We start from the raw sequence: 69,687 nt of genomic DNA, 5'->3' as shown, positions 1-69,687 counted from the left end.
GACTCAAGCTGAGTCGGCCGCTCAGGCATCTCAACAAAACATGGCCAGCAGAGCCACCCCCCTGGAGAATCAACCGCCCCCGAGGAAGGTTCCGCTCGGGAGGAGGAGCAGCCTCAACAAAAGAGGCGCCGAGTGGCGACTCCCCTGCACTCGGCTACATCAGCAGTCCAACCGTCCGAGAGGGCAACTGTCGCCGCTCGTGGCAAGGCGCCGGAGACTGAAGTCATCTCGTCCGACCGGACGCCTTCTGAATGGGACGAGTCGGCCGCGCCAATCGAGGCTGTTCCGGTAAGTACCCTTCCGCCCATTCGCCAACCAGTCAAGCGCTCGACCATTCACTCGCAGTTCTCTGCGCCGACTTCTGATCCCGGTCGAACGATACCTGGTCACGGCCGCACAGTACGGGTCACTCTTCATCTCCCGACTGAAGAGTTGCTGTCAGAAGCCGACCGACCAACTGCGCCCGAGCACACCATTACTTTGAAGGGGCCCCTAGCCGAGATGTGGGCCGACGCTCGGGCACGCATCGCGATGATTCCCCTCCGTAATTTGGCCAATAGCCACATGCAGGAGTCTACTGGGGTAAGTTCATTTTTTCTGAAATTTTGCGTGTATTTTTTCCGCTCGGATTTTAACAACTTCGCCTTTTTGCTTCAGAGATGGGTGGAAGAGATAGCAGTCTCCAACCGCCTGGCTATGGTGGACGAGGAGCTAAGGCAATTGCAGGCGGCAGGCGGTCTGTCCGGCTCGCATGGACCTTCGTATGCCGAGCTGCAGAAGGAGCTTAAGAAGGCTCAAGATATGCTGGCGGCCGAGCAGAAGAAAACAGCCGACCAGGCTCACCGTCTGGCCGAGCTCGAGCGGCAGGTCAAGTCACTTGACCAAAAAATTACCCTGGCTACCACTTGGAAGAACACGGTCATTTCTGACTTGGAGAAGAAGAATGTGGAGGCTAGAGGCTTGGAGTTGAAGATCAAGGAGTTGATGGAGCAGCTCAACCAAGAGAAAGTGAGTCGCTCGGCCGACGCCATCAGGCATAAGGATGAGCTGACCACTTTGCAAGAATCTCTTGCTGCAGCTCAACTGGCCTTCAAAAAGTACCAAGAGGCCGAGCCGAATCGGGTTGCAGCTCTAAGACAAGGCTACTTCCGCTCGCCCGATTTCTCGGAAAAAATCTGCAAGCGAATGTACACCGCCTTCGACTTGGCTATGACCGCCACCATGACTTATCTGAAGTCAAAGGGTCTTCTTCCTGAGTCCACCAATATTCCGGCCGGCGATCAGGTGGCGCTTCTGGATAACATCCCCAAGACCCTGTATGATTATATTGAGTAGTTTCTGTACTTTGGCCACTCGGCTAAATATCATCCTTTTTGTAATTAGGCCGCCCGGCCTAAAGTCTGAACTTTAATGCAATGTTTTGTATTCACTGTCTTTTACATAACCAAAATATGTGTTTATCCGCTCGCCCATTATCACCCCTCTGGTATTCGAAAGGAATTTTTACTAAGTGTCTGGTGTTGCCTTTACGCCCGGCTTAATATGTAATACTTCGCCTACTTAATTTTCCGCTTTGATAGCAGAGATCACTCGCTAGATACCCCATGCCTTTGGGTTCTAGGCCGAGCGGAGTGTAGAGATGATTTAACGATATTGAGGGCGAGTTTATGTGGCCATTGCATCCTTTTTATTGGCATCTTCCGCTCGGACGTTTATAAACGCCGGCTCGTCTCTCGATATTTAACGTCGGAGCTAGACGGTCTTCCGCTCGGAGGGTTTATAGACGCCGTCTCGTCTCTACGGTTTAACGTCTAGGCTAGACGGTCTTCCGCTCGGAGAGTTTATAGACGCCGGCTCGTCTCTACGGTTTAACGTCTGGGCTAGACGGTCTTCCGCTCGGAGGGTTTATAGACGCCGGCTCGTCTCTACGGTTTAACGTCGGGGCTAGACGGTCTTCCGCTCGGAGGGTTTATAGACGCCGGCTCGTCTCTACGGTTTAACGTCTAGGCTAGACAGTCTACGGTTTAACGTCTGGGCTAGACGGTCTTCCGCTCGGAGGGTTTATAGACGCCAGCTCGTCTCTACGGTTTAACGTCTGGGCTAGACGGTCTTCCGCTCGGAGGGTTTATAGACGCCGGCTCGTCTCTACGGTTTAACGTCTGGGCTAGACGGTCTTCCGCTCGGAGGGTTTATAGACGCCGGCTCGTCTCTACGGTTTAACGTCTGGGCTAGACGGTCTTCCGCTCGGAGGGTTTATAGACGCCGGCTCGTCTCTACGGTTTAACGTCTGGGCTAGAGGTTCTTCCGCTCGGAGGGTTTATAGACGTCGGCTCGTCTCTACGGTTTAACGTCTGGGCTAGACGGTCTTTAAGGCTAATTTTGACGCTTCCGTTCGGCTATGTTGTTTGCCATCCTCTTTATTGTTTTTGCTTCCTGCATTACAAGGATACAGGCTACCAGAAAATATACAAAGCATGTTATTACACCCCTTCGCTCCTTTCAGCTCGGATAATCTACCTTCGCTCGCACGGCACGGGGCCTTCGGTTTTCGAGCGCTTGGCTCGGATAATTTACATCCGGCTGAACGGCACGGGGCCTTCGTTCTCGAGCGCTTGGCTCGGATAATTTACCTCCGGCCGAACGGCACGGGGCCTTCGTTCTCGAGCGCTTGGCTCGGATAATTTACCTCTGGCCGAACGGCACGAGGCCTTCGTTTTCGTTTTTCGCTGACGATGCCTTATTTGCTTTAGTCTTCTTTCACCCCGCCCGGTAAGGCTGGAGGTGGTTCGCGCTCCACGACCTATCTAGCTGCCGACCGTCCTCATCCTCCAAATAATAAGCGCCCGAGCGGAGCTTTTCGATAACCTTGAAGGGGCCCGCCCAAGGAGCTTCAAGCTTGCCGACGTCGCCGACTGACTTGACTTTCTTCCAGACAAGATCGCCGACCTGGAATGATCTGGGAATAACGCGCCGGTTGTAGTTTTGCTTCATTCGTTGACGGTATGCCATTAGCCGGACGGACGCTTTGGCTCGCTCTTCGTCGACTAAATCCAGCTCCATGTTCCTCCGCTCGGCGTTATCATCATCGTAATGCTGGATCCTGGCGGACTCGACGCCGACTTCGACAGGAATCACCGCTTCACCGCCGTATACCAGATGAAAAGGTGTGACGCCCGTTCCTTCCTTAGGAGTCGTTCGGATGGCCCATAGGACGCCCGACACTTGATCTACCCAGCTTCCTCCCAAATGGTCGAGCCGAGCGCGCAGAATTCGAAGAATTTCCCGATTGGCTACTTCGGCTTGACCGTTGCTTTGGGGATAGGCCACGGACTTGAAGTGTTGCTTGATTCCATAGATTTTGCACCAATCTTCGAGTAACTTCCCTGTGAATTGCCGCCCATTGTCGGAGATAAGTCGACGGGGGATGCCGAACCGACAGATGATGTTCTGCCAAATAAATTTCTTGACCATCTGCTCGGTGATCTTGGCTAGCGACTCGGCCTCCACCCACTTGGAAAAATAATCAACTGCCACTAATAGAAATTTCCACTGCCCGGTTGCATTGGAAATGGACCAACAATGTCCATTCCCCACTGGTCGAACAGGCAGGAGACGGTGGAAGTCTTCATTTCTTCTGCCGGTCGGTGAGAGATATTGTGATACTTTTGGCAAGATAGACATGTCGCAACGGTCCGAGCGGCATCAGCTTGTAAGGTCGGCCAAAAGTATCCAGCTAGCAGGATCTTCTTAGCTAGTGATCGTCCGCCCGGATGCCCTCCGCAGGATCCTTGATGTACTTCTTGGAGGATGTAAGCCGAGTCCTCCGAGCTCACGCACTTCAATAGCGGTCGTGAGAAAGATTTCTTGTAAAGCTGATCGCCGATGAGTGTGAACCGGTCGGCTCTCCTCCTTAACAGCTGAGTTTCATCCCGATCGGACGATGTAGCACCCGAGCGGAGAAATTCCATGATGGGTGTCCTCCAATCGCTCGGAAACGTGAGGCCCTCCATCTAATCGACGTGCGCCACCAAAGATACCTGTTCGATTGGCTGCTGAATGGCGACCGGCGTTATTGAGCTCGCGAGTTTGGCTAACTTATCGGCTACTTGATTTTCTGCCCTGGGTATCTTCTGGACAATGACTTCTCTAAAATTGGCTTTAAGTTTCTCAAACGCTTCAGCGTAGAGCTTGAGCCGGACGTTGTTAATTTCAAAAGTGCCAGAGAGCTGCTGCGCGGCCAACTGAGAATCCGAATGAAGCGTTACCCGACCGGCTCCCACATGCCGTGCTGCCTGCAAGCCGGCTATGAGGGCCTCATACTCTGCTTCATTGTTGGTAGCTTTATAATTCAGCCGGACGGATAAGTGCATCTTTTCTTCTTGAGGGGAGAGCAACAATATTCCAATCCCGCTTCCGAGCCGAGTGGACGACCCATCCATATATATTCTCCACATAGCTTCCTGCTCCGGCCTCTGCACCTCAGTCACAAAATCGGCCAAGGATTGCGCTTTGATCGCCGAGCGGGGCTGGTATTGGATGTCAAATTCACTTAACTCCGTCGTCCATTTGATGAGCCGCCCGGATGCTTCTGGATTCAATAACACACGCCCGAGCGGGCTATTGGTCTTGACAATGATGGTATGCGCCAGGAAGTATGGGCGAAGGCGCCGAGCGGCGAGGACCAGAGCGAAGGCCAGCTTCTCAAGCCCAGTATAGCGAGATTCAGCATCTTTTAAAATATGACTAAGGAAATACACGGGCTCTTCTCCGCTCGCCCTCACTAACGCTGAGCTGATTGCATGCTCGGTTGAAGATAGGTACATATAAAGTGGCTCACCCGTAGTCGGCTTGGCCAATACCGGGAGAGAGTTCAGATATGCCTTTAAGTCTTCGAACGCCCGATCGCATTCTTCATCCCAGTGAAACTTAGTGGCCTTGCGCAAAATTTTGAAGAAAGGGAGGCTCCGGTCGACAGTTTTGGAGATGAATCGGGATAGAGCAGTTATCCGACCGGTCAACCGTTGCACTTCCCTTGTATTTTTTGGAGGCGGCATGTCTTGTAGAGCTTTTACCTTACTGGGATTTGCTTCGATTCCCCGCTCGGTCACTATGTAACCCAAGAAACGTCCTCCTTTTGCTCCGAACAGGCATTTCTGAGGATTCAGTTTGACTCCATATTTCCGCAGCGTTCGGAAAGTTTCCTCCATGTCTTTAAAGAGGTCGGCCGCTCGGATGGACTTGATGAGAATGTTGTCCACATATACTTCCAGATTTCGGCCGATCTGTTCCTTGAACACTTTGTTCATCAGACGCTGATATGTGGCTCCGATATTCTTCAATCCGAACGGCATCACATTATAGCAATAGGTGCTGTCGGCTGTTATGAAGCTTACTTTTTCTTGATCTTCCCGGGCGAGCGGCACTTGATGATATCCCTGATGAGCGTCGAGTATGCATATCAATTCGCAGCCGGCCGTGGAGTCCACCAACTGATCGATCCGAGGCAGGGGATAAAAATCTTTCGGGCAAGCTTTGTTGAGATCCTGAAAATCAATGCATACCCTCCACTTGTTGCCCGGCTTGGAGACTAATACTACATTCGCTAGCAAGCTCGGGAATTGAATCTCTCGTATATGGCCGGCCTCCAGAAGTTTCTCTACTTCCGCCCGGATGATGGCATTCTGCTCAGCGCTGAAATCCCTTTTTCTTTGCTTTACTGGCCGAGCGTCCGGTCGGACGTGGAGCTCATGCTGCGCTATACTTGGTGAAATTCCGGGCAGCTCATGTGTCGACCAGACGAAGACATCATGGTTTCTTCGGAGGCATTAGATCACCTCCTCTTTCTGATTCACCTCCAGATCGGATGCGATGAACGTCGTGGCCTCCAATCGGATCGGGTGTATCTGCACTTCTTCTTTTTCTTCATAAATCAAAGAGGAAGGTTTTTCAGTTATAGCGTTCACCTCGATCCGTGGCGACTTCCGAGTGGCATTTGCTTCTGCTCGGACCATCTCGATGTAGCATCGCCGAGCTGCTAGTTGATCTCCCCGTACTTCTCCCACTTTGTCCTCGACGGGGAACTTGATCTTCTGGTGGAAGGTGGAGACGACCGCTCGGAATTCACTGAGAGCCGGTCTTCCCAGGATGACGTTGTATGACGAGGGAGCGTCGACCACCACGAAGTTTGCTGTTCGCGTCCTCCTGAGCGGCTCCTCCCCCAGTGAGATAGCTAGTCGGATCTGTCCGACCGGCAGAACTTCGTTGCCCGTAAACCCGTAGAGGGGGGTCGTCATGGGCAGCAGCTCAGCTCGATCTATTTGTAGCTGATCGAACGCCTTTTTGAAGATGATGTTGACCGAGCTCCCTGTGTCAATAAAAACACGGTGAATAGTATAGTTGGCTATTACCGCTTTGATGAGCAGAGCGTCGTCGTGGGGTACTTCAACTCCTTCCAAGTCCCCAGGCCCAAAACTGATTTCGGGTCCGCTCACCCTTTCCTGACTGCAGCCGACCGCATGGATCTGGAGCTGTCGGACCCTCGCCTTCCTTGCTCTGTTGGAATCTCCTCCGGTCGGACCACCAGCTATGATGTTTATCTCGCCTCGGGAAGTATTACTTCTATTTTCTTCTTCCCGAGCGGACGGGCGAGACCGTTCTCTAGACATGCGGCGATTCTCCCGCCTTGGTGAGCGATGCCGACCAGGAGTCTGTTGTTGTCGCCCTTCAGCTATCGTCCGATCGGCTTCCTGAGCTCTCTGTCGCTTGTCAGATGAGGGAGATCGTCGACCGCCATTTCGGGGAACAGGATGAGCAATAAAGGGGAGACTTCGGCAATCCCGGGTGTTGTGCGTGTCGGTCCGGTGATATGAACAAAACATGGGCGTCCATTTCTTCTTTTGCTTGGGCCGCTCGGCAGATACTTCTTGGATCGCCTGGTTCCTTGCATGTGGGTGAGAACGAATTGCTTCGGCCCTTGGTCCTCTGGGCGGCTGATGAGCAGCGTGCGGCTTCCGTTCGATAGGAGGGGCCCGCTCGGTTAGAGTTTCTTTTTTCCGAGCGGCTTGAGCTTCTTCCACGTTGATGTATTCGTTGGCTCGATGCAGCATGTGATCGTAGTCTCGGGGCAGCTTCCGAACGAGCGAGCGGAAGAAATCCCCGTCCACGAGGCCTTGAGTGAAGGCATTCATCATAGTCTCCGAGGTGGTCGTAGGGATATCCATGGCCACCTTGTTGAACCGTTGTATGTAGGTTCGGAGTGATTCGCGGGCTTCTTGTTTGATGGCGAACAAGCTGACACTCGTCTTCTGATAACGACGGCTGCTTGCAAAATGATGGAGGAACGCCGTTCGAAAGTCCTTGAAGCTTGTGATAGAGCCGTCTGGCAGTCTCCGGAACCACCGTTGAGCCAATCCCGAGAGGGTGGTAAGAAAAACTCGGCATTTTACTCCATCTGTGTATTGATGGAGCGTAGCTGTGTTATCAAACTTACCCAGATGATCATCCGGGTCGGTTGTCCCATTGTACTCGCCGATCGTCGGAGGCACGTAGTGCTTGGGCAGAGGATCTCGTAGAATAGCCTCTGAAAATTGGCGATTGATCCGCTCGGGTGAGGCGTCCGTGCGGGGGGCTTTCCCTTTTTTGTCTTCTCGTCTCGGCCGTTCATCCGAAGATGATCCTTGATCTCTATTCGTTGCTGCGGCTTCAGGCGTGCGAAATAGGGCCCGATGAAATGCAACGGTGGCCTGCGGTGCTTCCGCTCGGCCACCCGACACGGATGTTGCTTGCTGCTCCGGCCGCTCGGCTGATGCTTTCTGTTTTTGCTCCACAAGCTTGGTGGCCCTCAACTCGATCAGAGCGTCGAGTTCCTCCGTGGAGAGCGTCACCGTGTGTTGTCGTCCAGCCTCGTCCATCGTTTCCGTTCGGATGCAGGAGCGTTCCCACAGACGGCGCCAAATTGATCCTGTCCGAATGCTGAACCAACGGACGCTGGGCACGTGGCGCTCCCCTGCTGCTGATGTGGATCTTCAACTAACTGCACGATGCTCCGGTGAACCTGCACAAAGTCGGGCCGGGAAGGGGTTCCCGGCGGCGACCCTCCGACGCTCAAGTAAGGCGAAGCTCAAGAGAGAAAAAGTGGCTCTAAAACTCGTAGTAGGCGTCCCTCCGGCAAAGGGTGAGGGCCTTTATATAGAGCAGTAGAGAAGCGAGTGTACACATACCGAGGTGTACACGTGTCCATGGCTCATGCCCCAGCAAAGGCTTGTCAGTGAGCTTACCTGACCCATACTGCTACAGTCCGAGCATATCCTCGATGGGACAGCGGAATCTCCTGTCATAAGATTTGGAGTATGGCTTACACGCGGAGCATACTCGCTATCAGACAAAGATGTCCCTTGTCCTTTTCCCTTACTCCCGATCTAGCGTCCGGCCGGCCGGCTTCCTCGGAGTCCGGCCGGACGTATACGGTGATTTACTTGGGGAGATTCTCAATCACGTGCGTTGTGGAGACTATTAACAGTATGCTACCTTATGACTTTGGCCGAGCGTGCTGTCTGCTCGGCTTTGCGATCTTTTCCACTGAGCGTCGGAACCCTGACTTCCTACAGGGCACCTTTAACCATTAGCCAGACACCGGGCGGTCGGACCCAGCCCTCTCTGGACGTTGACTCCATCGAACTGCCGGTCGGCCGTTCGGACCTCCCATCTCCGGACGGGCCTCCTTCCACTCTGACTTCCACGTGGCATTGACCTCACCGGACGGGACCCCCTGTTCTTACCACCGGATCAGGCTTAATTAACAACAAGGATATATTAGGATACTCAATATCCTACACCCTAGTATGAACAAAAACAAATAAAGATTTAGCAAGATGCTCAATATACTATACTATGGTATAATCATCCTATCAAAGTCAAATTATCTATTAAGGGTTTTAGCAGAATATCTAATGACCTACACTAGGGTCTGGTAATATCATGCATACACATATAAACACAATCATGAATCATAAACCAGACAACATAGCTATCACCCATATGCCAACATATAAGGATACAAGGACAACAATAAGATATCTAACTCAGAAGGAATATAATGCATAGTTACGATAAACAAGTATCTGCGACCCAGTCAAAATATGACAGTAAACAATCATACACTATAATCGAAGCGGGTAAAAGACAAATAGAATCTACACACCTATCAATTGTAGAACATCCTCTAATCTTCAAGTCATAGCGCATGCCTCTGACTCGAATCTAGATATAAAGGCACGAAGAGCAGTTAAGGATCCCTAACCAATTAATCCTTTCTAATAATTAATTAATCGACCTATTATTTGATTTATTAATTAATATAATAATTTAATCGATCTTGACTAATCCATCTGTGAATAAATAAAATAATAACCTAATCAATTAATTAATTAGGAACCAAATTAAATTAATTAATATACAGCAACCTCATTAACTCATCAATTAATCAATACATTGTACTTAATTCATTCACAAACCTACTGCTTAGTAATAGGTTTAATTAAACAAACCTACTTTAATCAATATCACTAAAATTCCACTAACCGGGTAATTTAGCATTCACTAATTGGCAATTAACCCACCTTAGTTAACAATTGGTTTCGAATTAATATATAATCAATTTTAATTTAAATCCTTTGATTTACCACTGATAGAATTAAATCAATCGAATAAAGTTAGGTCGTTACCCTATGTTGACTTCTTCTTCTACGACAACGGCGGCGACATCTTACGACCCATGACAGAGGTTGGTCAGCAATCGTCGCCTACGACGAACATAGGCAAGATCGGGGCAACAGCAAAAGTGCCGGAATTTTGAAGTGGCGCTCGGCTAAGACAGAGCAACGACGTTTACTTACGATGAGAAGTAATGGTGGTGTGTTGCTGCAAGGACGGTCGACCACGACGTCAAGATTTGCTTGCAGTGGCGACGGCGTGTGCGCAGCCACTGTCCAACAGATTCTGAAGTTGTTGGTCGGTAGTCGCTGGCTCGCCGAAGGAGGGAGACTGTGGAGGTCGTGGACAGGGAGGCTAGCGGTCGGATGCGCTGTGTTGGGTAGCGCGATTCTTCTCGCAGTGGAAACCGCGACTGTCGGCGCGTGGGGAGGGATGCACGAGTGAGGAGGTGTGGGCGACGGGGACGCGGCGGCGTGCGTACGCGGGGACGAAGCGGCAGCGATGTCCGATGAAGGAGAGGGATGGTCTGTCTGTGTGAGGTGGCAGATGGGGATGCAACGTCGGCGGTGGGACGCCCTGACCGCCGGCATGGCGTGCGACGTGAGAGAAAAAGCTTAACTTAGGGTTTGATAACTAAAAGCCTAAGTTTATCTCAATCAACTCCTCTTTAAATAGGTATTTCTAAACATGCTTTTCTTTTATTTCACGAAAACTAAAATAATTTTTTATAAAATCTAGAAAAATTCAAATAAATTGTATAAATTCATATCAACTTAATTCCGAATAAATTATCTACTAAAACATATTTATTTTTCTTAAAATAATCTAATTATATTAAATTTTAAATTATTTACATATTTATCTACATTTTTGGTATATTACACAAGCAATCCACTAAGTGTTGAGTAGATGATGTATCCGCTCGGCAAAATAACATAAGGTCATCCGAAGTTCTTCCATGATCATCCACATAAACAAAAGGTTGATGTATCCTCAACCTCTTTCACGATGTTCAGCTTCCTCCATCGGAACATGCCTACCATGACCACGACAATCTTCCATTGGATCTGATCCACTCTGATATCGATCCTACGGGTCATCCGAGATGGTAAATGGTGGCATGCTTGCCACATGAGGTCGCGGGGTCAAACCGCAGGGCTGTTGGGCATAAATCCCGAGACCCTATGCAACTCACCCCACCACCACTTACCCTCTCGACTGTCGTGATTTACCTCCCTCGTGATGGTCTGAGGTCGAGTGCAGCGAGGGCACTAGGGACGAGCGATTTCACCTTTTGCCACATGATCCACTCTAATATCAACTAACGTCGGACATAATAGTAATTATCCTATGGGCTGATGAGAAGACGGAATTGAGAAGAATGCAAGAAAAGAAACTGTTGAACCCCGTGATAGTTTTGATGTGATCAACCAAGTTTAGGTTAGGTCCTGTTTTGTGTTTGATCCCTGTGTCTAAGTGTGCAGGAGCTTAGGAGCGTAGAAGTCGAGCGGAAGACGCAGCTAGCGAGAAGGACGACACGGGAAGGGAGCCGACGGACTCGGTGCGTCCGAAGGACGAGAGAGCTGCGGAAGAGTACACCTGGTGGGCGTGCAGAACATGCACGGTGTTCGAGGGACGTAAAGCCGGGACGGAAGACTGCTCGAGGAGAAGGCTGGGAACTGGGTTCGGGTAAGTCCTATTCCGGATGGCCGAAATCACCCAAAGAAGCCGAACCAGAGAAAGTCAACTGGAAGTTGACTTGTCAATAGTTCGGTCAACCGAACCCCTCTCAATCAGCAGCCAACCGCCAATGTCAATGCCATGTCAGAAGCTGAGCGTTGGTAAAGCTGATCGGTCGACCTAACCGAAGTTATCTAGAGACTTAGTCAAGCAAATTGATCGGGCCAACTCAACTGAAGACCGTTGGCCGATCGGTCGACCGAATATAAGGATCGGTCGACCAAACCAAAGCTCGATCCTCAGAGACTGCACTTGGACGGAAGAATGGGCAGGTACAGCAGGTTCGGTCGACCGAACCTGGGGATCGGTCGACCGAACCTGGGGATCGGTCGACTGATACCTCTCGAGTCAAACCTGATCCCGAAGGTTCAGGTTATGTGATAAGCTCTAGAACCCCTATATAAAAGAGGTCTCGGGTAGCTATTAAGAACAACGAATACGAACGAAATAGCAACTCTTGTACTCTCATTCTCTTAGCAACTACTGTTCTGTCAAAGTGTAAAAGGTTTCTCCGCCTTCAGAGAAGGAGTTTTCTTACTGCTCTTTTCTTACTGCCCTGGATTAACAACCCTCTTAGTTGTAACCATGTTAAATTCTGTCTCCTGTTATTTCTGCTGTTAACTTTATTATTGTTGCTTTATTTTAAGAGTTGAAATGCTTTGAGGAGGGTATAATATTTATCGCAGGCAATTCACCCCCCTCTTGCCGGTCCCCGCTGCACCAACAAGTGGTATCAGAGCCCAACAACCTCAGAGGGACTAACCGCCATCTGAAGCACAAAGATCAGAACAATGGTCGGCGCGAACATTCATCCCCCAAAGTTCGACGGAGATTTCGCTACATGGAGGCGAAAAATGGAGGTATTCTTTAAAATGGATTTTGATATTCTTATTACAATGAAATATGGTTTTGCAGCGCAGAAAGATAAAGAAGAAAACACGTGGAGCAAGAAGGAGCAAGCCGATTTTGTCGCCAACGGAAAATCTGAGTTCCACCTACTCAGCGGTCTGCCACCTCAGGAGGTAAATCGGATCGGAAGCTACGACTCCGCGAAAGATCTCTGGGAAAAATTCCTGGAGCTTCACGAAGGTACTTCCGAGGCTAAGCTAGCAAGGCGCGACATCCTCCGGACCCAGTTGACGAACCTCCGGATGAACCAAGGCGAAAAGGTAGCGCAACTCCAAGCAAGGATCAAAGAGCTGATCACGCAACTAACCAATCTTAGAGAAGAAGTAACGAACCGGGACTCGATCCGGTACGCGCTCAACGCCTTCCCGAGAACTCCCGAGTGGGCCTCCTTAGTAGATGCGTACTACATCTCTAAGGATTTCGAAGCAAGTACTCTAGAACATTTGTTTTCTACTTTTGAACTTCACGAATCTCGAGTTGCAGAGCCCAATGGAGTAGAAAAGATTAGTCAGAATATCACTTTAAAGGCAAGAACAAACATTTCTGACTCTGAAGCCTCGATCGACGGATCGGAAGCGACACTATTGGTAAGACGCTTTAATAAATTTTTTAAATCTAATAAATTTAGATCGCAGTCGAAGAAGTTCCAGCAAAAGAAAAGAGTGATTCGTTGCTACAACTGTAACGAAGAAGGACATATCAAAGATGACTGCACAAAACTGAAAAGCAAAAGTAAAGAAAAGAGTAAGAAGCCAGCTCGACCCAAATACAACCTAAAGGCCACGTGGGATGATTCATCGTCCTCCGAATCCGAAGTCGAAGAATTCTCGGGACTAGCACTGATGGCCAACCATCAGCTAGAAGAAACGTCTAGCTCAGAAATGAGCATAGATAAAGGGGGAGGAACAACAGAAGAAGAAGAAAGCTGTGATGAAGGGGGAGCATCGCAAGACGAGGTAAATAAGGTACGTGCCCTAAAACCTAAACAATCCTTTCGTTTTATTAAAGCTCTTTCTAAAGAATTAGATAAAGTAGAAAAGGAAAATGAATATTTGAAATCAGAAAATGAAGTTTTAAAATTAGAAATTAAAAAATTGAAAACTGATGCATGTTTTAAAAATATTTTTCCACATTCAAAATTAAAGTTATATGAAAAATTAAATTGGTACATAAGAAAGTATCAGGGTCAACTTAGGAAAATACCAAGAAACTATGTACCCCCTAAGTTTTTAACCAACCCTATAGGTAGGAACCTTTATTGAGTTCCAAAATCTTTACTGGTTTAAATTTCTCTTTTTAGTTAAAAGCTTACAGTGAGAAAATTAAACATTGAGGTTCTTTATGGAAACTTTGTCTAAGGAAGTGGTTATTGCACCAATAACCAAGAAGGCCTAGTGCCTCGCCACGACCTGGAAACCGAAATATCGAAATAAAAATGTTTAATTAACTTTATGATGAAAGCATTAAAATTAGAATTAAATAATATTTTAAAAAGTTTTTAAACATTTCCTTAGAAATTCTTTAAATTTTTTTTATTCTCTAGAAAAAATGTTTCTTGAAATTTTTACTTAGAGATTCTTTTTTGAAAAATTCTGAGAATTCATTTTAACTTGGAAAATTTTTCAAAACTTAGAAATTTTTGAAATTAAACCTAACTCAGTTTTTTTTTAATTTTTACTTAGAAATTGTTTAACTTTAAATTGTTTGCTGTGATTAAAGGGGGAGAATAAAGATAAGTTCAGTTAGGGGTCAATTAGGGGGAGTTAGTTAAAAAAAATTTTTGGTATAAATTTTCATGTTGTAATTTATTTTAAAGTTGCAAATTTATGCCTGAATTGTTAGTTTAGTAATTTCTTTAAATTACTATATGTTTGTTTTAACCCTAACCTGAACTTGGGTTGATGCACATCAAAAAGGGGGAGATTGTTGAACCCCGTGATAGTTTTGATGTGATCAACCAAGTTCAGGTTAGGTCCTGCTTTGTGTTTGATCCCTGTGTCTAAGTGTGCAGGAGCTTAGGAGCGCAGGAAGTCGAGCGGAAGACACAGCTAGCGAGAAGTACGACACGGGAAGGGAGCCGACAGGCTCGGTACGTCCGAAGGACGAGAGAGCTGCGGAAGAGTACACCCGGTGGGCGTGAAGAACATGCGCGGTGTTCGAGGGACGTAAAGCCGGGACGGAAGACTGCTCGAGAAGAAGGTCGGGAACTGGGCTCGAGTGAGCCTTATTCCGGATGACCGAAATCACCCAAAGAAGCCGAACCAGAGCAAGTCAACTGGAAGTTGACTTGTCAATGGTTCGGTCGACCGAACCTCCTGATCGGTCGACCGAACCCCTCTCAATCAGCAGCCAACCGCCAATGCCAATGCCACGTCAGAAGCTGAGCGTTGGTAAAGTTGATCAGTCGACCCAACCTCCTGATCGGTCGGCCTAACCAAAGTTAATCCAGAGACTTAGTCGAGCAAATTGATCGGGCCAACTCAGCTGAAGACCGTTGGTCGATCGGTCGACCGAACATAAGGATCGGTCGACCGAACCAAAACTCAATCCTCAGAGACTGCACCTGGACGGAAGACTGGGCAGGTACAGCAGGTTCGATCGACCGAACCTGGGGATCGGTCGACCGATCCCTCTCGAGTCAAACCTAATCCTGAAGATTCAGGTTATGTGATAAACTTTAGAACCCCTATATAACAGAGGTCTCGGGTAGCTATTAAGAACAACGAATATGAACGAAATAACAACTCTTGAATTCTCATTCTCTTAGCAACTACTGTTCTGTCAAAGTATAAAAGGTTTCTCCGCCTTCAGAGAAGGAGTTTTCTTACTGCGCTTTTCTTACTGCCCTGAATTAACAACCCACTTGGTTGTAACCAGGTTAAATTCTGTCTTCTGTTATTTCTGCTGTTAACTTTATTATTGTTGCTTTATTTTAAGAGTTGAAAAGCTTTGAGGAGGGTATAATATTTATCGCAGGCAATTCACTCCCCTCCTGCTGATCCCCGTTGCACCAACAGAAACCACCAAAAAATACTTTTATTAAGCATAGAGAATGATCCGTCAAACAACAATATATATATTTATATAGATTCCAATCATAAGATAAAAAAAATTAATATATAAACTTAAATTCCTACCTTATAAAAAAAATCTTAAAAATCATAATTATAAAATCTCTAAACGACTCCAAATCTTAAAAAAAAAACCCTAAAATGCCTTAGATACCAACCTAGTGTACCTATGCTACTTTATCCACTCACTTAACAAAAAATCAATCCACACAACTTGTCAAGATTGATTGTTAGACTCATCCATCTGTCTAGGTTATTAGCTCGTCCAACTTAAACTTACCTGACAGACTAATCAGTTTCGAGTAGTTGAGTTAAAATTGTTAAAGAAGTTGAGTCCTTCCCCCAATCATGCAAAAATTTAATATGTCCCACAATCTCAAACGAGATCATGCTGTTCTGGTCATTACCGACATTAGTTACGGAGCATTATGCATCATGAGATATGCAGGGACGGATCAAACAGGATGTATAACAATCAACATCTATGATGCTAAACAAGGCAAAGGGAGCTCAAGTAAATGGTCAACTGGTGCTCAAGCAGCACTTTATTGTGCTCGAGCGACAAATGACCATTATCAACAAATGCTCAAGGAAAGCCTTCAGGCAAGTGCACATCCAATAAACTAAAGAGGAAATTGATGAGACTTTCAACCTAGTTAATGAGTATCGCATGCATTTTACAGGAGGCAATAAAAAAGAAAAAAGAAGAGCATATTAGAATATGGTTTTGTTAAATTGTCTTCCTTGCATCCTTGGAAACATCTCGAGATATGACCCTGCTCAAACCCTTTGCCATGAATTATGTTCCCTAAATCTTGTTTTATCAATAAATTTACCATTTTAATCACTATAGAGAAAAAAATAAAACTCACTTTGATCACAATAGACAAAAATAAGATTAAGGGTTCATTTACTTGCACAAAAGAAACAAGAAAGAAAAAAAAGCTTATTTGCCATAGATCAACTAAAACAATTAAAATCAGAAATATAATGATGATCCACAAAGGTAAAAGAAAGGCCCACACATTTGCAAGTAAAACAAAAGTAGTTTCAACGGTTTTTTTACCAAAAAGAGCGGTCACGTTTTTTTATTTACCAAAAGGAGCACCATAATTTCAAAACTACCAAAAAGGGCACTAAAAATAATATTATTCCCTTCCTACCTCTCCCGCCAACCTCCTAAATCCCCTCCATTTCCAATGCATCACGTGGGTCTGATATGAGAGTGTGGGTTTGATATGGAAAAATATCAAATCCACGCTGGTCAGATGTGAGAAATATCAGGCCATATGGGAAAATATCATATTCACCGTGGACCTGATATGGGATCATATCAGAACTTTTTTAACTTTGGAGAGGGGATGCATTGGAAAACAACGGGAGAGAGGGGATTTAGATGGTTGGTGGGAGGGGTAGGAAGGGAATAATACTATTTTTGATGCTCTTTTTGGTAATTTTGAAACTAGGGTGCTTCTTTTGATAAATAAAAAAACGTGACCGCTCCTTTTGATAAAAAGTCGTAGTTTCAATCATTTCCAATATGATGATCCTGCCAAAAGATTAAGTTTTCTCAACAAAATAGCACCATTATGTTCTCATTTTCATATTTTGACTGTAAAGTATCAATTTCATCAGATTCAAAGAACTACTTTGTCCTATAATGCATGAGAGATCAACACAACATATCAAGTTCAAACAAATGTAAAGAATAATGCAAGAAGTAAAATGCTAAACTTCCATCTGAAATTTGAGGACTAGGAAAAAAATTCTAGCACATCAGTTGTCATATACTTGCTGTGAACATACAAGCAATTAAATGAGATAAAAACTTTTAAGCAATTATAATCTCAAGCAAAAAACAACTCATTAGCAGCCATGGCAAGCAAATTTTACTAGAATCTAGTTTTCAGATGATAACATGGCAACAAAACCAAATTCATGTCTGAACTGATTGTCACACTAATTCCTTTAGCTAGAACAGTAGAGATTTATTGAAGGTCTCACATTGCGGAGGATGCTACTTAGGAACATAGTAGTAGGGGAGAGCATCGGCCTGCGGTGCTCCAAGCGCATGGGCAACATCTTCTTTCCCTTCCTCCCTCGGCACGATATCAATAAGGAAGTCAAATACATCGGTGCGACTGATTGCAGCTGCTATGTCGTTCTTCTGTAATGTCCGGCGCTTGTTCTCCTCAGCATGAGCCCACGACCGGTGAGTGAGTTCCAGGATGAACATCTCGCAGGCGCGGGCGAAGACCACGGGGGCCTCGGCAGCGATCATGCGCACGTCTTCATCAGCCTTCATGATCTTCTTGATCCTAGCGAGAGGCAGGCTGTGATTGCGGAAGTCTGTGGTCTGCTCGATCTCGCGGTACTGATCGGCCCAGAACAACTGAAGCTGCTGCTGCTGCTGTTGCTGCTGCTGGTGGAAGAGGTTCTGATAAGCCTGGTACGGACCAGCGGCACCAGCGCCGGGAGGGTAGGGGACTCCGACGCCCATCACAGGCGGGACGGGGTGGCCCGGCTGCTGATCCATTCCCAACGACCAACAAACCTGTCTTTAACACACGCCAACGAGAAAACTCCTTTTCAAGAAAAAAAATACCAAGAAAAAACCAAATTCTTATTTGGAAGAAACAAAGGAATAAAACCTAAAATCTTTCGACCAAATTAAAAGGGATCTAATAATTATGAGAGATCTCCAGGGAAAGACTGGACTCTCATCAGTTGAAGAAGATAAAAACAGGAGAAATCCCAAGAATGCGAGAAGAAATCAAGGAACTATGAATCTATGGAAGAAGGGGCGAAAATCGAAAGCTAGTAGTGGTGCAGAAACAGATCAACTTTACCTTACCAGAAGAGAGGGGAGAGGAGAACCTGGAAAAGACTTCACTGCGCCTGAGTAGAGAAAAGGGAGAAACGAGAGGAGAAGAGGACGAGGACGAGGACGAGGACGACGGCAGCTGCAAGACGAGCAGGAGGAGGAGGAGGGTTGGGGAATGGCAAGGCAGAAATTAATTGGATCCTGGAATTAGGGATGGAGTCGGGTATGGACCCTCATATTTATTACCGTAAATGGATTCAGACGGATTCGGATGGAATTAAAACACGGTATTATAAAAATATATATATATATATTCCATTCCAATTTAATCCGAATCCGATCCAATTTAAAAATGATAAATTCGAATTTAAATTATTATTCTTTTATTGTCTAATAAAATAATTAAAATCCATAATAATAATAATAATAATAATAATAATAATAATAATAATAATAATTTAATTTAAATAATAAAATAAAAAGATAAAATGACCGAACAAAATCCAACCAACAAAATCCAAGTCAGATCATCGGAACTCGACCGAACAAATTTTTTGAGTCGGATTTTGAATTCGATCTGAATCTAATCAGAATTATAAAATCCTCCACCCTAATTTAATATTTTCAAATTAAGTCGGATTTGATAAATAGTTTATATTTATTTTTAGCATCCCTTACTTGAGGGTGGTGCTGAATTTCAAAATTTTATCTTTAATGTATTTTTTTAATTATATTATGAATAGAAAAATGAAATGTTCTAAGAAAATATTCAAGGATAAATACATAAAATGATCAGTTACAAAAAGTAAAATGATAGACCATAAATTTATATGTCTATAATTAAATATTTTCTTGAGATTTTTATTTGTACATATATTACTCTTATTAATATTTAACTAAGATCATTTGAATGTTCAAAATAAAAAATAAAATAAATAAAGTAATATAAAAAATAAGAAAAAATAGATAAGAAATTTTAAAAAGTATTTTTTTTAATTCAAATCATTAAAAGAATACTTTAAAAAAGTATATCAAAATAACACTTCACTTATAATGTTTTGATATAATTCCTCTATTTTAATTAAAATTAATCACTTTATAATTGTTTTACTTCAATTTTAGAATTATTTTAACTAAACTTGCTTTAAAGTGGTGTTCATCTTTCTATTGTCAAATTAATTTATAATAAAAAAAAATAGACATAAAATTATACTATTTTTAATTATTTTTTAAATGAGGAATTGTGGTATTAAAGGAGACTTTTTAATTTTCTACCAAAAAAAATTATTTTCAAAATATATTTTAAGTTACTGTGCTATTGTTGCAAGGTATTACATCAAAATAATTATGAAAAATAATAAAAGAAAAGGATTGACTACATCAATATATTATTAGAAGATATTTACTATAATAGATATTTTACTATTATTGTTATTATGAAAAAACCATCAGTTTCTTAAAAAGTGAAAATGTAGGTTAAAAACTTAAAAATGGATCAAATTACAAAGTATTTCTTTATGGAATACTGTTTATTTTTAGGGTTTTATATAGAAAAATAACAAATTTTATTATGTAAAATCCGGAATGATAATGCCGTAGGATCTGCATAGTGTTGTAAACGAGAAGTAGCTGAGTTGAGTCCGCAGGAGAGCGATTTAATGGCGAAGGGATCGTCAATCCAGGCGCTGTACGAGCTCTGCAGGAAGACCTTCTCGCCTTCATCCGCTCCTCCTGCCGCCGCCGCCATCCGAAAGATTGCTGCTCTCTTAGGTATCTTTCTCTTCCTCCCCGCCTTCGATTTCCGTCTTCCGCCTTGCCCTTTGCGACTTCGTCGCTCTCCCATTTTGATTTCTCGTGCCGTTTTCTCGCTTGAATCTTTTGGACTCCCACTGTTTTACATTGGCCGATTGACTCGTGATTCCGATAAAGGTTCTTCCTTTTCTCGAAGAAAAAGAAAAAAAAAAGGGTAACCCTAATCCAAAAATCATCTTAGATATCGAGAAGTAGGAACAAGTTGAACTAACATCATTCTTAGTTGATGTAGGTGAATGTGGAGTTGTCACAGTTGTTCCTATGCGCTTCTCTATTTTTATTGTTATTAATTGGAAAGAATCCTCATATTATTTTTAAGCATTTTCCTCATGATGTTCAGACACAATCAGTCCTGCTGAAGTTGGTCTCAAAGATGATGGTCTGGAAGATGACAGGGGACTTGGGTATTTTGGTTCAAGCATACATAATAATTCAATGAGGGTAGCTAGATGGGCGCAACCGATTACATACTTGCATATATACGAGTGCAAGAGTTTTACAGTAAGTTCAACAACCACTTGCTGAAGTCTTTGATAGATTACATGACATAATTTCAGAAAATTCCAGATGAATTGATTGATTATTTAGTTGATAAAAATTCTTTTTAATTTTTTCGGTAAATAGCAAGGAGAACAAATCTAACGAGGTTAAATTCAACAAGGATGTGGGAAAAAATGAGATTCACTTTATGATAGTTTGAAGAATAATCTTCCTCTTACCATCTACCTAAAACAAAGTTGGATTACACCATCAAAGAAACCCAAAGCAATTTCATCTCTAATGTCTTTAATTGCACATCTGCATACTTGGAAATCAGAAAAATCTACAAAAGGGTTTGCACAAATCTGCAATCTTCCATCATTGGCATTTTGTTTTTGAGGGGTAAGGAAGACAAATTGCCACCCTTTTAATTAAGTCACATTATGGACAGATGAATTATATACAGAAAGCTACGTCCGAATAGAAATGATCTAGTCTGCCTGCAAAGAGGACATCTAAATTCATTGGTAGACCTCCAACTCTGACCAATGTCTGTTAAAATTACATTACAATTGTTCCTTGCTAGCCAAGTGCTTCACTTCCACCTAAGCCTTCACTAAAGGTTAAGGGCCTTGAGAATGATGAGGGACTGGAAAGAAATGTGAGAGAAGTTCATCTGGTACTCAAGCTTCCTTTTTCACCCAAATCAACAATCTCCATCAATGTTGGTCAGTGAATTCGGTTGCCTACTGAAGATTTTAAGTTCACTCTTTCTTCTCTTATTAATTAATATCTGTGAGGGTGCAAAAATTCTGATCTACACCACTGAAATTTAAGATTTGTTTGTACCAAGTTGATCTTGGGGATTATTTTCTTGCACTCTGGAGTCAAGCTTGGTCTTTTTGGTTTTGAAACCCTAATAAACCGACCTTTTCTTCGTACATCAAATTGAAAAATGCTAAAGCATATGAATTAGTTTACAGAAATTAAAACAAAGAAAATAGATGGTGACTAGGACTTTTCTATTTCATTCTAGTCCCCATCTTGTAGGTAAACCTCTCCATGCCCTCATAGATCTCATCACAAATCCCTTAGCCTCACAAATAGTGTAATCCACAAAAGATGTCCAACCCATAAAAAAGTATCCTTTTTATAAACAAACCTAGAGAACCAGCAACTCACTAATACCGACCCCATAAAGTTCTAATATCACAAATGTCCTGCTTCTCAATTACCATCAATCACAATCATTATATTTTTGTACTAATCCAATTGATGAAATGGGCCAACATCTGATGAAAACCTGATAGCATACATGATATGAATATGTTTCATTCGGTGCATGACACAAAAAATCCCCGAAACTGAATTTATCAAAAATAAATAAATAATACCATAACCTGAAATTTTTGGTTGGGATGGATTTCAGGTTATTTAGTGAGTTTTTTTTTTTTTGGATTTTTGGGTTTTATTCTAGCTAAAATATGTAAAAGTTTAGTCATTTTACAGTTGCATAACTTACAATCAATCCACTAGTCATTTGTTATTTTTGAGCCTCTTTGCTAGTCTATAAGTAATAATTAGGAAAACTGGAATTTTCAGGTTGCTTTGGTTTGATTTGGTTAGATATGTTTTTTTTCTTGCTCACTTCTAGTGTGTACTTATACTAATTTGTTTTGAGTTGATACAGATTTGTATATTCTGCTTGCCAACTTCATCAGTTATTCCACTTCATGACCATCCTGGAATGACAGTGTTAAGTAAGGTTCTTTATGGTTCATTGCATGTGAAATCATATGATTGGGTAGAGCCACCATGTATGGCACTGAGCAGTGAGAAATTGCCAGGAGGTATGTTTCGGAATAGATTTGTGAATATCCTTACATTTCATATTGTATCATACAACACTAGATATATTATTCACCTCTTTGCATGAGTATAACTTTGGTTTAATTAAATACGATAATTTTATGTAATTGCTCCACCATGTAAATTTAGCATCCCCTCAATATTTATATGATTTTTAGAACCACCATAATTAAGATAATTAGATTTTCACAAAATTCATCCTTCCCCTACTTAATGCCTTCGGCCCAACCTCTCAGTATGCTCTAGTGTGACACAATACTTTTCTCGTACAGTCTAGGGACCAAAATCCCATGTCGGACTGAATTTCAAACTTTGCTTCTTTGTTTATGGAAAATCTTGGAAATCACTATATTGGCATAATTGTCCATTTCGTGCTGTCATACACAATTCTCACAATGTTTGATTCACTCTTTTTCATGCAGTGCGATTGGCAAAGTTACATATGGACACTGTCCTGTCAGCACCGTGTCCGACCGCTATTTTATACCCAAGAAGTGGTGGCAACTTACATTGTTTCACCTCAGTGGCTTCTTGTGCTGTGCTTGACGTCTTGGCTCCACCATATTCTGAGGAAACTGGTCGCTGTTGTACCTATTACCGTGATCTCCCATACTCCAGTTTCAGTAAGCAAGCATTACCAATCTTCTCATTTGTTCGTATATTAAACTCAATAGCCAAGTCTCATGGTCATGAATGCTTAACTTTAACCTGATTTATAAAATCTTTTTGTTTATTGTATTTGTACAAATTTCACTTGACACACTACTTTTGCTGCTTATTATACTCGTTTAAATCTTTATTTGTGCTGATTTATGCTAGTAGTGTGTCGATGTTATAGATTCCAGTGAATCTAGTGGTGATATAATAACAGTGGTGTAAGTGCAATCTAGACGTGTAGTAGTAGGATGTAATGAATGAGCTGGTCACAATGAAAATAATTACTCAAATTGTACCACTTCAATGCAATATCTGAGATTGATTAATTATCACTTTGCTCAACAGCTTACCATCAACATAAGTAGAAGAAAAAAAAATGTTGAGTCGTTCAACATAGAAAAATCGCGACCTCATTTGCCTATCCTTGTATCAAACCTGCTGATTGTATCACAATCAGGAGATGCGAACAATCTGGTATTAAAGCTTACGAAATGTCTTGGTTTTGCAAAAAGGAGTAATGTTATTCAATTTGGAATGTTATAAAAAAATGAACAACGAGAACACATTTGTGAGAAGAACTTCTAGTTTGATAAATGGGTTCTTCAGAGAATTGATCAGCATGTAACAGAAATTGCAATTTGGCAGCTGCTGAAAGAAGAAATGTAGTGAATGAGAATGAAGATGATTATGCATGGCTTGAGGCTATATCTGACTCTCCAGTTGACATCTATATGCGCACTGGCAGGTATATCGGTCCAGTTGTTCAGGTACGCATTAAATTGCCATGGATATACATAGTCAAGAAAAGACATTAGTGATATCCAGCATTTTCTTAATGATGTTGCATTAACTCCTCGTAACAGGAAGAGTTGAACTCACCGGGATCATGCACTATAGTCTGATGAATCCCTTGGCATTAGTGATATCGAGTAAAAGTTTGACAAACTGTTCTGATACAAATGCGAAGACAGTTTGCAATCTTCCTCACTTGATATGCAAGTCTAACCAGATTGGGCGCTGTGGAGTTCAGTTGATATGGGAATGACTGTTATCGATTGATCAAAAACTCTTGGGTGAGTTGAATGGCCTATCCCATAATGTAATACCCTTGTTCCAATGCGGGTTTTACATTTTCAGAAGCGTGTAAAAAAATGATGTGTTTCTTTGCCTGGTGTAAGAAATACAAAGAATTTGAAGCCCCAAAAAGAGAGGTTATTCTGAATTTGCTTTATATGAATGTTTTTGAATATCATCATACAGGACAAGCCACGGCAAAACTCTCATAAACTGAGGCCTTCAAACGAATTCATACATTTTGACCTCTAATTTTCCATTTTAAACCAGCTGGTCCACACTATATAGTCATTGAATGATTGAGTAAGATTCTCCATCTCAAAATAGTTTACAAGAGATGAGCAATAACGATGACAAAGGAGAAGTAAATCATCATTGAATTCATGCAAATTAGATAGGGAATTCTATTAAGTATACAATTGTAGACCATACAATTTCTCCACCCAGCAAAAAGAAAAACTAAAAACAAAAACAATATCATTGTCGCTGTATCTGAGGAAAGATTCTGTACAAGAAATGAAGAAGGAATTGGTTTTTGCTCCAATAACTTTGCAAGAACAATAACAAAAAAAATACTATCCTTTTCATCTGTCGGCAAAGGTCAAAATTTATTCATTTATTGGGGTGCAGTGAACCAACATTGGCAATGCCAGGGATCTCTGCGATTTTAGAGGCCGGCGTTCTCCTAAAATTTCCAAAGGACTTCCTCAACAGTTGCCATCGCTGGGGCTTCAACTGACCCATCAACTTGAGCTGCTCTCTGCGAAATTTCCTGTTGGCGTACCATTGTCCGCCTCTCCAACCCAGGCCATAGCTGCATGTAAAAAATTAACAGCAATGTTTGCACATGTACGTAACAGTTTCTTATATAAATTGTAAGATTTGGCACCATTTGGAAGTATTTCCATATTAGTGAATGTGGTACGTGCAGTTCTGACAATTTTTGCCTAAAATTTCATTATTGTAATAGTTATTCAACTATAGCAGGATAGATAACAAACTTATAATGATATTATAAAAATTTAATTCAAGTAATCAATGGTTGTAATTGTGGAACTCATATGTTCTTCAAGAAATGAACAGTCATTCAATGTAGAAGAATAATAAAAAAAAAGATAGTAGAAAGCAACAAACCCGACAATAAGAGATGTTCCAGCTGTTGCAATGAAAGCAGCAGAGCTGACATTCCCAGAGTTTGCAATTTTTTTAATCTCTTCATGATCAACGCTATAACTCTTTTTTAACTGAACAAGAAAAATTTTCAATTTAAGTCCAGAATCATCTAATGCAAAGAGTTAACATAGATGACAAACAACACATCATCGCCTAGCTAACAAAATCATTAACATATTAACTTAGAATTTGCAACCTAGTTTGAAGTTTGCATGAATTTCATCGACTTTTCATGCAATAGTTGTCTTATGTAGGTACAAAAAGAAGTTATACATCACAGGCCAGTAAAAGGGAACAGTGACCAAAAAGTACTCCTATCCTGGATTCAAGGATTTTTCATGCTATATCTATCCTTTTTTAGGATTGCACTTGAAATATTTTTTCCTAATTTTATGTGATTTATATAACCAGGTTCTAAATTTCTAAATATTTTTTCAATATATAATTAATTTATATTTATATGCTATTCACCGGTGTAGCATATCATCCATGGATATAATTGAACTTGTAAGTAAAGGTTACAGCAAAACTGGTATTAGGGCTTGTGTGTGAGTGTGAGCTCTTTTGAGGTGTTTCCACCAATCTTGCAAAATATAGACAATAAGAAGAGAAAAAATTATTGATGTCTCAACTCTCAAGTTTTTTTTTTTGATATATTTTATACAGAGCAATATTGGTATGTCTCACCGATAACAATCTAAAAATAAAGTAAATCTTGGTAATTGTGTATCCGCCACAAATTCCTCCATGAAAAGTGTACCTTATAGATCTCATGACATCATCATGACCAAAGCCCTAACCTGCCCATATTCTCTACCATACATCCATCCCTCTTCCAGTTCCACTTTGAATGAGTAGAACAACCAATTTGTGTTTGTGCATTTTCTCTCTATGACCTAACCTCGTTGATGATTTGGTAACATTATCTACATTGATCAATACAATCTAACGAAAGTAACATTAAACTAGCTACTCTGATAGTCTTCGAGGTGGGATGAAGGAACATCACTGTTTCTAGTTAGAGTGGAGTTGATACATTGTTTAATGAAGTCAGGGGGAGGTCTATAAAGCACTTACAGCTTGTTCCATTGACTCGAGCCTTTTTTCAATGTTTGACTGATGGATCTGACGCAGAGAATAACCTGCAAAATAATCAGAAAGCAAAATAAGTTATATAACAACATCCAATATTAACTGATCAACTACCTGCAGATTATAGAGGAGGTATGCAAGGACCAAAGGCATGTGCTATATATCATATCTGGAACAGCAGCTAGAAGAAAGCATCTGCATAACCATATTCCAATGAGGCTGGAGCATCTCAAGCAGTCAAGGGGATATGAATTACCCGGCTGCAACAACCTCTAAACAACTAAGGTGAATCCTCAATATTAGTAACTTAGATACATGGACTCATGGGATGGAGCATGGACTTATTTTAGTTGCCTCTAATTTAATATGGTAATGGCACCCAAAAATCACCATCACGTTTGGCAAAATTTAGCAGGTACTTACATGCTCAACAAAGTGCTGATATGAAATCCTGAAATGCCTTTATGCCACTTGCTACTACATATATAGGAAACACAAGATAATAGTATGCGGCCCTGTGCATCTTAATGAGCCTTCAACAATATCAATTTTTTCCCAAAGATGTGTTGAATACCTACGATTGTGGCTTAGAAGTGAGATAAGGCAATTTGTTTCCTCAAAACTAGACATGATATCTAATTACTACCAACTGCAAATAGGAATGGTAATAAAGCAAAGAAGGGTGCAGACAATATTGTTTCTCTCCTCACACTGCAGATGTGGGGAAGCAAAGCTAATATTAGCCAATAATTTATATTGTTTTTAATTAAAATCAAGCTAGATGAGATGGAAGAGTTTGAATTAAGGCACCTCTCATCCTAATGTGATGGATGATTGTGAACGCCTTGATCGAGATAATTTTTTAAAAGAGGTTGTACAGGTTTTTATGTCTATATAAAGGCTAAGTCCCCTCTTCCCATGTTTGCTCAACCCATAATAGACCATCAAAGGACAGAGGAAGAGGAAGGCCGAGCCACAGGGAACAAAGTTGCGCTTTTGTTTTTGCAACTTGATTTACCTTTGTCCAGATCTTACGTGGTAATCTTAAGGTGTCCTTATCTTCCTCAAAAGGCTCAGATGGAAGGTAAGCACAAAGTTGAGGACAGAGGTCTATCCAACGCTGCGGAAGAGAATAAAGTTTTGATGATTGACCCAAATTGATGCGTCAATTTTGAAGTAAGGAAAGATAACCCATACACGGAGCTAAATTCAGATTTTCTATCATAAACATAGTTTTATCTAAAAGTTCAACCATTATACACAAATAGAGTTAAGATAAGAAGTTAGTTTACCTGCCCATGCAGTAAGAACAGATGCAATAGATGTTCCAATAGTGAAGACCACCCTATGAGTCTCGAAAACATTCTGTACCATTCAACAAAAAATTAATAACATAGATAAAGATTTAATCCAGAAAAATTTCAAGAAACTCCTACATAATCTCAGGAGAGACAACCTATATCTTCCATAGAACGTAACGAAACAAAGTATGCGTTAACTACGTAAAATCCCACTAAGAGATCCCACGGTCACACTAAACAGCTATCAATAGACCGAGACACAAGGCTAACAAACCCCAAACAACCAGTGGAAACATACAAAAAATGCAAACTTTATCCATAGCAATCCGCAAAGCGTTAAAGAATACATAAAATCAGATCAATGCCCCGATGGAGAGAGAGAAGAAAGGATCCACCTTGGTGGAGAGATATGTCTCCTGGACTGCTGACCAGGTGTTGGACACCTTCCTCTTGAGATCGGGAAGAACCATTGGATGGGAGGCGGAACCCTCGCCGCGGCCCCAAATCCGCGGGCTCACCGTGCGAAAGATACCGGAGCGGCGCAGCCGCTGGGTCAACATCTCGTCCCACCGATACTGACGAAGGATCGAAGAGAGGAGGTCGGCGAAGGAGGAAGAGCAGCGAGAAAAGGGCTAAACCCTCCCTCGCCCGGACCCCTGTCGTTGCTTGCCCTCCAAGTTCCGAGTTTAGTGGCAAGGAGAATTATACGAGTGAAATAACAAATAAAAAAAATGACAACCTTATTAGTTTTTGAAAATATTCATTAGGTAATAATTTAAAGGCAAAAAAAAACAATCAAGAGGGGTCATCTCCTGTCCAAAGCATTTGTATTGATGGAAGGTAAAGACCTCCATCTATTTAATATATGAGGATCGTTATTTTCTAGGTCGAATTTTTTAATCATTTTTTACAATTCAAAGGATGTTCTTTTCTATACATTGATAGGGATGTATGATCTTCACTTATAAAATAGGTGGGGATCATATATCCCCACAAATGTATGAGAGTATATTAGAGCCGTCAATTTGGGTTGGTCCTGTTGGATTGATCCGCCCCGTCAAACAATTTAAGCGGATTGAGTTGGAATTTTATCAACCCAAGTCCACCGTGGGCCGACCCGCCTAGGCCCGCGACCCGTGCGGGTTGGCCCGTTCGGACTTGGATTGACCTGCGGGTTGAAAAATATATGTAAGCTAAGTTTTATGCCAATTTATTATGTATACATTTAATTGTAGAAAAACCTGCGGGTTGAAAAATACATGTTTATGTATACATTTAATTGTAGAAAACTTTTTCGAAGTAAAATGTTGAAGATATGAAATATTTTTATTTTTTATTTTTATTTTTGATGGGCCCGCGAGTTGACCTGCCAAACTCGCAACCCGCCTTAGAATGGGTTGGGTTGAAAATTTCCCAACCCATCAAGTTGGCGGGTTGGCCCGCCCCCGCCCCGCCAAATGGTTAGCCTGTCACGGGCCGACCCGCCCCGCCACCAGTTAGCCCGTCTGACAGCTCTAGAGCAGATCTCCTAGATCACTTTTTTGTAGTTCAGGGGATGGACTACTTATATTTGCGGTCTGATCGTCGCCGCAATCCGACCGCAATTAGTTGCGATCTCTTCTTGGGTTCATCGCCCCCACCAGGTTATAGTTTGGTTTGGAGTGGGTGGTCGGAGGCCGCCCGGAGGACACCAGTAGTGGATAAGTGGCCAAGTTGCTGGCCGCCGAGCGAGGGCCTCCTCCGGGCGGCCTCCGGCTGCCCACTCCGAACCAAAACTATAATCTGATGGGGACGATGAACCCAAAAAGGGATCGTAATAAATTACGACCGAATCACGATCACGATCCGACCGTAAATATGAGTGATCTATCTTTTGGACCACAAAAAGTGATCCAGGAGATCCTGGCTCCCAAAACATGGAAAGAAAGCATCCTCTAAACCGCAAAAAGCGGTCCAGAGGATCTCCTCTCCATTACCTCCCATCAATCCATCTTTCCTGATCTAGGAGCGGATCAAGAAAATTGGTCCAGAGGATCCTTTTCTGATCAAGAGGACACCAATCGTGTATATTTATGTTCCTGTCATAAAATACTATTTTCATAATCTCGTAATTGCTATAGTATAAATATTAGATGAATAAATTAAATTCATATTGTGCCGTTACAGTTTTATAACTGTCAGATGAATATAATTGAATTCACATTTTAATTATCACAATGTAAATATTTTTAAACATGTTAAGTATATTTTATTGTAATTAAGAAATTGTAATTGATATAATATGTATAGCAATAAGAATACAGTGATAGTTACAATGCGCTTGATCTATTCAAGATTTAAACGGGAGAGTGGGAGATAATAATGAGAATAGTAATAAAGGATAATAAGATAAATGTATACACTTAAACGAGCTGATAAGGGATGTTTGTTTTTTTCCCTACAGATACCAAATTGAGAAGAGGGTGATAATTTTATAATAATGAGGCAAGAAAAAAAAATTGAGATGCTCTTCTTACTTTTACTATAATTTGTGGAGTTTAGCCAAGACGTAATATAAACAGTGAGTGTATGGATCGAATATCACATGTATAATTGAATTTACCTCTCCCTATAGGAGCACAGATCTTTTCTACTGGATTTTTTTTTTTTGGTTTAGGAGATGTGTCATTCATATTTGTGGTTGGATTATGATCATGATCCGGCCACAAATTATTGCGATCCCTTCTTGGGTTCACCGTCTTCACCAAGTTATAATTTTTGTTTAAAGCAGGCGGCCGGAGGCATCCGGTGGTGGATAAATCGTCAGGTTACTGGGCGCCGAGCAAGGATGTCCTCCGACCGCCTGCTTAGAACAAAAATTATAACTTAGTGGGGGCGGTGAACCCAAGAAAGGATCACAACCATTTACGACTGGATCGTGGTCACGATCCGACCACAAATACGAGTGACATATTCCTTGGACCACAAAAAGTAGTCCAGGAGATCCTGCCTCCCCCCTATAGGCGACGGATCCAGGGGCATGAATCCTCTGGTCCCGAATCCCTGGATCAGTTCTGGTCCCTTGCTCATTCATTAGTTGGATGGGCTGGATCTCACCTGTTTAATAGGTGGGATTCAATCCACCCATCCAATGAATGAATATGGTCTCTTTTGGTTCAGAAAAATCTGGAGCAGAGGATCTGGCCTCCGAATCCAGAGTTTAGTTGTCAATATAATTTGTTGTCTAGGTTCGGTTCGGTTTCAACAAGACGTCGGACGACATAGGAGCTCCGCGAACTGCTTGGCATCCATGCAGTGCTCACGTGATTCATGGCAAAATTGATGTCCCGACTTCTTAAGGAGGTCGACGTAGAGGTGTAATCGAGTCGAGCCGAGCCGAATTCTTGAATGCTTGAACTTGACTCGTTTATAATCGAGTCGAGCTCGAGCTTTATTTAACGAATATATTCATGGCTCACGAGCTTATTCGAACTTTTATCGAGTCTAAACAGGCTTAATAAATATAAATCATAAATTTAAATATTCATTAAAAACTAAATTATATATTTAGAGAAAGTTATAATAATATTATTAAAATTTATAATTATATTCTGATAAATAAATTTAATATATTTGTCTATATTTTTCAAAAGTAAGTATAAAATCTATAAATTTAATATCAAAATTATTATTATTTTTTATTTAAAAGTTGCTTAATGAGCTTAACGAACGTGTTCACTAGCTAACGAGCCGAATATTACGAAGCTTGAGCTCGGTTTGTTTATCTTAACGAACCTCGTTAAACGAACTCAAACGAGCTTTTATCGAATCGAGTTTCGAATAGCTCGCGAGCGGCTTATTTATTTACATCCCTAGGTTGACAGAGTCTGAGTTGCTGATGTCTCGACCGACGTCGAACTCCCTGAAGTTGAACTGCCACACGATGAGGCGTCCGGAGGCGGAGGAAGGGGGGAGCCTGGCAGCATTGGTGAAGGTGAGACCCAGCTGGATCAGGTGGAGGAGGTCCACGTTGGCGCGGAGGACATGGTTGTTGTTGCCCGCATGGCACTTGAAGTCGCCGAGGGGGCGGATGGCGACGCCGGGGAACTCGGTGTCCATGGCGACAAGGGGGAAGTCGTCGACGATCTCGCGATGATAGCGAACTCGGATTCGAGGTTACCTGCCCAAACGTTGCCGATCTCGACGCCGCCGGCATCGTCGCTCTTCAGCGTAGAAGATCAAAGCGAACGGGCACAAGAAATCTTAGATCTGAGGTCGAGTGGATGGAACTGGAAGATCAAATGGAGGTGGTTTTTCTATTTATTTATTTATTCCTTTTTTTGGATTTTAATTCGCTGTCGGCGTTCCAAAAAAAAATTGTAAAAGAGGCGACTATTTGACAAAAACACCCTCAGACTCTACTTTATAAAATTCATTTTTATCAATAATTCCTATAATAATCTCGTCCTAAGCCCTCGCCTCCTTCCTTGCTTCGAACTCCTCAACTCCCGACTCCCTTCTGTTCTCCACGCTTCCCTTCCCTTCCCTTCGCTTTTCCGCTGAATTGCGCGCGGAAAATTGAAGTGGAAGAAGTAAGGAGAAGTTTCCGCTTCTGCAACAGTTTATCCATTCATTCTGCAATTGTTGCTTTCCTTTTCTTGTTTCCCAAGTAAACAAAACAGAGCGCCGCAGCAGCAGCGGCGGCTGTCATGCAGGGCGCCTCCCGGAGAAGAGCCTTGGCGAGTTCCGGCGTCGTCGCCGGCTCCGTCTGGGAGGCGAGGATGCGAGTCGACGCCGTCAACGGCGGCGTTAAGGTCTTCAACGCCGGAGGCGGCGACGGCGACGGTGACGAAGAGGGAATGCGGGTCTACCGGCGGCTTCGCCGGAACCAGAGCGACAGCATCGCGTCCGCGAGGAAGAGGAGGATCTGGACGCCGCCGCTGGTCGAGGGAAGAAGCCCGATTCAGCTGCGCAAGGCGAGGGAGGCGACGTTGCTGGCGATCGGAGATGGGGGAGAGGGAGCGATGGTGGATGTCGGGATCGAGGATGATGATAGGTGGAAGAGCTTCGATGATAAGGAGATGGATCTGCCGGCGGAGAGGAGGAACACTGTGGTGGACGAAGAGGAGAAGACCATTAATCAAGTGCACGAGACCCCAGTGTCCTCGCCGGCGGTGGATAAGTTCCATGATTGCCTCGCGCCATCGCAAGATGCGGAACAGAGGAAGGGATTGAATCATCGGACAGCCGATCCAGATCCCGCTGATCCACCTGTTCTCAAATTTGGGAAAAAATCGAATCGCCCACTGATTCTTCCATCACCAGCTCCCGAAAAGAAGATGATGAATCAAAGCGTAACTGATCCAGATCCTGCGGATACAAATCCTTGTAAGCTGCTCCTGTTCATGAATTCCAACTAAATATAGAAATCAAACAGGAGTGAATTGTGTTCCCATAATCACCAGATGCAGGAAAGAAGTTGAATCGCTTCACAATCAATCCAGATCCTGTTGGTACACCTTCTTGTAAGCACTCCTCTTTCTTAGTTTCTAGAATTATTCAATTCGTTCTTGAAGTTTGATGCTTGAAACTATTCTATTTTACCTATTTCTCAACAGTTGATGGGGCAAGTGAACTGTATGAAACATCCAAAAAGAACCACAACAGATTGCAGAGCATTGGTCAGTGATTCAAACTGCTACCTTTCTGCAAATCTCCGTTCTTCTCACTGCAAATTGTTCTAACATACTCATTGTTCAGTGGATTTGGTTATGTGGAGAGATGTACCCAGAACAGCATTAGTTTTTGGTCTCGGCACCTTCATTCTGGTTTCATCTTCCTACGCGGAGGATCTAAATTTCAGGTGAGAAGTGAACATGATTCTAATCACAAATTCTCATTGATTTACCATTCTAATTTATGTGCAAGGGCATCATTATGCAGGTTGATTTCAGCTACTTCCTATTCTGGCCTTATTTATCTTGCATTAATATTTATCTACAAGTCCATCTTGCGCAGGTAGTTCCCAAGCGATGTTTAACCTGACCATGAAGTGAACTTTGAACTACCACTTCCCTTGCTTTGTTCTGATCACAATTTTTGTTGTGGAGCAGAGGAGAGTTGGAGTATGATGAAAGGGATGAGAGATACATGGTGGGTGAGGAAGAGGCCATCTGGATTCTAAGGCTGCTTCTTCCTTACCTAAATGAAGTACTGTTCAAGATGAGGGTACTCTTCTCTGGAGATCCTGCAGCTATCATGAAGGCAAAAGTTGCTCTTTTTCATCATTTTCTATGACACCCTATTTTTTCCCCCCTTTCATTGTCCTTGTGAGATTGGTGAATATGGTCGATTGTAGCAGATGGCTGTGCTGTTGTTTGTTATGGCAAAGTGTGGAGGCTCCATCACCATTTGGACCCTTTCAAAGCTGAGTAAGTTCTAGATTTGAAAAGAAGTCACAAAAATTCCATCTAGCTTTGACCGAGTAAAGCTTCACTTTCCTATGCAGTGTTCTTTGGAGTCTTTGCTGTTCCAAAAATCTACACTTCTTACACCACTCAGCTGTTAAAATTTGGTAAGTGAGCTGTGTCATTGTTTATTTTGACGAAATTTATATGGAATACCACCTCCTCCGGTCATTGAGTTCTTTCAAGCTTAGTGTTGCTTTCAATGAATTCCTGAAGTTGCTTTCAATGAAATTCATCATAATTTACTATCTATTTATCCAAAACAAAGTTAAATTATACTCATCCATACCAACAGTTTGATCACAATCTGAAGTTAAATTCTACTTATCTAAACGATGGAACTTGATTGAGTGTAGGTAAATTCTGGCGGGAGAGGCTCAGGGATGGATGGGAATCATGCACCTACAAGAAGGCTGTGGCGGCCGCCATCTTCACCATAATCTGGAGCATCTCCTCCACTGCCGGTCGCACCTGGGCCGGTAACTATCAACCACTAAGCCTCCTCCATGAACACACCCATCGTCAGTGCCTCCATCAAATATTATTTCTTAATGCCACTTCCTGAGCAGTGTTCATGCTGGCGGTGGCCTTCAAGTTGTACCAACAACGTCTGTCCCACGACTGTAACAATCAGGAAGCAGAGGTGATGGCCGAAGAGGTAGCGATGGCACAAGAGGAAGTTCCCAAAGCAGGCCACCACCGCTACAGTGGCCCCTAAAAGAAACTAGGTCATGAGACATAACAAACCAAAGAAAGGCATCTTATTCATGATGTAAATCTTCCATGTGATTGGGGAAAGGTGACAGGGAAAGGTGATGAAAAAGAAAACATCTTTAGCAATTCCTATTCGTTTCCTTCTTTTTGCTTTTTCAGAATAAAACACAAGTCTTCCAACATTCAGCAACACTGCATTCAAAACGCTATGACGGAGCCACCAGCTGCTATGCACAACAAGAGCAGAAACAATCACAGTGGCCTTTGATTTCTTCCTTGTTTGTGGGTTTGTTCCACGGCTATAGCTGGCGTGGGAGGCCCTGTCGCCGTGCGTGGTATAACGCGTGGCGTCCTCTGCTGTGGCCACGCCGATTTCTTTGACCATTCCCTATCGGCAAAGCTGCTCATTAAACAAGGGAGTGAGTTGGCTTCTGCTGTTTTTGCTTCGCTGGGAGGGAGAAGACTCGAAGACGGGGGCAAAGGCATGTGCAGAGTGACACGGGGGCGTGGCAGCTTGGCAGGGGCCTCAATGATTTTTTTTCCCTTTTTATATGGACTTGTGATATTTATTTAATTATTATTGTTTTTATCAGAATTGTTTATTTAATTTTTATTATTTTATACTTTTTAATAAAATCAACCCTATCAGATTGGGCATGACTAGTCTATAGTAAACTCTACCCTTCTAAATTTGGTCGCATCTTACCTTCCCCTTCAATTGGAACACGCAAATACAGCGACAATTGGAGCCAATCAAGAAGCGGGTAGTTAACATGGGTACATGGAAGGTAAGCTACAGGAGGGAAAATAGCTGACATTTTATAAGGAGGAAAGGGGGAAAGAAAAAGGGCGCAGAGAAGCGAGAGAGAGAGAGAGACCAGCGAAATGGCTTCCGAAAGATGCTGCTTTTTCCTCGAGATCGTCCTCTCTATCATCCTCCCGCCGCTAGGCGTCTTCCTCCACTACGGCTGCTGCAGCGTACTGATTCCTATCCTGGATCTATTTCGCCTTCTTTTTTTTGTTGCTGTTGTTATTTCTTCGATGTTGATTCGTGTTTTGGATCTTCAGATGGAGTTCTGCATCTGCTTGCTGCTGACAATTCTGGGGTACTTGCCGGGCATCATCTACGCGATCTACGTTCTCGTCGCAGTCGATCACGAACCCTATCGGAGATATTACTACCAGCCCCTCGCGTAGAGGATTTGCATCGTAGCCGCGGTTCGTCTTCATCAATAAACTAGAGTCAAGTTTCTTCTATCTGTCGATCCTTGTGATTTGATGTTGTTATGTGATTTCCGATTTCGTTTGAAACTATGGTGTGTAGCATTGTGAGATCATGCTTCGATTTCTCCCCTTTTGCTAAATTCACATCGTCGTTTATGTTTCCATCCAAATGTGGTGTCTTTTTCCTGTATTGTGCTGTCTATCAAAGCGAGTTGAGTGGCAATTTTAAAGGATCTAGGGACAGATGCAACATTGAATTGATCGCAGGAAGCAAATGAAGGATCTTGCAAAAACCGTATCATTTCGAAAGCAACAATCCATTCCAATGCAAAAGGTTAGATTATTGAAACCCTAATTCGAACTCACCAGAAGCAGCACAGAGCTCAGTAGATGAAGGGCACAAATGCCTTCCTGGATTTGGGATAGGCATCTCCGAACTTGTCCCGATACCACTGCAAATTCGCCCTTGCCCGGGGACCTAAGTTCGAGCAGGTGTAGAGGAAGAAGCCCATGGCCGCCGGCAACCACGCCATAACCGCCCAACCTAGCCACTCCATCATCTCCCCCATGTAGTTTGGACAGCTCACCAGCTCGAACCACCCTCCCCTGGGTATCTTGTACCCTCCCCCCTCGGCCTTGAGCCTCATCAACGCCGAATCCGAGGTGATGTTGATCGCCATGCCCCAGAAGAAAACCACCGCCCCCGCCGCCGCCCGCAACCAAGCCTGGGCTTGGTGCCCCGTGTAGTCGGCGTAGTGGGAGATGGAGCGGGACTGGAGGTAGGCGTTGAGGAGGTTGAAGGCGAAGCCGAAGAGGGCGATTAGGAGAGGAAAGCCGGCGGCTTTCTTGGAGGAGGAGGAGGAGAAGTGGAGGCGAAGCGGGTAGACGATGGTGCGGTGGACGTAGTGGAGAAGATAGAGAGAGAGGACAGCGAGCGCGAAGGGGTGGGAGCGGTGGCGGCCGCGGGGGTAGAGCAGGAGCGTGAGCCACAGCGTAGGGCTTTCCATCAGGAACCAGGCGAGGGGCGCGGGCAGCGACGGCCCCCATCCAGGCCGGACATGCTTCCCGTAGGGCGCCGTCAGGAACTGCAACGCCGCCACACTGACCGGACACAGCGCGTAGAACGAGAAGAGGGCTATCGAGAACAGATCGGCGACTTCCAGTTCCTCCATCCTTTCCCAAATTAGAGATCCAGAAGAGATCAGGTCAATTCCATCCCTTTTTTTTTAAGAAATCAAATATTACCAATAAATGCACAAAATTTTCATAATTAACTTGTACAATTAGGGGAACACATTTTGTGTTCGTTCCAATAATAATAATAATAATATCTAACTCTCAAAAGAAAGAAAAAACAAAGAAGACAGAATCATAATATTTATATAGAAAATTTTTCTTCATCCTCTGGAAGAGTAGAGAATTATCAATCGCCCTGTCGCAGTCAATGCAAAATATTTTAGAACTTTCCCCCCTTTAAATTAATTAATTAATTAATTAGTTGGTTAATTACCTCGATCCTTCAACCCATGGCTCCTCCACTAAACGAGCTCCTTGAGCTATCGTATTCATATTGCTGAGGTGAAGGCCCGCTCATGATGTCCTACATCCAGTCAAAATTTTTGATAGTAATAATTTATTATTATTTAATTAAATTATAATTGTAATTGTAATTACTCGTGTGGAGACTTGAGTTTGGAACGATGGAGTCGTTGTCCTGAAGAAACAAGACTGGATGTTGTCGTCGGCCATGTCCCTCAGCCGGTTGAGTTCCGGCAGGACTACCGTCACTAGATCGGGCCGGTCCTTCCTCCGCAACTCGGCGCAATTCAACGCCATCTTGGCTAGGGACATCGCCTCCGGCACCGGCCAGTCGCCGACCGCCGGGTCCAGCATCTCCTCGAAGGTTCCCTTCTCGATGGCCCTGTCCACGTAGTGGGTCAGACCCATCGCCGGCCTCCCGGTCACGAGCTGCAGCAGCAAGATCCCGAAGGAGTACACGTCGGACTTGATCCCCAGCATGCCCGTCTGCTGGTACTCCGGGTCGATGTAGCAGAACGTACCCGCCGTCGCCGTCATCCGGTACTGCGTCACGGTGTCCGCCACCGACGGCGGCACCAGCCGCGCCAGCCCCACGTCGCCGATCTTGCTCACGTAATTCCGGTCGAGCAGGATGTTCGCCGGCTTCAGGTCCCGGTGCACCAGCGGCTCCGGCTTCGTCTGGTGCAGGAACAGCAGGCCCGTGCCGATCTCGGCTGCGATCCGGAACCGGTGCTGCCAGGGGATCGCCGTAGTGTTCCCTCGCCGGAAAAGCCGGTCGTCCAAGCTCCCGTTCGCCATGTACTCGTACACCAAGCAGCCGTACTCCGGGCAAGCCCCCAGCAACAGAACCATATTCGGGTGGCGGATGCAGCACAAGATCTCGACTTCCTGCTGGAACTGCGACCTCCCCTGCGCCGCGTCCGGCCGGAGAACCTTCACGGCCACCGCCGTGTGGTCCAGCGTGCACCTGTAGACCGGCCCGTACCCGCCTTCTCCGATCTTCCTGCTCTCCGCGAAATACTCTGTGGCCACTTCGATCTCCTCGATCGTGTACCGGCGATACCTCAACGTCGTGTGATCGAAAGCGCTGCTCTTCTTCTCGGCGTTGATCCGCTTCTGCGCCTCGGATTCCGCGATCCTCTTAGACGCTTCTGCGGTCCGCACCGCCGCCACGCACTTGGCCTTCTCCGCCTCCGCCATAGCCATAGCTACCTCCTCTGCCATCCGAGCTTCTCTGATCCTATGCTCCTCCTCCATCTTCCAACGCTGAAGCTCCTTTGCCTGCAACAACGACGACAACAACAATAACAGCACAACTTTTCTCGATTCGGAATTGATCGAATCAATCACCTTCTGCTTCGCAGTGATCGCTTCTTTGCAGGCCGAGTTGTACATGTCCATCGTCTGCTTCAGCTCCATTCTCAATCGTCTGATCTCTGCCATTTCTTCATCCTAAGAATTGCATCAAATGCCTATCAAACAACAGTTTTTTTTAAAAAAAAAAATTAAGCATTTCTTCGCCTTCTGTTTGATCGTGCTCACCATGATTAACTGAGAATTGGACGGCGCATTCTCGGAGGAGATTGAAGAGTAGCCATCGTCGAACGAGGAGTGAACACCTACAGACTTGCGCGGAGACTCGAAGCTATAATTCATGATGTCTGAAACATTTGAAGATCTCGGAGGGTAGTTTCTTTCGAAGCTCGGCCTCCCGTTGCTCACAAACGATATGTCACTCTCTAGCATCACTTCTCCATATGATTTTGTTGAAGAAATATTCCCTCCTCTGGTGAAAGGTGACCTACACACACATATATATATACCATCATTCAAAGTGTTCTGATTGTTGTTGTTGTTGTTTATACTTCAGTATCGAAATTGAAACCTTACTTTATCGATTCAGTTTCTTTATGCAAGTTCCATTGAGGAGCCAATGCTGCAGGCTCATTTTGCACTGCAAAGAAGTTTCAAGTTTCTAAGAATCTGAAAAGTACTTGAGCTTGCTGAAATATTCAGATTCATACCTTTGATGACATTTTTAGGGATATTGTTTGGGATTTCAGGTTTAGGAGCTGCTTGGATGGAGATTTGCGGCCGGAGAGGTGGTGGAGCTGACCTAACAGCACTCCTCGCCGAGGAGACCTTCCCTTTCGAGACGACAATCACTGTACAGAAATCAGGCACAGCTTTGCTGATGTTTGTACTCAGGTCTGTGCTCCTAAATGATCTGTTCAATAGATATATAAGTTGATTAATCTATTAGAGTGGAAGATAATATATAATGATAGTTAACTAACTTAATTACCTGTAGAATCCACCTTTAGGCGACGCACCGATCACTAGCTTCTCTATTGAAGACTGCGAAACAAACTCAACGATTGCTTTGGCGACATCGGCGTCCTCGAGCACGATGTCTTTGCAATGAACCTATTCAAGAAATTAGCACTCGATGCATCACGACTTTAATTAAAGCATTCGATGGACTTGCGAAACCAAGCCTACTCACATCTTTTCTTGAGCAAAAACATCGAAACGGGACGAAGATTTCCCTCAGGGCACTGTTTGTCGTAGAATCTACTACACATATGTATAGATATATTAGATTCAACGTGATCCCTCCAAATTAAGATGATCAAAGAAACATAAAAGATGGAACGAAGATCGGAGATAGAGCGTACGCGATGATTTGGTGTTGACATGGATGATGATGAGGGTCTGTCCTCTAACAACGATATTGTCCAAAGCCCATCGGAAAGCACTCTGGCTATTCTTGTCCTTGTCAATGGCCACAGCCACGAGAGGCCAGCCTGCGCCATCTAAATTCTCCCTCTGGTTCGTTCCTTTTTGCATACTTCAAACGACGACGACGATGACAACTAGATAGAAAAGCTTAAGCATGTATAGGTATACACACACGCTCACGCTCTCTTAATTTGTCTCTAATGCCTCTTGAGAGGGAGGCAAAAGAGATGGAAGTCGAAATTTTGATTTTGTTTTTACCACCACCACCAGCTTTCTTGTTTATGCAACTAGTACTGTTTCATTTTCTTCTTTAATTCATTTTTGCTTCTCTTCTATTGTGAGGTGAAGCGTCGAAAAAGGGTGGTCACATCTTGTTCTTGGTTGCATTGGACGAGTGCTGCCTTAAATTATCTCATCAGGTTTGGTATAATTAGAGTTTTTGAATTGGGACAAATACAAGAGGAATGTTAGGAGGAAGGATCTATTAATATCTCATGTCATATTAAAATATACATTAAAAGAGGTAATATATATATATATATATATATATATATATATATATATATATATATATATATATATATATATATATATATATATATATATTTTAAAAATATACATATATTATTATATAATGTGAATAAAAATAAGTCGATGTATTAAGGAGCACAGATCTCCTGAATCACTTTTTTTGTAATATAGAGGTTGTGTCACTCGTATTTGCGGTTAGATCATGATCCGACCGTAAATGGTTGCGATTCCTTCTTGTGTTCATCGTTCCTATCAGGTTATAATTTTATTTGGAGCGGGCGGCCGGAAGTCGTCCGAAGGCCTCCAGTGGTGGATAAGTGGCCAGGTTACTGGGCGCTGAGTGAGGGTGTCCGTCGAGCAGCCTCTGACCGTCCATTCCGAACAAAAACTATAACCTGGTAGGAACGATGAATCCAAAAAAAAATCGTAATAATTTATGATCGGATCACGATCATAATCCAACTACAAATATGAATAGTATATTACTAGATAACAAAAATGATCTAAGAGATCCTACCTCATGTATTAAGACATTAAAAGAGAGACTGAGATGATAATTCAACGATGATGAATCAATTAAATTAATTAATTTTTTATATATAAACTAAACGGATCGAAAATAGAAATAATTGAATTTTCGTATAGTCTATTTGCACAAGTTAATGAGAGAATGAACGTTACCTGCCCATCTGCCTGGATCTTTCTCAATTATGTGCAATTAGAGCACATGTTACCGCTTCTCCTCCGATATATGCGTCCAAGCCGATTAGAGGAAGGGTGTGCAAAGAGACCGTCAAGAAGACAAGAGAGATTCGGTTTGTGAATTGATACGGTACATGTTTATGGGGTCAGTAAGATGATATGATTAGGAGTCAAGATTATAAGATGGTCAAAAGTCAAGCCTCCGTGGTTGGTTAGAAGTCAAACCTCCGTGGCTGGTCAGAAGTCAAGCATCCGTGGCTAGTAAGAAGTCAAGCTTACGTAGAGGTCAGCAATCCAGCCTTCGTGGCTAGTCAGAAGTCAAGTTTACGAGGGCAAGGTCAAAGTCTCAGCTGACGGGGCGGTCAAAGGATAGGATTATAGGTCGGACAAGCGCCGACCCCGATAGTGGTCCAGGACCGGGCCCTCGGGCCAGGTACAGCTAAGGACTGAGCCCACAAGCCAAGTAAAGGTAAAGGAAAGAAGGCCCCTTGTGTAGAACAACTAGGGTGTGCAGGTCAGAACGAACAAGTCATGGATAACCACAAAGGCAGGTTGGGATACAGACTGGGGCGTGCAGGTCGGAGCGAACAAGCCATGGATAACCACAGAGGCAGGTCGGGATACAGACTGGGACGTGCAGGTCGGAACAAACAAGCCATGGATAACCACAGAGGCAGGTCGGGATACAGACCTGGGCGTGCAGGTCGGGACGTACAAACCATGGAGAACACTAGACAGATGCAGGTCGGGATATAGACCGGGACATGTAGGTCGGAACGGACAAGCTATGGATAACCACAGAGGTAGGTCGGGATACAGACCGGGACGTGCAGGTCGGGATGTACAAACCATGGAGAACATTAGACAGATGCAGGTCGGGATACAGACCGGGGCGTGCAGGTCGGAACGGACAAGCTATGGATAACCACAGAGGCAGGTCGGGATACAGACCGGGACGTGCAGGTTGGGACGTACAAACCATAGAGAACACTAGACAGATGTAGGTCGAGATATAGACCTAGGCGTGCAGGTCAGAACGGACAAGCCATGGATAACCACAGAGGCAGGTCGGGATACAGACCGGGGCGTCCAGGTCAGAACGGACAAGCCATGGATAACCACAGAGGCAGGTCGGGATACAGACCGAGGCGTGCAGGTCGGAACGAACAAGCTATGGATAACCACAGAGGCAGGTCGGGATACAAACCTGGGCGTGCAGGTCGGAACGGGCAAGCTATGGATAATCATAGAGGCAGGTCGGGATACAGACCGGGGCGTGCAGGTCGGAACGAACAAGCCATGGATAACCACCGAGGCACGTCGGGATACAGACCTGGGCGTGCAGGTCGGGACGTACAAACCATGGAGAACACTAGACAGATGCAGGCCGGGATACAGACCGGGGCGTGCAGGTCGGAACAGACAAGCTATGGATAACCACAGATGCAGGTTGGGATACAGACCTGGCATACAGGACGGAACGTATAAGTCATGGATAACAGGATACAGAGACAGGTTGGAATACAGGCCGCGGAATATAGACCTAGCAACCATGCACTACAGGACAAACAAGTCAGGGAATCAACCGTATTGTCCAAATTAAAATCTCTCTTTTAAAACTTATAATTTTCTACAAAGAGGAGATTTTAAAAATTCAAAATAACCCTCCTTGTATGAATTATTGTCGCCGACCCCTACTAGCTTGGTCACCAAGCAATAGGGTCGGCCCCTATAGAAGAGGATGTGGCCGACCCTTGCTTAGTCACCAAGCATTGGACCGGCCCACTTCTTGGACACCAAGAAGAGCCTTACATTTGGATGGACTTGAGGCTATAATGATGCTACGACAGGGACCTAGAAGAGAAATTGGTTTTGACCTTCCGATGAGCTTGAGTATCCCATGTTCGCCCCGAACACACAACTCAAGTTAATCGATAATAACTCATTCCATTAGAGAGTTATTATCGCACTACCGCACCAATCCCAAATTACATTATGGGCTCCTTCTTATCATGAGTGTGTTAGTCTCCCCGTGTTTAAGATTACGAATGTTCACTAATTAAGTAAGTTACTGACAACTCACTTAATTAATATATAACTCCAAGAGTAGTACCACTCAACTTCATTGTCATGTCGGACTAAGTCCACCTGTAGGGTTTAACATGACAATCCTTATTGAGCTCCTCTTGAGGACATTCTCAACCTAGATAACTAGGACACAGATTCCTTCTATAATCAACAACACACACTATAAGTAATATCATTTCCCAACTTATCGGGCATATTGATTTATCGAGCTAAACCTCACCCTTTGATAAGTCAAAGAAATAAATATTAAATATATGTGCTTGTTATTATATTAGGATTAAGAGCACACACTTCCATAATAACTAAGATCTAGTTCTTTTATTAAGTCAGTACAAAAAGAACTTACCTAAATGGTCCTACTCAATACACTTAGAGTATATCAGTGTAATTTATTAATCAAGATAAACTAATACTTAATTACACTACGACTATTCCGATGGTTTGTTCCTTTCCATCTTAGTCGTGAGCAACTGTTTATAATTTATAAAGAACCGATAACATGATCTTCTGAGTGTGACACCACACTCCATGTTATCTATTATATAAATTAATTGAATAATTACATTTAACAAATAAATATAGATATTGACCAAATATGATTCTTTTATTTCAAAATAAATGTTTACAAAAGCTAGGCTTTTAGTATACATTCCAACAATCTCCCACTTATACTAAAAGACTAAGCTGCCATATCTGTTGCCATACATCTGATTCTCATCCCCTCCACATGCCGATCAAAAGCTTTCGCCGGAAGGGCCTTGACGATGATGATGTAATCTTGGCGACGATAACTTCTCCTCGCTTGACGATGTCTCGTATTAGGTGGTACTTGCGCTCTATATGTTTACTTGCTTTATGAGCTCGTGGTTCCTTCGAGTTTGCAATTGTACCACTATTATCACAATAAATTGTGATGATCTTGGGCAAACCAGGAATCACATCTAAGTCCATTAGAAAATTCCTGAGCCATACAGTTTCTTTGGCTGCCTCAGAGGCTGCCACATACTCAGCTTCCATGGTTGAGTCCGAGACGCATTTCTGCCATGCAATGGCTCCACCTCCTAGAGTAAACACATAGCCTGACGTAGACTTACTATTGTCCCTATATCTGATTGGAAATCCGAATCCATGTAACCCACAGGGAGCAAATCGTCTGCTTGGTAGACTAGCATATAATCTCTAGTCCATCTCAGGTACTTTAATATATGCTTCACAACAGTCCAATGTCCTTGTCCAGGGTTACTCTGATATCTGCTAACCATGCCTACGACAAAACAGATATCAGGTCTCGTACACAAAATTGCATACATAAGACTTCCTACAGCCAAAACATAAGGAACTGCCTTCATATCCTCTATCTCCTTTGATGTCTTCGGAGACATCTCTTTAGATAAGACTACTCCATGCCTAAAAGGTAAGAAACCTTTCTTGGAGTTTTGCATGCTAAAACGAGCAAGGATTGTATCTATATATAAAGCTTGGGATAGACACAACATTCTTTTCTTGCGATCCCTTATAACTTTGATCCCAAGAATGTGTGCACATTCTCCTAAGTCCTTCATATCAAATTGTTTGGACAACCTTACCCTTACGTCTGATAATACCTTGACATTGTTGCCAATTAACAAAATATCATCTACGTATAGTACAAGAAATACCACAACGTTTCCGTTACACTTCTTGTATACACAAGACTCATTCGGACACTGAATAAATTCATATGATTGGATTACTTTATTAAACCGGATGTTCCAAGATCTTGAAGCTTGCTTCAGTCCATAAATGGACCGATTGAGCTTGCACACTAGATGCTCTTTACCTTTTTCAATGAATCCATCTAGTTGCTTCATATGGATGTTTTATTCAAGACTTCCGTTAAGGAATGCTGTCTTGACATCCATTTGCCAAATCTCATAATCCATATGAGCGGCAATGGATAAGAGTATCCGGATAGACTTAAGCATGGCTATCGGTCAAAAAGTCTCCTCATAATCGATTCCCTCTTTCTGAGTATACCCAAGCCTTGCTTTGAAGGTTTCTATCTTCTCGTCTGTCCCTCTTTTCCTTTTATAGATCCACTTGCATTCAACGGCATTTACACCATCAGGTGGTTCTACAAGCTCTCAGACCTTATTAGAATACATAGACTCTATTTCAGAATTCATTGCCTTTTGCCAAGATACTGCATCTATATCTTGGAGTGCTTCGTCATATGTCCGGAGATCAGGTTCATGTTTACCCGGGATTAAGTCGGAAGACTCTCCCAAAAACATGAATCTCTCAGGTTGCCTCACAACCCTCCCACTACGACGAGACACTATCTCTGGTTGTGTATCATGTGTGACACGTATTGCAGTTTCTTGTGGTACTTCATCTTGTACTGTTGGTATTAAAGTAGACATGTCCTCTCTTATTTCTTCTAAAACTATTTCACTCATGGGATTATGGTTCATTACATAATCTTCTTCTAAAAATCGAGCATTGGTGCTAATAATGATCTTCTGATTTTTAGGATTATAAAATAAACCACCTTTCGTTCCCTTAGGATATCCCACAAACAGACAAACTTCTGTACGTGATTCTAACTTGTCAGTATCTCCCTTCAGCACATGTGCTGGACTACCCCATATCCGGATATGATTCAGACTAGGCTTACACCCATTCCATAATTCCATGTGAGTAGAAGGAACTGTTTTAGAAGGTACCATATTCAGAATGTATACTGCTGTTTCTAAAGTATATCCCCAAAATGAATTTGGTAATTTTGAATAACTCATCATCGATCTAACCATTTCCATAAGAGTCCTATTCCTTCGTTCTGCCACACCATTCTGTTGGGGTGTACAAGGTGCAGACAATTGTGATTGAATCCCGACTTCTGATAAGTAATTCCTAAACTCTCCAAAGAGGTATTCGCCACCACGATCAGACCGTAGTGTCTTGATACTTTTACCAAGACGTTTCTCCACATCAGCCCTATATTCTTTGAACTTGTCAAAGCATTCAGACTTGCGGCGCATCAGGTAAATGTATCCATATCTTGAATAATCATCTATAAAAGAGACGAAGTATTCATAACCACCTCTTGCCTGGATAGACTAACCAGTTTTAAGACATCTTTGGCTCTATACCCCTTGGCCTTAAAAAGTCTCTTGGTCATTTTACCTTCCAAGCAGGATTCACATGTTGGAAAGTTTTCCAACTCTAATGAACCCAAGAGTCCATCGGCTACAAGCCTTTGAATCCTACTTAAGTTAATATGACCAAGCCTTAGATGTCAAAGATATATTTGGTTCATTTCCGAAGGTTCTTTTATCTTATTAGAGTTAGAAGATGTGTTATTAATTTCCATATTTTGCTTTATGGGAGAAATTGGATTTAAAGTATATAAATTGCCAACCAATGCACCAGAATAGATAATCACCTTATTTCTCTTTATAACCACATTGTTACTAAAGGAAACTGAATATCCATCCAAATACAGTTTAGAAACTGAAATTAAATTCTTTCTAAAACTGAGTACATAAAGACAATTTCTTAAAACCAAATTTCTATTCCTATCAAAAGATAAGTAGACGTCTCCCACTGCAACAGCCGCCACCTTAGTAGCATTGCCCATGTAGACGGTTATCTCTCCATCAAATAGTCATCGAGTTTCCTGGAACACATGCAAAGAATTGCAGACATGATCAGTGGCTCCCGTATCTACACACCAGGTGCTGGTAGATAACACCGCTAAACATGTTTCAACTACTAGAGCATGAGATATAACTTTATTGTTCTGATTCCTACGAGGACAATCCGCATTCCAATATCCTGACTGCTTGCAGATGAAGCACTTGCCCTTCGGTTTCTTCATTCCAGCTTTTTGTCCCTGAGGTTGATTCACTCTCTTTGCTGAAAAGACCTGTTTCTTCTTCTTCTTGCCTTTCGATTTAGAAGTAGAACCATTTTCAGCATAGTGAATCTGAGAACTTTGACGAAATATACCTTCTGTTGCCTGTAGTTCTGTCAGAAGTTCCGCCAACGTATACTCTCTTTTGTTCATGTTATAGTTCAGGCGGAACTGCTCAAAACTTCTGGGTAGCGTTTGGAGAATTATATCGACCTGGGTTTCCCCATCGATTTCTCCTCCAAGAACTTGTATTTCGTTCAGATAGATCATTATTTTGAGGATATGATCCCTTACGGGTGTTCCCTCAAACATAGTGGCCACCATTAACTTTCTCATTGCCTCTTGCCTAGCAGACCGACTTTGGTGTCCAAAGAGTTATTTGAGATTGTTCATTATATCATAAGCTGTTGGTAAATTTTGATGCTGATGTTGCAATACATTTGACATTGATGCTAAAATGTAACACCGCACCATTTCATCAGCTTTTACCCATTTCTTATGATACTCAATCTCCTCTGGGGTAGAGTCACCGTCAGGTGCATCAGGGCAAGCCTCAGTTAGTACAAACTTATAGCTTTCAGCAGTAAGAACAATGTCCAGGTTTCTTTTCCAATCAATATAGTTGGGACCAGTAAGTTTGTTCTCTTTCAGTATAATGGCCAGTGGGTTGAAAGTCATCCTAAGAATCACAAAAATAAACCTTGGTCAAGACTCTAAATTTAGAATAATATTGATTCCTCAAACAATACTATTTTAAATTAACCAACACCTCAAATCACCGTGAATATTGCATGCCACATTAGTGTGGACGTATACAAATTCAACATTTGTAAGAGGAGGGTGTGACCCATTAATTTTATTATCTTGTCATCCTAACTTTATGACAAATAAAATTTATAGTTGGTTTCACTTTGGTCACACAAAACAATAGCAGTGACTCCATTGGGGAGGATACTATTGAATGCGTCTAAGTGTATACCATTACTTGATAATTAGTCCATTAAATAGGATTGTGCCCCTTCAGTTGGAGAAGATCACACACTCCTAAATAATTTCCTATAACCATCCATAAAGGAAGTTTGATCTAGTGATCCGCAACAAACCCATCCGTTGTGGAGGGAGGCACTCAGAGCCAACACGCAAGCTTGTTGCATCACTTACAAACCAGTAATGGAGACCATGGGATTTATTAAAATCCTTCTCCCACTTAGTTATTTAAAATTGAGGATTTTAACCTATGATAGCATACATCACATGCACATAAACCTCACAGTAAATAAAAGTAATAAATTTAGAAATTAATTTTCCAACTATTATGGCATTTTCCATCATTGTCTTCAGTATGCTCCAACCCTAGCTGCTGCCATCTTTAGCCACCGCCATCGGGTTGAGTTGTCGCATCTATCTTTCCTCTTATTCCGCTGCGCCTCTGGTCCTCCAATAGCACCACGCCTCGCAAAGATACGATCCGCGACAAATATAGAATTTTACATATATCGATCCTATATTCCATAAAGGAATGTACATGCATTCTAGATCAAAAAAATAAAATTCCAAAAATAATACAGCTCCTGTTGTATTTGATACATACAATCATGCACACAAAATAATGCCCTTGACATGTCCAAGGGTCCAATCACACACAATATCTAAATGCCATAATAGTTGGAGCTTGCAACCACAAAGTTAGCACATCCTACTATTATCCCGCCTGAATTATGTATGACATGTGCATAATTAATTTGAAAATCAAAACACACAGAGGCAAACCCTAGCTCTGATACCAATTGTTGGTTAGTCCTAGGAAAATCGTACCGGTTCCACTGTATAAAAATTTTATACAAGTGTCGAACCTTTCCTTAAATAACCTATTGTGTTCTTTAGAAGTTAAATTAGGAATCGCAGACGGAACTTAGCATCATCGATTCCAAATTTAACTTATCTGTTCTGAATGGTTTAGATTTGAATCACAAGCGAAACTTAACACTATTAATTCAAATCCACCTATGTTATTAATTCCATTAAATATTAATTTCCAAAATTGGCTTCCAGGACTGCATGGCGAGGCACATGACCTTCTTAGATATGGGAGCAACCACCACCGCCTAGACAAAGCCTTTTAAGAAAAGCTAATATTTAATTTCCTTAAATAACTCTAGGTTAACCAAAAAGAACAATCGAATCATAAATTCGAAAAAGAAGAAAACACAGACTCGAAAAACTAATTTGAAAAACTAGATCTAATGCCTCTTGTATTTGGAATTCATATAAAGAAAAATAACTAGCATGATGCGGAAAATAATTGCTAATTATACCTTCTCTTTGTATGCTAATGACCTCGAGATCTTCTGCCGTATTCCTCGCCTCTCCTTGGACGTCGTGTGGGCGACGAACCTCCAAGATGATCACGACCCAAAACCTTCCTTCGTCTTCCTCTAAAAACCGGCCACCACCACCACCAAGGAGAAGAGAGCAAAAGGGAAAAGACAGGGGAGAGGGAGGGCCGGCCACTTGAGGTTCTCCAAGCAAGAGAATAAGAATTGTTGTATCTCATGAAGCCTCCCCACCCCTTCTTTTATATTAGTTGCCCAAGACAAATAAGGGAAGAATTTTTACAAAAATTAAAATCTTCCTCTAGCTTTTCCTTTTCCCTTTTATTTTTCCTTTTCTTTCCTCTTGATTGAATCAATCACCAAATCAATTAGATGATGATTTTTTTTATAATTAGCCGGCCCCTTGCTTGGGCTCCAAGCAAGGTGGCCGGCCACCACATCAAGAATAAGAAAATATATTTTTTAAAAAATTTTACAAGAATAAATTCTCTTACAAAATTTATAAGCTCTCTTTCCTAAAGTAGGGGTTAAAAAAGGAAAGTTCTAAAAATTAAAACCATATTTTAAAATTTAAAACTTCTCTTATAATTTTTTTTTTTAACATGGTGATAGAAAATTTAAATTTTAAAACTTATCCTCCTTTTTTCTTAAACCATGAGGATGGTTAAAAAAGGAAAGTTTTAAAAACTTTTAAACTTTCTTTTAAAACATGTGACCTAATTCAAATAAGGAAAGTTTTAAAAATTAAAATATCTCTTTTAAAACTTATAGTTTTCTATAAAGAGGAGATTTTAAAAATTCAAAACAACCCTCCTTGTATGAATTATTGTGGTCGGCCCCAACTAGATTGGTCACCAAGCAATAGGGCCGACCCCTATAGAAGAGGATGTGGCCGACCCTTGCTTGGTCACCAAGCATTGGACTGGCCCACTTCTTGGACACCAATAAGAGCCTTACATTTGGATGGACTTGAGGCTATAATGAGGCTACGACATGGACCTAGAGGAGAAATTGGTTTTGGCCTTCTGATGAGCTTGAGTATCCTGTGTTCGGCCGGAACACACAACATAAGTTCATCGATAATAACTCATTCCACTATAGAGTTATTATCGCACTACCGCACAAATCCCAAATTACATTATGGGCTCCTTCTTATCATGAGTGTTTTAGTCTCCCTGTGTTTAAGATTACGAATGCCCACTAATTAAGTAAGTTACTGACAACTCACTTAATTAATATCTAACTCCAAGAGTAGTACCACTCAACTTCATTGTCATGTCGGACTAAGTCCACCTGCAGGGTTTAACATGACAATCCTTATGAGCTCCTCTTGAGGACATTCTCAACCTAGATAACTAGGACACAGATTCCTTCTATAATCAACAACACACACTATAAGTAATATCATTTCCCAACTTATCAGACATATTGATTTATCGAGCTAAACTTCACCCTTTGATAAGTCAAAGAAATAAATATTAAATAATGTGCTTGTTATTATATTAGGATTAAGAGCACACACTTCCATAATAACTAAAGTCTAGTTCTTTTATTAAGTCAGTACAAAAAGAACTTACCTAAATGGTTCTACTCAATACACTTAGAATGTACCAGTGTAATTTATTAATCAAGATAAACTAATACTTAATTACACTACGACTATTCCGATGATTTGTTCCTTTCCATCTTAGTCGTGAGCAACTGTTTAGAATTTATAAAAAATCGATAACATGATCTTCTGAGTGTGACACCACACTCCATGTTATCTACTATATAAATTAATTGAACAATTACATTTAACAAATAAATGTAGATATTGACCAAATATGATTCTTTTATTTCAAAATAAATGTTTACAAAAGCTAGGCTTTTAGTATACATTTCAACACAGGTCGGGTCCCAGACTCTCGCCCTAGTGCGAGTTATAAGTGAGCATGCTCTCACGCCCAACGACCGTCCAGGTCGGGTCCCAGACTCTCACCCCAGTGCGAGTTATAAGTAAGCATGCTCTCACGCCCAACGACTGTCCAGGTCGGGTCCCAGACTCTCGTCCCAATACGAGTTATAAGTGAGAATGCTCTCACGCCCAACGACGAGTTATAAGTGAGCATACTCTCACGCCCAATGACCGTCCAGGTCGGTGTCCTAGACTCTCGCCCCAGTGTGAGTTATAAGTGAATATGCTCTCACGCCCAACGACCGTCCAGGTCGGGTCCCAGACTCTTGCCCTAATGTGAGTTATAAGTGAGCATGCTCTCACGCCCAGCAACTGTCCAGGTCGGGTCCCAGACTCTCGCCTCAGTGCGAGTTATACGTGAGTATGCTCTCACACCCAACGACCTTTCAGGTCGGTGTCCCAGACTCTCGTCTCAGTGCGAGTTATAAGTGAGCATGCTCTCACGCCCAACGACCGTCCAGACTCTCGTCCCAGTGTGAGTTATAAGTGAGCATGCTCTCACGCCCAACGATCGTCCAGGTCGGGTCCCAGACTCTCGTCCCAGTACGAGTTATAAGTGAGCACGCTCTCACGCCCAACGACCGTCCAAGTCGGGTCCCAGACTCTCGTCCTAGTACGAGTTATAAGTGAGCATGCTCTCACGCCCAACGACCGTCCAGGTCGAGTCCCAGACTCTCGTCCCAGTACAAGTTATAAGTGAGCATGCACTCACGCCCAACGCCCGTTCTGGTTGAGTCCCAGACTCTCGCACCAGTGCGAGTTATAAGTGAGCATGCTCTCACGCCCAACTACCGTCCAGGTTGGGTCCCAGACTCTCGTCCCAGTACGAGTTATAAGTGAGCTGCTCTCACGCCCAACGACCATCTAGGTCGGGTCCCAGACTCTCGCCCAAGTGCGAGTTATAAGTGAGCTATGCTCTCACGCCCAACGACCTTCCCGGTCGGTACAATGATTTTCTCGGCACATTCTCAAGTCGCAAGCACATTCTCAAGCGTTTCATTTGCTCCTGCCCAGGGGCTCATATGTTATGAGGTAAAGAGAAGATGAAGTAAGCAAGTTATCTTTATTATTTTGGCTAGAAATATTAAAAAGAAACGCAGGGGTTTCATAGAAGCATAATGGTGCCCGAGCAATGGGATGTGGGGCTGCTCCATGAGTAGAATGCAAGAAACAGGTTTTATTCCATTAATCAAGGGTACATTTTTTAAGGGTTTACACGGCTACTAGATCCAGAGGCTGGATTCTTCCTAGTCAGATGAGCTTGAGCTTTAGTCAAATCTTCCTTAATAAGATCGATGACGCGCTTCAGTTGCCCAATAGTCTCTTCTTTGATCCGTCCTTCCTCTTTCAGGAGAGCCACCTCATCCTCGTGTTTCATCTTCAAACAGATAATATAGTGAACTTGGCTCTGGAAGTCGGATTGAGCTTTCAGCTTAAGAGCAACTTCAGCCTGGGTCCTGGATTTGGCAGCCTGCTAGAGGCTTTCTATTTCATGTGTAAGGGACGCTTGAAGATCTCTGCTCGCAGTCATCTCTAGCAGGATTTCTTCTTTTTGAGCCAGTAATTCCGTTAGAGCGGCAATTTGCTGAAGCGAGGCTTCCTCTTTCTGGGCCGATAACTCCAGCAGATGGGAAGTTTGTCGAAGTAAAGAAGCAAGTTCGCTAGGTTCTGTTGTAGGTTCCATGGAGACAAGATATCGTATTAGCAAGAGGGTAGCTTGAGGTATTAGACGCTTGGACCTTTTATAAGAAAGGAGAAGGTGAAGGGATTTCCTCGGAATTTGAGTTGATGCTTGGAGAACCATGTGGCATTCATGGGAAAAAAGTACGCTCGGAAGTTGAGGAGTCAACATGCACATAGAAGGAGCCCGTTCATCTCCTAAGACAGCGAGAAATGGGGACGCAGGAACCAGCTCAGATAACAAAAAGACTTGAGTCTAGTCAGTCGAACTAGAGCCTCCTTCGACTAGACTTGAGGAGGAGGCTTGTGATACGGTGCATGTTCGTGGGGTCAGTAAGATGATGTGGTTAGGAGTCAAGACCACAAGATGGTTAGAAGTCAAGCCTTCGTGGCTGGTCAGAAGTCAAACCTCCGTGGCTGGTCAGAAGTCAAGCTTATGTGGAGGTCAGCAGTCCAGCCTTCGTGGCTGGTCAGAAGTCAAGTTTACGTGGACAAGGTCAAAGTCTCAGCTGACGGGGCGGTTAGACGGGGCGGTCAAAGGATAGGATTATATATCGGACAAGCGCCGACCCTGGTAGTGGTCCAGAACCGGGCCCTTGGGCTAGGTACAGCTGAGGACTGAGCCCACAAGCCAAGTAAAGGTAAAGGAAAGAAGGCCCCTTGTGTAGAACAACTAGGGCGTGTAGGTCAGAACGGACAAGCCATGGATAACCACAGAGGCAGGTCGGGATATAGACCGGGGCGTGCAGGTCGGAACGAACAAGCCATGGATAACCACAGAGGCAGGTCGGGATACAGACCGGGACGTGTAGGTCAGAATGAACAAGCCATGGATAACCACAGAGGCAGGTCGGGATACAGACCTGGGCGTGCAGGTCGGGACGTACAAACCATGGAGAACACTAGACAGATGCAGGTCGGGATACAGACCGGGGCGTGCAGGTCGGAACGGACAAGCTATGGATAACCACAGAGGCAGGTCGGGATACAGACCGGGACGTGCAGGTCGGGACGTACAAACCATGGAGAACACTAGACAGATGCATGTCGGGATACAGACCTGGGCGTGCAGGTCAGAACGGACAAGCCATGGATAACTACAGAGGCAGGTCGGGATACAGACCGGGGCGTGCAGGTCAGAACGGACAAGCCATGAATAACCACAGAGGCAGGTCGGGATATAGACCGGGTTGTGCATGTCGGAACGAACAAGCCATGGATAACCACAGAGGCAGGTTGGGATACAGACCTGGGCGTGCAGGTCGGAACGGGCAAGCTATGGATAACCACAGAGGCAAGTCGGGATACAGACCGGGGCGTGCAGGTCGGAACGAACAAGCCATGGATAACCACCGAGGCAGGTTGGGATACAGACCTGGGTGTACAGGTCGGGACGTACAAACCATGGAGAACACTAGACAGATGCAGGTCGGGATACAGACCGGGGCGTGCAGGTCGGAACAGACAAGCTATGGATAATCACAGATGCAGGTCGGGATACAGACATGGCGTACAGGACGGAACGTATAAGTCATGGATAACAGGATACAGAGACAGGTTGGAATACGGACCGCGGAATATAGACCTAGCATCCAGGCACTAAAGGACAAACAAGTCAGGGAATCGCAACTTCCTGTCAGAGAATGCTAGAGAATAATCAGTGTGTCAGGGAATATGCAAACAGTCGGAGCTCATTACCCCTTTTGATTCCATCGCCAGCCTATAAGAAGGTGCCACATGTCATTCACCGCCAGACAAAGCCTGACAGTCGATATTCCCTGACACCTGTCAGATCCAGAAATTTTCGTTACAGTATAAAAGGGAGGCTTTGTCCCTTACGCAGGTACGCTCACTCATCATTTCTCACTAGTATTTACTTTTCATCCTTTCTCTGTATTTTTCTGAGGAAAAAGTACCTGACTTGAGCGTCGGAGGGCCTGACCCGGAGACTTTTCCCTAGTTTCTGGTCTCTAACGACTTGGGTGCTCGGTTGAGTGTGTGCAGAGCCGTATTGTCATCACCCTGGTCACCTCCCTTCGTCAGCCACCCGTGCGAACCTTTCCAGGGATGCCAGGTAGATCCGATGCCTCGACGACTTTCCGTCAACTTCCAGTACAGCGAGGCCCGCCTTCATCCGATTGACGGGATCATGAACGATGAAGGATTGTTCGTTTATTCATGATTGCTCTTACGATGACAAGTTCTTCTTCGATTTCTTCTCCAAAAATATTCTAAGTTTTTGGGTCATACGAATTTCTTACGGCAATAATAGTACCAGAGCAAGTAACGCTCAGCAATTAGAACTCTCACCGGCAACCCCATCACGGCACTATGCCGTGTAGTCTCTCGTTGCGTAGGTAAACGTGATAGTATCACGATTTTACCGTCGCCGGGTGCAGAGCAGCAAGAGGGAAAACAAGCGCCGGCGATCGCATCATGCGCCGGCGGCTGTGTTGCACCCCAGCAACTGCGTCAAGGGCCGGCGACGCCCCGACGACCGAGCCCGACGACCGCGTTAATCACGGTAGAGATTATTGCAGAAGAAATTTGAGTCGCGGGCGCCGTGGTTTGTTGGCGATAGGCGTCCGTGGCCGGCAAATGTCGGCGATCACGTCGTGGCAGGAAGAAAAGTGGCATGGGCGGCGAAAATTACGACGAAGGTGAGAAAATGTTTGATATAAAAAAAAAATCAAAGAGAAAATAAAAACATGAGAAAATGTTTGATTTAAAAAAAAATCTAACGGAAAAAAAAAACTTTCTCACGTGAAACAGAAAAAAGGCAAATGAACAGGTTGAACCGATTGGTTCATTTGAAAAGACTAGGTTAGTTTAATTTAAATTATTAGTTGATTTAATTAAATCAGATTAATCCTTTTAACCCTACTTTGATTCAAACTACTGGTTAATTTAATTAAATCAGTTTGATTAAATCAAATCAGATTAAATCTAATTAGGATGATTTAATTAAATAAATCTGGATTAATTAAAATTGGCCAAAATTATAGAATTAAGCTAGTTTGATTTATTGGACTAGATCTTTCTAGATTTAATCAAATAAAATGGATTTATTCTAATAGGATAGATTTAATCAAAATTGGATCTGATGGTCTAATAACTAAGAATTGATCAAATGACCCTTGATTTGATTAATAAATATGAATTTAATTTAAATGAGCTTAGGTTAAACAATACTAATACATAAGTTTAGGTGATCGTGATCCAATTAGATCAGTTTTAATAAGGATAAGGAATTAAGCCAATGCTCAGGATTCGATTTCCCAATTGACTGGTTCAATGTGTCAGCCAACTAGAGCTCCTTAAGTAAAGAAAATTTATTTTTCTTATTTGGTTATAGATTCTGTATTTTTTTTATGCATATGTGCGTACTGAATTAAACCAATTTTTGTTACTGATTTGTCGATTTTGTACTGACATTATTATTTTTAATTCTAGATGCCACAAATGATATACATGATGACTCATATATCGCGACGTATAAAAAAATGAGCTAAGGAAAGCAATTTAGGAGATAGAATATGACCCGATTCACAGAGTTAGGGAACATATTGGACAGTTTGATCAATTATTCTGAAAACTCAAGCAGGAAGAGTTTCTAATCTTGGATAATTACAGGATATGGACTTTGATTCGATCATTGCCGGGACATCCCAAGGTGATAGCACACCATGTATGGGGGCTCTATGAAGGGTGCATCTCATATTCAGAGTTGTGTCTGAAGTTGTTTCACAATGTGGAGCAAGAGGATCCTGAAGAGTTTAAGGAAGATCTAGAAGAGGATTTGAATATGATCAAATGGAAAATCATAAAGCTAGTCTACTTAAGATTATCCTAAATGAGTTCAGGATGAACGAGATTTTATTGACCACTGTATTAGTATTTGTCCTACTGGAAATGTTGTTAGCTTATCTAGCTTATTAGAGTTTAATTGTTGTTAATGTTGTTGGAGTGTATACTGAAAGCCTAAGTTTTGTAAACATTCATTATAAATAAAGAATCACATTTGGTCAAATTGTCTACATTTGTTTGTAGTAGTTCATATAATTTATATTGTAGATAACATAGTATGTGGTGTCACATGCAGAAGATGATGTTATCAGTACCTTATAAATTATAAACAGTAGCTCACGACTAAAATGGAAAGGAACAAACCATTAAAAGGTCGTAGTGTAATTAGGTATTAGTTTATCTTGACTATATAATTACACTAGTACACTCAGAGTGTATTGAGTAGGACCATTAGAGGTCGTTTCTTTTATACTGACTTTGTAAAGGAACAAAGACCTCAGTTATTATGGAAGTGTGTGCTCTTAATCCTAATATAATAACAAGCACATATATTTGATATTTATTTCTTTAATTTATCAATGGGTGAGATTTAGTTCGATGAATCAATAAACCCGATAAGTTGGGAAATGGTATCACTTATAGTGTGTGTTGTTGATTATAGAAGGAAACTGTGTCCTAGAGATACTAGGTTGATAATGTCCTCAAGAGGAGCTCATAAAAATTGTCATGTTAAACCCTGCAGGTGGACTTAGTCCGACATGATAATAAGGTTGAGTGGTACTACTCTTGGACTTAGATATTAATTAAATGAGTTGTCAGTAACTCACTTAATTAGTGGACATTCGATATCTTAAACACAGGGAGACTAACACACTCATAATAAGAAGGAGCCCAAAAATGTAATTTGGGATTAGTGCGGTAGTTCAATGATAGTTCTATAGTGGAATGAATTATCATTGATAAAATTAAGTTGTGTGTTCGGGGCGAACACGGGATGCTTAATTTTATCGGGAGACCAAAACCAATTCCTCCTCTCGGTCCCTATCGTAGCCTCTTAATTATAGAGTTCTATACCCACCTTCTATACCCACCCAATAGGGGCCGGCCAAGCTAGCTTGGGAACAAGCTAGGGCCGGCCTAGGTATAATATTGGGTGGCCGGCCCTAGCTTGAACCCAAGCTAGTAGGGCCGGCCAAAATAAATTAAAAAGAATTTCAATTTTAATTTTTATTATGTGGAAGAAATAATTTATTAAAGAGGATTTAAATTAAATTATCTCTCTTGTAAAATTTACAAAAGATTAAAGAAAGAGATTAGATCTCTTTCCTTATTTGTAGATTGGTGAGATATTTTATTTTCTCTTTAAAAATTATTCACATGTTGTAAAATTAAAATTATGGAAATTTCTTTTTATTAATCATGAAGAGATTTTTTGAAGAGAAATTTTATTTTTAAAATTTCCGGAAACAAATAAGGAAAGTTTTAATTATTGATTGAAACTTGTCCAATTTGCTTCCCATTGATGTGGCCGGCCATCATTGATTAATTGGGGAAATATTATTTTATTTTTCTCAATTAAATCATGTCAAGGGAATTAAGGAAATTTTATTGTAATTAAATTTCCTAATTTACCTAGGCCAAGGAATATAAAAGAAGGGGTGAGGGTGCCTTCACAAGACACAACATCTATTATTTCTCTCCCTCTTTTGTTCCTTGGTGTGGCCGGCCATCCTCTCCCTCTCTTCCTCTTGTGGTGGCCGAACCCTTCTCTTCCATTGGAGCTCTTGTGGTGGCCGGATACTACTCGGAGAAGAAGAAGGAGAGAAAGCTAGCATCTCTTGGAGCTTGGTTAGTGTTTTGATTTTCTTCCTTGGTGAAGCTTTCTCTTTGTTGGCCGAACCTAGCTAGGAGGAGAAGAAGGTGATTGGTGGTTTCTCGTCCCGGAAGATCGTTGCCCACACAACGTCCGAGGTTAGAAGAGGAATACGGTAGAAGATCAAGAGGTTTTTCTACAAGGTATAACTAGTAATTTTTCTTTCCGCATCATGCTAGTTATTTATGGAAATAATACCAAATACAAGAGGCTTACGTTCTAGAATTTCGAATATGTTTTTCGAAGTTGTGTTCTTTTGTTTTTTCTTTTCCTTGTGATTTGATTGTTCTCTTTGGTTAACCTAAAGTTATTTTAGGAAATTAAATATTATCTTTCTATAAAAGGTTTTGTCTAGTCGGTGGTGGTTGCTCCCATATCCAAGAAGGCCATGTGCCTCGCCACGTCAGTACTGGGAACCAATTATGGAAAATAATATTTAATGGAATTAATAACTTAAGGAGACTTGGGTCGAACGTGTTAAGTTCCGCAGGAGATCCAAGTCAAAACCTAAAAGAACAAATAGATTAAGTTTTGGATCAAACGTGTTAAGTTCCGCAGGCGATCCAAAATTTAATTTAAAAGAACACATGGTAGCTAAGAAAAGGTTCAGACCTTTGTACAAAATTTTTGTACAGTGGAACCTATAGGTTTTCCGAGTAGCAACCAACAAATGTCACTATATATGAATGGTATTAACTCATTTAGTTTAATAAAGTCATGTAGTATAAACTGTTGTTATGTACAAATAGTACTATTTTATAAAAAAATTATGTTATGTGTTAACAAACTTGAAACCGACTAGTTTATTTATTTTTTTTAAAAATAATTAGTTCATTTATTTGGATGTGTGTAATATAATTGATCAATGTTGATTATATTGGATAATACAAATAATGAGTGGAACGTAGTTACCACTTAATTTTATAAACTAACTTATATGAACATTGAGTCAATCAAAAATTATATACATATAAAATACACTGAATTACTGAATAATGTGTTTATTTATATTAGATCATGACTACTAAGAACATTATACCTGAACTCAATAAGGGAGAGAAATTCTATAGGGATAACTATAAAATATGACATCTCAAGAAACAATATGTTCTCAAGTAACAAAAAGTTTTAGAGATTGTAAATTAGTTTATGGGAGAACCTACTGATGGTTCTGCAACATAGTATAGACGTAATCTTGATGTCTATAAGGCATGGAAGAAAAGGACTCCACTATTAAGGGAATATTAATTAGTTCAATGGTAGATGACATTGTATTTGAGTATGAGTCATTACCATTAGCTCAAATTATTTGGGTTGCCTTGAGAGAAAAATATAGTGAAGTTTGCTTGAGCAAATTTCGTCAGCTGACAATTAAATTTGACAGATATAAAAAGCATCCAAATGTATCCATGGCTTAACATTAGAGGGAAATGAGGAATATGATTCGAGATCTAAAGGCCGCTGGTCATGAGTTGACTAATGAATAACAGATTCAGGCAGTAATCTTCCCTTCCTGATTCTTAGGAAATGATGAAACAGAACCTTACACAGTGAAAGTATCAAGACTTTCATGGATGTCTCACTTCATGTTGAACTTAAGGCAGAGAGAATTGAATTCGTAAGGACTTCTAGACAAGTTTTTGTAACTGAAAGTTATGTTGGAGCATCTGGATCTAAAGATAAGAAAAGATGATTCAAAAAAAGAAATAGAAAGGGAAAAGAAGATGGTGTTGCTGCTGGGCAAGACCCAATCAAAAAGAAAGGAATGAAATGTTGAAATAAACCTAAAAGTAAGCTGACTTGCTATAATTGCGGCAAGAATGACCACTTTGTTCGGGAATGTACTGAGCCGAAAAATGTAAATCCTGTTAGTGCAATTGACCTCTAGGAGTTCGATGTTTGATAATACACCTAAGTCTGGTCAGTTTGACCAAGGGTTAATCCAAACAGAACTTAATGTTTGGAAGAGAGTAGTTTAGTTAGGACTAGATGACTAGAAAGAAGAAGTCCTAACTGGAGGTTAGGCAAAGTGGAAGTCCTGGTGAGTGAAGTCAGTCCCTAGTGAGTGAAACTAGATAGTGGATGGAAGTCTTGGTGAGTGAAGCCAGACCCTAGTGAGTGAAGCTATGTAGTAGAAGTCCCGGAAAGTGAAGCTGGACCCTACTGAGTAAAGCTAGGTGGTGGAAGTCCTGGTGAATGAAGTCGGACCCTAGTGAGTGAAGCTAGGTAGTGGAAGTTCTGGTGAGTGAAGTCAGACCCTAGTGAGTGAAGCTAGGTGGTGGAAGTCTTTTGTGAGTGAAGCCAGGCAATGGAAGTCCTAGTGAGGGAAGCTAGGCAACCCTAGGGAAAGATAACCCTAGGTTATATGTGACTGATTGATTTTCGGTCCACCGGACCAGCGAATCTTGAATTCTGTTAACACTATTTTACCTTACCATTTTATCTATTGTGCTAACTCAGTATTGCAGGGAAGTTCAGCTAGGTCGACAGGTCGACCGGATAGCTGGCACGAAGTCCAGATAGGTCGACGGAGTGGCCTCCGTTGAGGACTTTGCACGATATCAGAAGTTTTCATGGCTTGGCATCTTTCTACCGTCGGTTCATCAGAAATTTCAGCACTCACCAAGTGTCTCAAGTGATGAGATTTCAAATGGTCTAAAGAAGCAGAGACTAGTTTTCAACTAGTCAAGCAGAAGATGACCGAGACACCAATTCTGACACTTTCTAATTTTGACTAAGTATTCGAAGTAAAATATGATTCATCCAATATTGATATTGGAGGTGTTCTAAGTTAGTATAGGCATCCAATTGCTTTTTTCAGTGAGAAGCTGTCTAGATCCAAGAGAAATTATTTTACCTACGATTTGGAGTTCTATGTCATTGTTAAGTCCTTAAAATATTGACATCACTACTTAGTACAAAAGGAGTTCATCCTTTTACTAATCATGATGCCTTAAAGTACACTAATGTGTAAGTACACCGTGATAATTTTGATGTGATCAACCAAGTCAAGTTAGATCCTGTTGTGGTTTGATATCTTGTGTCTAAGTGTGTAGGAACTTCTGAGCACAAGAAGTCGAGCGAAAGACGTAGCTAGCGAGAAGGACGACACAAGAGAGAGTTGACGGACTCGGCGCATCCGAGAGACGAGGCGCTGCAGAAGAGTACGCTGGTGGATGAGAAAGAGGCAAGTGACGTTTCTGAGGGAAGAGAAGTCGGAGTGAAAGGTTGCTCGAGAAGACTAGAAAATGAATTCGGGTGAGCTTTATTTCAGATGACTAAAATCACCTAAGCAAGCGGAGCAGGAGCGGAAGACCCGGATAAAAAGTTAACAAGGAGTTGGCTTTGGTTCGAGCACCTGGAGCTACTTCGGGTGCCGAGACCAACTTGGTCCAGCCGGGGCGCCTTGGCCAGGCACTCCTGTGTGAAGGTTGTCCAGGCTCTCGGACCAGATAAATTTATCCAGATCGAGCTATTGCGATCCGTTGCATCGTGGATAAAGTTTTATCCATACCCAGGCGCTTGAAACCTTCTAGGCGCTTAGAGAATGACTATAAATATAGCCCTGATCTTAGTAGTCAAAACAACACTTCTGTATTCAATTTCTTTCACTATGTTCTTCATTTGTCTGTGCGTTCAAGATTCTGTATGAGGCTTCTCCCCCTTCGACCTGTGTTGAAGAAGGAGTTGATTAGTTGAGCTTCATTTGCCTTGGATTAGCAACCTCCCTAGTTGCAAACCAAGTAAATCCTTTTATCTCGTACTTCTTTTATTCATTTTAGATTATTTTTAGTAAAGTGTTTGTCTTATTTAAAGCTATAAAGTCAAGAAAGGTATTTCTGTTTGTTTTATATTGTGCAGGGTAATTCACCCCCCTTTTGTCAACCACAAGGGACCAACACAATGGTTAACACAAGATGAGCAGGCGAGCATGCCAAGGGGGTGGCTTATTTGCAAGAGTTCACTTTTATGCTAAACACCAATTCGAGAGTTTGAACCATGTCACAGAAGCTCTGAGCAGTCTCTCTTCATTACTTACTATCATGATTACCAAAGTTGTAGGCTTTGAGATCTTCACAAATATGTACACAACTAACCCTTCATTCGAAAGGATATTCGAGGAGGTACATGATGTTCATCGATATTATTCTATTTTGCATAATGGTTATCTGTTTCATGGGTTATAGTTGTATGTTCTAGATATAGGGATGTATACTATAAGCTTAGCTTTTGTATGAATATCTGTTTTAAAATATTTTGAAATGAGAATCACTTTGATCAAATGTCTCCATATATGTCAATGTAGTTGTCTATTTAATTTATATTGTAAATAACATGGTGTGTGGTGCCACACAGAAGATCATGTTATCAGTTCCTTATAAATTATAAATAGTAGCTCACAACCAAGATGGATAGGGACAAACCATTGGACTGGTTGCAGTGTAATTTGATATTAGTCTGTCTTGACTATATAATTACACTAGTACACTATGTGTGTATTAAGAAGGACCGTCTGAGGTTGTTGATTTATATTAACTACATAAAAGAACAGAAACTCTGTTATTATGGATGTGCGTCCTCTTAATCCCTATATAATAACAAGCACGTATACTTTGTATTTATTTCTTTAACTTATCAATGGGTGAGATTTATTCGTTAAATCAATAGGCCCGATGAGTTGGGAGATAGTACTATTTATATGGTGTGTTGTTGATTATAGAAGGAAACTATGTCATAATTATTTAGGTTGATGATGTCCTCTTGAGGAGTTCATAAGGATTATCATGTAAACTCTGCAGGTGGACTTAGTCCGGCATGATAATAAAGTTGAGTGGTACTACTCTTGGACTCAGATGTTAATTAACTGAATTGCCAGTAACTCATTTAATTAATGGACATACGATATCTTAAACACGGGGAGATTAACGCACTCATAATAAGAAGGAGCTCATATTGTAATATGGGATTGATGCGGTAGTTCAATAATAACCCTTTAGTGGTATGAGTTATTATTGATGGACTTGAGTTGGGTGTTCAGGGCGAACACGGGAAACCCAAGCCCATCGGGAGACCTAAACCAATTCCTCCTCTAGGTCCCTATTGTAGCCTCTATATATAAAGCTTCACATCCACCCATCCATAACCGGGTTTGGTTTAACTTAACTTGGTTTGGTCTAACTTAACTTGGTTTGGTTTAACTTAACTTGGTTTAGTTTATCTTAACTTGGTTTGGTTTAACATAGTTTGTTTAGATTTTTTCTAAACAAAATTTTATTAATTTTTCTTTCCTTATAACTGACGACTAGTTTATAAAAAGGAGCAGGATGTGGCCCATAAAACCTAACTTTCTAATTATTCCACAACTCCCTTCTCTCCTTATGATTGCCGACCCTCTTCCCTTGCTAGGGTCGGTGGCACAACCCCTTCTCCTACTCCTTGTGGCCGGCGCCACCTCCACCAAGGGCCGACCCCTTCTCCTTGTTGGTTGCTACTCGGAAAACCTATAGGTTCCACTGTACAAAAATTTTGTACAAAGGTCTGAACATTTTCCTAGCTACCATGTGTTCTTTTAAATTAAATTTTGGATCACCTGCGGAACTTAATACGTTTGATCCAAAACTTAATCTATTTGTTCTTTTAGGTTTTGACTTGGATCTCCTGTGGAACTTAACATGTTCGACCCAAGTCTCCTTAAATTATTTATTCCATTAAATATTAATTTCCATAATTGGTTCTCAGTACTGACGTGGCGAGGCACATGGCCTTCTTGGATATGGGAGCAACCACCACCGACTAGACAAAACCTTTTATAGAAAGCTAATATTTAATTTCCTAAAATAACTTTAGGTTAACCAAAGAGAACAATCAAATCACAAGGAAAAGATAAAACAAAAGAACACAACATCGAAAAACATATTCGAAATTCTAGAACGTAAGCCTCTTGTATTTGGTATTATTTCCATAAATAACTAGCATGATGCGGAAAAGGAAAAACTACTAGTTATACCTTCTAGAAAGACCTCTTGATCTTCTACCGTATTCCTCTTCTAACCTCGGACGTTGTGTGGGCAACGATCTACCAAGATGAGAAACCACCAACCACCTTCTTCTCCTCCAAGCAAGGTTCGGCCACAAAGGAAAAACTTCACCAAGGAGGAAAACCAAAATACTAACCAAGCTCCAAGAGATGCTAGCTTCCTCTCCTTCTTCTTCTTCTTCTCCTAGTAGTATCCGGCCACCACAAGAGCTCCAAGGGAATATAGATGTTCGGCCACCACAAGAAGAAGAGAGGAAGAGAAATAATAAGGGTTGTCTCATGAAGGCACCCTCACCCCTTCTTTTATATTCCTTGGCCTAGGCAAATTAGGAAATTTAATTACAATAAAATTTCCTCAATTTCCTTGACATGATTTAATTGAGAAAAATAAAATAAAATTTCTCCAATTACAATCACATGGCCGACCACATCATTGGAGAACAAATTGGATAAGTTTTAATCAACAATTAAAACTTCCTAATTTGTTTCCGAAAATTTTTAAAAAATAAAATTTCTCTTTAAAATCTCTTCATGGTTGATAAAAGGAAATTTCTATAATTTTAATTTTATCAATATGTGAATAATTTTTAAAGAGAAAATAAAACATCTCTCCAATCTACAAATAAGGAAAGAGATCTAATCTCTTTCTTTAATCTTTTGTAGATCTTTTACAAGAGAGATATTTTATTTTTAATTCTCTTTAAATTATATCTTCCACATAATAATAAAAATTAAAATTAAATTTATTTTTAATTTAATTTGGCCGGCCCTACTAGCTTGGGGGCCGGCCACCCAATTTTATACCTAGGCCGGCCCTAGCTTGTTCCTAAGCTAGCTTGGCCGGCCCCTATTGGGTGGGTATAGAAGGTGGGTATAGGTGGGTATAGAATTCTATAAATAAGAGGCTACGATAGGGACCGAGAGGAGGAATTGGTTTTGGTCTCCCGATAAAATTACATCCGTGTTCGCCTAACACACAACTTAATTTTATCAATGATAATTCATTCCACTAGAGAACTATCATTGAACTATCGCACCAATCCCAAATTACATTTTGGGCTCCTTCTTATTATGAGTGTGTTAGTCTCCTGTGTTTAAGATATCAAATATCCACTAATTAAGTGAGTTACCGACAACTCATTTAATTAATATCTAAGTCCAAGAGTAGTACCACTCAACCTTATTATCATGTCGGACTAAGTCCACCGCAGGGTTTAACATGACAATTTTATGAGCTCCTCTTGAGGACATTATCAACCTAGTATCTCTAGGACACTTTTCTTCTATAATCAACAACACACACTATAAGTGATACCATTTCCCAACTTATCGAGTTTATTGATTCATCGAACTAAATCTCACCTATTGATAAATTAAAGAAATAAATATCAAACATATGTGCTTGTTATTATATTAGGATTAAGAGCACACACTTCCATAATAACTGAGGTCTTTGTTCCTTTATAAGGTCAGTATAAAAGAAACGACCTCTAATGGTCCTACTCAATACACTCTGAGTGTACTAGTGTAATTATATAGTCAAGATAAACTAATACCTAATTACACTACGACCTTCTAATGGTTTGTTCCTTTCCATTTTAGTCGTGAGCTACTGTTTATAATTTATAAGGTACTGATAACATCATCTTCTGTATGTGACACCACATACTATGTTATCTACAATATAAATTAAATGAACAACTACAAACAAATGTAGACAATTTGACCAAATGTGATTCTTTATTCATAATGAATGTTTACAAAGCTTAGGCTTTCAGTATACACTCCAACACTCCTCCACCTAGGGCTGGCGCCAATTCCCTTCCAAGGGCCGGTGGCACTTCTTTGTTCTCCAAGGGTCGGCGACACTTCTTCTTCTTGGTGGCCGGCGACTAGCTAAAAGAAAAGGAAGAAGAGGAACGCAAGGAAGAAGAGGAAGGAGAGGAAGAAGAAGATTAGAAGGTACCCCATCCTAGAGACTCTTTTTGTGGCCGACGATTTTGGAAGAGAAGAGAAGGAGGGTGGTTTTGTTCTTGGTAGATCGTCGCCCACACGACGTCCAAGAAGAGGAGAGAAATACGGCAGAAGATTAAGAGGTCTTTAGCTACAAAGAAAAGGTACAATTAGTTCTTTAATTTCACCGCGTATGTAGTTTCATTTTTCTTTTTTATCGATTTTGCGTATCGATTTTGAATAGCAACACAAGAGGCCAGCGATCTCGTAATTCGATCAAGGTGTGATTTGATCATTCAAGAACTTGCTTGATTGATTAAACACATGTTTGATCGAATATGCGGGTTGCTAGAAAAAGTTCTATTCTTGTACAATTTTTTTGTACAGGGAAATTTAAACAGAATGGAATTTTAGCGACCTTCACTAGATTGCTCCCTAAGGCAGCAGATCATGAGTAAGTTGTTAGTGTAGTTGACACCAATAATCAAATCTGAGTTTTGATGAATGACAAATAGATTAAAGTTAGATGTGTTGTGTGATCTAACCTTTCTACCAAGTGTACAGGACTTAACTGATTTGACACCAACCTGAAATCTAGCTAGGTCCAAAGAACCTGATAGTTGGTATAGAAGTCCAGATATGTCAAAGAGTGACTCGATATTTGGCTGAAAGTCCAGCTAGATCCGCGAGACCTAACAGCTGGCCAAAGTCCAGTTGGATCTGTGAACCTGACAATTAGCAGAAAGACCTGGTGGGCCAAAGGAAGTCAAGCGATTTTGCATGGTAAATAAGGTAAGTCACTGGAGGAGAGAGTTCAGTGAGGATGAGTCCTAATTTGAGACTTTAGACGTAGGTCCAGTTTATGTCCATTTCAAAAATCTAAACTGAGACCCTGATTAAATCCTGGTCTTGGATAGACAGGATCTAATTAATAAACTACTTATTTTTATTGTGCTAACTTCATTTATATGATATACTTAATTTTGTTGGAGTAACACATTTTACAAGGCGAAAAGAGCACAAAATGTCTTGAGTGAACAGTATCTGAGGTGTCTTCCATGTGAAAGAAGGCGCCTTAAACTGGGCAATGGAAGACGCCTTCGAGAGATTAGAAGGCGCATTCAGCCGGATAACGTAGAAGACCTCGATGACAATAAGACACTATTTTTGGGGATAAAAGTTGGGGTTGAAGGCACCTCCAAGGTTTCTACACAAATCATACATATCTCTTCTACAAGCTTCTACATATTCATTCGACGTTCCGACTGCTCTAACTTCATGCCGCTAATTTGTTATGACGCTGCCACACTCAACTACTGCTAAGAAGTCGTCCAACACCAAGCTTGATCCAACAATCTACAAGTGTTGGGTAACAAAGTTTTCTTTGTGTACTTAATTATTACTTAAAAGGAAAGTGTAGCTTGTTACACTTATCCTATCTTTTCTATTATACTCATTTCTCTCTTCTAGTAGTTTTGGAAGAGGATTATAGTGAATTATCCATCGGTCCATGGGATTGTGGGTCTTGGAGTAGGAGTCATCGAAGGCTCTGAACCAAATAACTGATCGAGTTCTTGCTTATTTTGTGTTCGTGTTTAGTTTTCCGCTGCGTACTTATTTTATAAAATGAAAGAGGCAAGTTTTTTTAAAACCATATGATTCCCCCCCCCCCCTCCCCCCCCCCCCCCCCCCCCCATGCATAACGATCCAACATGAGCTTCATGCTGATGATAAGTGGCCGGCTAGAGGGGGGGTTGAATAACTTGGTCACCCAAATCGTTTGCCTTCCTACAATGTTAGTGCCTAGCAGAATAATAACAATAAAAACTAAGTAAGAGAGAAAGTAAATGCTAACAAGATTATGTAACGTGGTTCGGAGATTACTTGCTCCTACTCCACGACTTGTCCTTGAGGTGGATGATCCCTCAATCCCTCGGTAGATTAGTCTCGGTAATCTTTGGCCAATGCTTTTTCCTTCTCGGTGGAGCAAACCTCTCACAAAACTCTCTTTCTCTTTTACAAGATAAGACTTAGGTTTAGGAGGAAGAGAATTAACCTGGAAGCTTAAGGGAATTACTTAAAGTATTCTAGCAAGAATCATTAACCTCCTCCATCCCTCAAAGCTTCCTTAAATAAAGTGGAAAGAGTTGATCACAAGACAACTCATTTCATATGCATCAGTCGACTGACACTACCATCAGTCAACTGGTTCTACCGCTGGTAGCCAATGGCTACTTTCATAGAATCAAGAATTTTGCTAACGGTCATCAACAACCACTTATCAGTCGAGTGGTGAAAGTACTAGTTGACTGGTCGTTGTTGGTTGAGCAAACAGAATGTTTCTGTTCGCTCCTAGTCGACTACAACTTCCATCAGTCGGCTGGTCCTGGTTACACACTTACACTCATCCTCTCCAGAGTCACCCTTAAAGCCCTCTTACTCGACCTTTGCCC

At 42.0% G+C, this 69,687-nt stretch overlaps 7 protein-coding genes across 15 annotated transcripts; 3 read left to right on the top strand and 4 right to left on the bottom strand.

Annotated features, from left to right (window-relative positions):
- Nucleotides 1–17,297: 17,297 nt before the first annotated feature.
- On the bottom strand, nt 17,298–18,471 carry LOC121972579 (nuclear transcription factor Y subunit C-6-like). 6 transcript variants are annotated; one of them, XM_042524242.1, is made up of 2 exons: nt 18,281–18,471; nt 17,298–17,989 (listed from the first exon to the last, which is right to left on the bottom strand). In XM_042524242.1, exon 2 carries the CDS (start codon nt 17,965–17,967, stop codon nt 17,449–17,451), a length of 519 nt encoding a protein of 172 aa, XP_042380176.1. In that variant the 5' UTR covers nt 17,968–17,989; nt 18,281–18,471; the 3' UTR covers nt 17,298–17,448. The 6 variants fall into 6 exon arrangements, with proteins under 6 accessions (XP_042380176.1, XP_042380170.1, XP_042380182.1 ...); XM_042524236.1 differs by having other exon boundaries at nt 17,298–17,985; XM_042524248.1 differs by having other exon boundaries at nt 18,286–18,471.
- A 1,375-nt stretch (nt 18,472–19,846) lies between these two features.
- Nucleotides 19,847–24,304, top strand: LOC121972569 (plant cysteine oxidase 3-like). The gene is made up of 6 exons (XM_042524225.1): nt 19,847–20,025; nt 20,408–20,568; nt 22,238–22,397; nt 22,839–23,039; nt 23,719–23,840; nt 23,937–24,304. Exons 1-6 carry the CDS (start codon nt 19,914–19,916, stop codon nt 23,973–23,975), a joined length of 795 nt encoding a protein of 264 aa, XP_042380159.1. The 5' UTR covers nt 19,847–19,913; the 3' UTR covers nt 23,976–24,304.
- Nucleotides 24,305–24,512: 208 nt separating this feature from the next.
- Nucleotides 24,513–28,419, bottom strand: LOC121972552. Its single transcript, XM_042524208.1, has 5 exons — nt 28,109–28,419; nt 27,705–27,777; nt 26,398–26,462; nt 25,282–25,391; nt 24,513–24,961 (listed from the first exon to the last, which is right to left on the bottom strand). Exons 1-5 carry the CDS (start codon nt 28,271–28,273, stop codon nt 24,760–24,762), a joined length of 615 nt encoding a protein of 204 aa, XP_042380142.1. The 5' UTR covers nt 28,274–28,419; the 3' UTR covers nt 24,513–24,759.
- A 3,744-nt stretch (nt 28,420–32,163) lies between these two features.
- LOC121972518 (reticulon-like protein B21) lies at nt 32,164–35,533 on the top strand. 3 transcript variants are annotated; one of them, XR_006109346.1, is made up of 11 exons: nt 32,165–33,080; nt 33,158–33,217; nt 33,311–33,373; nt 33,453–33,555; nt 33,636–33,710; nt 33,806–33,956; nt 34,054–34,123; nt 34,201–34,266; nt 34,516–34,638; nt 34,729–34,971; nt 35,061–35,533. XR_006109346.1 is itself a non-coding variant. In XM_042524178.1 (10 exons), exons 1-10 carry the CDS (start codon nt 32,402–32,404, stop codon nt 34,875–34,877), a joined length of 1,539 nt encoding a protein of 512 aa, XP_042380112.1. In that variant the 5' UTR covers nt 32,165–32,401; the 3' UTR covers nt 34,878–35,057. The 3 variants fall into 3 exon arrangements, 2 of the variants coding, with proteins under 2 accessions (XP_042380120.1, XP_042380112.1); XM_042524178.1 differs by lacking the exon at nt 35,061–35,533 and having other exon boundaries at nt 34,729–35,057; XM_042524186.1 differs by lacking the exons at nt 33,636–33,710; nt 35,061–35,533 and having other exon boundaries at nt 32,164–33,080; nt 34,729–35,057.
- Nucleotides 35,534–35,688: 155 nt separating this feature from the next.
- LOC121972560 (hydrophobic protein OSR8-like) lies at nt 35,689–36,267 on the top strand. Its single transcript, XM_042524215.1, has 2 exons — nt 35,689–35,851; nt 35,942–36,267. The coding sequence occupies exons 1-2, from the start codon at nt 35,759–35,761 to the stop codon at nt 36,068–36,070; spliced, it is 222 nt and encodes a 73-aa protein (XP_042380149.1). The 5' UTR covers nt 35,689–35,758; the 3' UTR covers nt 36,071–36,267.
- LOC121972536 (steroid 5-alpha-reductase DET2-like) lies at nt 36,144–37,343 on the bottom strand. Of its 2 annotated transcripts, none has more exons than XM_042524201.1 (2): nt 36,464–37,343; nt 36,144–36,282 (listed from the first exon to the last, which is right to left on the bottom strand). In XM_042524201.1, exon 1 carries the CDS (start codon nt 37,267–37,269, stop codon nt 36,481–36,483), a length of 789 nt encoding a protein of 262 aa, XP_042380135.1. In that variant the 5' UTR covers nt 37,270–37,343; the 3' UTR covers nt 36,144–36,282; nt 36,464–36,480. The 2 variants fall into 2 exon arrangements, with proteins under 2 accessions (XP_042380135.1, XP_042380130.1); XM_042524196.1 differs by having other exon boundaries at nt 36,154–36,296.
- A 222-nt stretch (nt 37,344–37,565) lies between these two features.
- On the bottom strand, nt 37,566–40,486 carry LOC122041061 (U-box domain-containing protein 35-like). Its single transcript, XM_042600609.1, has 8 exons — nt 40,279–40,486; nt 40,143–40,210; nt 39,942–40,063; nt 39,661–39,863; nt 39,527–39,590; nt 39,179–39,437; nt 38,987–39,088; nt 37,566–38,917 (listed from the first exon to the last, which is right to left on the bottom strand). The coding sequence occupies exons 1-8, from the start codon at nt 40,484–40,486 to the stop codon at nt 37,745–37,747; spliced, it is 2,199 nt and encodes a 732-aa protein (XP_042456543.1). The 3' UTR covers nt 37,566–37,744.
- Nucleotides 40,487–69,687: the final 29,201 nt, after the last annotated feature.

This window comes from Zingiber officinale, chromosome 1B (assembly GCF_018446385.1).
Source record: "Zingiber officinale cultivar Zhangliang chromosome 1B, Zo_v1.1, whole genome shotgun sequence".
In the NCBI taxonomy this organism is placed as follows: domain Eukaryota; kingdom Viridiplantae; phylum Streptophyta; class Magnoliopsida; order Zingiberales; family Zingiberaceae; genus Zingiber; species Zingiber officinale.
The sequence above is the reverse complement of the archived record's forward strand: the minus strand, read 5'-3'. Positions and strand labels throughout refer to the sequence as shown.

Excerpts from the sequence above, each read along its gene's own strand:
- LOC121972536 (XM_042524201.1), bottom strand. The coding sequence starts at position 37,269 with ATGGAGGAACTGGAAGTCGCCGATCTGTTCTCGATAGCCCTCTTCTCG.
- LOC121972579 (XM_042524242.1), bottom strand. The coding sequence starts at position 17,967 with ATGGATCAGCAGCCGGGCCACCCCGTCCCGCCTGTGATGGGCGTCGGA.
- LOC121972569 (XM_042524225.1), top strand. The coding sequence starts at position 19,914 with ATGGCGAAGGGATCGTCAATCCAGGCGCTGTACGAGCTCTGCAGGAAG. Across the intron at positions 22,398-22,838 it reads CAGTGAGAAATTGCCAGGAG|TGCGATTGGCAAAGTTACAT; the intron begins GTATGTTTCGGA and ends TTTTTCATGCAG. Across the intron at positions 23,040-23,718 it reads TCTCCCATACTCCAGTTTCA|CTGCTGAAAGAAGAAATGTA; the intron begins GTAAGCAAGCAT and ends GCAATTTGGCAG.
- LOC122041061 (XM_042600609.1), bottom strand. The coding sequence starts at position 40,486 with ATGCAAAAAGGAACGAACCAGAGGGAGAATTTAGATGGCGCAGGCTGG. Across the intron at positions 40,211-40,278 it reads ATCTTCGTTCCATCTTTTAT|ATTCTACGACAAACAGTGCC; the intron begins GTTTCTTTGATC and ends TATGTGTAGTAG. Across the intron at positions 39,864-39,941 it reads CCTAAAGGTGGATTCTACAG|ATCATTTAGGAGCACAGACC; the intron begins GTAATTAAGTTA and ends TCTATTGAACAG.
- LOC121972518 (XM_042524178.1), top strand. The coding sequence starts at position 32,402 with ATGCAGGGCGCCTCCCGGAGAAGAGCCTTGGCGAGTTCCGGCGTCGTC. Across the intron at positions 33,218-33,310 it reads TCCTGTTGGTACACCTTCTT|TTGATGGGGCAAGTGAACTG; the intron begins GTAAGCACTCCT and ends ATTTCTCAACAG. Across the intron at positions 34,267-34,515 it reads CACTCAGCTGTTAAAATTTG|GTAAATTCTGGCGGGAGAGG; the intron begins GTAAGTGAGCTG and ends GATTGAGTGTAG.
- LOC121972552 (XM_042524208.1), bottom strand. The coding sequence starts at position 28,273 with ATGTTGACCCAGCGGCTGCGCCGCTCCGGTATCTTTCGCACGGTGAGC. Across the intron at positions 26,463-27,704 it reads TGTTCTTACTGCATGGGCAG|GTTATTCTCTGCGTCAGATC; the intron begins GTAAACTAACTT and ends ATTATTTTGCAG. Across the intron at positions 24,962-25,281 it reads GGAACATCTCTTATTGTCGG|CTATGGCCTGGGTTGGAGAG; the intron begins GTTTGTTGCTTT and ends TTTTACATGCAG.
- LOC121972560 (XM_042524215.1), top strand. The coding sequence starts at position 35,759 with ATGGCTTCCGAAAGATGCTGCTTTTTCCTCGAGATCGTCCTCTCTATC. Across the intron at positions 35,852-35,941 it reads TCCACTACGGCTGCTGCAGC|ATGGAGTTCTGCATCTGCTT; the intron begins GTACTGATTCCT and ends TTGGATCTTCAG.